At 47.1% G+C, this 72,089-nt stretch overlaps 1 protein-coding gene across 3 annotated transcripts; it reads right to left on the reverse strand.

Moving 5' to 3' along the window:
* Nucleotides 1-24,118: 24,118 nt before the first annotated feature.
* Nucleotides 24,119-35,480, reverse strand: LOC125520097 (zinc transporter 10-like). Of its 3 annotated transcripts, none has more exons than XM_048684918.1 (5): nt 35,181-35,479; nt 34,953-35,010; nt 34,290-34,864; nt 25,105-25,254; nt 24,119-24,909 (listed from the first exon to the last, which is right to left on the reverse strand). In XM_048684918.1, the coding sequence occupies exons 2-5, from the start codon at nt 35,005-35,007 to the stop codon at nt 24,601-24,603; spliced, it is 1,089 nt and encodes a 362-aa protein (XP_048540875.1). In that variant the 5' UTR covers nt 35,008-35,010; nt 35,181-35,479; the 3' UTR covers nt 24,119-24,600. The 3 variants fall into 3 exon arrangements, with proteins under 3 accessions (XP_048540875.1, XP_048540876.1, XP_048540877.1); XM_048684919.1 differs by having other exon boundaries at nt 24,502-24,909; nt 25,122-25,254; nt 35,181-35,480; XM_048684920.1 differs by having other exon boundaries at nt 24,607-24,854; nt 35,181-35,480.
* Nucleotides 35,481-72,089: the final 36,609 nt, after the last annotated feature.

Consider the following 72,089-nt stretch of genomic DNA (forward strand, 5'->3'; position numbering starts at 1 on the left):
ATCCGTTGCCATAAGTGCTGGATCTCTAGACACATCGCCCGTGACTGCCCCCCTCCTCTCGCTCCTCGCCTCCCCCCCGCCGCCCAGATCCGGCCGGGCTACCCAGCGCGGCGCCGCCCGTTCGCTGGTCCGGTCGCCCCCCTCCTTCGAGTCGTCACCGCCGCCCGCCACCGCTGCAGTCCATGGCGCACTACCCTCCGCTGGCCCAGGTGCGCTTCCCAGGGGGGGTCCTCACGCATGGGGACCCAGATCTACGGCCGGAGCGCGGCGGCGGAATCATCTCCCGCACCCCGGGTATGGATGCGCTGGAGGCGGACTTTCGTAGCCGGGCGCTGCTGGCCACGGTGGGGGGCCAGCGGCCGGCCATCTCTCCGGAGGCCCTGGTCCAATCCCTCGCCCGGATCTGCGGCGTGGAGCGGCGGCATGTCAGGGTGGAGGTCTCTCATCCGGTGGATTTCTTCATCACTTTTGCCTCCACTGCGGACTATGATAGGGTCTTCCTCGACTCCGGCAAGCTGCGCTGCAAGGGGGCGCCTATCGCGTTCCAGCGTTGGCACCGGAGCGCGCTTGCCTCCAGTGGCTCTATGGAGTTCTTTTGCCGGCTAGGGATTGAGGGGCTGCCGGGGAATGCGTGGGAGTGCGGCGCCATGAGCCAGCTGCTCAACAATCTCAATGGCCAGCTGGTTGAAATCCTTCCGCCGGATGACCGGTGGCAACTCCAGGTCACTGCCTGGTTGAAGAATCCATCGGCGGTCCCGAAGATCTATGATTTGGAGATTCCGGAGCCGGTGGGCTTTCCGGCCTCCTTCGAAGAAGACAACCCGGCATCTCCTCCTCTCCCTGCCCCGCCGACTGAGAGGATCACGCTCATCCACCCGCTCACCATCCATGTCATCGATGTGGTGGATCGTACTGTCCCATACTTGGAGCTGCGCCCCAATTTCCAACCAGATGATGACAAGGATCTCACAAGGCGGCACGACTATTCGAGAAGCTGCTACTGGGGCAGGATTGATGGTACCGGAAGGGGCAATGTGCCCAACTCCGGTGGGCATCCATTTGGCGGGCCTGGTGGCTATGGCATGGCAGGCGACTGGGGAGGTGGCCGCAGGGTCATGGGTGTCCTGGCGCCGGCAGGGGGAATGGCGGTACCCGCACGCCTCCTTGCTCCGGGGTCTGCTCATCCTTGGGAAGCTCCGGTCCAGGCGACGCGCTCGACGCTGATGGCGGCCTCTGGGAGGCCTGGCTCGTCGTCCTCTTCGATGGCCGCAGCAGGTGCGCACGCTGGCTTGCCGGCTGGGAATGTGGCTGGGAGTCCAGTCGCCGGGTCGCTCCTGGCCGCCGTGCGCTCTTGTGGTTCTCTGGCATCAACTGCTGTTGGCTCGAGGGCCCTGGCGGACACGCCCTTGCTGCTCGGCTCCGAGGCTTCCACTGCAGTTGGATCTAAGGCACCTGGAATTCCGCGCTCTGGGCACGCCACCGCATCGAAGACTGTCCTTCAGCCCGGCATCTCAAATGCAGGCGGGGAAAGGCACTCAGGAGATGGCGGGGATGATACACGCTAACCAGGCTGGGGAAGAGGAGGTGGAGGTTCAGGGATGCCTGGGGCACCCACAAGCTCATCAAGAGGACAACACCGACTTGCTCCAGGAGGTGGGCTTATCCGTGCGGGTAGCGCCGACTCGCAGTGCCAGCTCCAGCCCAATCCAGACCCCCTTCGCCGTTCCTCTGCCTCAGCACATGCTGCTGCCGCCGGCATCGGCTGGGGTTGGAACGGGCACTATGCAGGGGCCTATGACGGCATCGGAGACACTGAGGCTCGGCCTGGTGGCGTCCCCGGCGCCGTCCATTCTTGGCCCCAGGCCGGCGGCGTCGGCCCCTGTCAGGCGCAGGAAGGCCCTCCCGCCCAATTTTACACCCAGGAGGAGCACTAGGCTGTGCAAAAATGCACCAGCCCACAACACGGGGCCTGTGCAGCGGGCGCAATCGGTGCTCCTGAAGCGGATGGGGGTGATTCAGGCTGAAGAACAGGTCTCTTCAGAAGCTCTAGACGATTACCTCAAGCTGTTCGACAAGCCGCTTGCTCCGCACCACGTCAAGGCAATCACCGCGATCTTCGCTCCCGGGGAGGTCGACTTCGACGAGCCTCCACAGGCAGGCTTTGATGCCTTCTCCCTGCCGGAGATGGTAGAGCCGTGTGGCGCATAATGCTGCTCTGTTTTATCAGTGGTTCTGCTTTTATCCTCATGAGTATGTCTTTAGATGTCATGGTATGGAATGTAAGGGGGCTCAATAACCCTGCTCGGAGGAACGCAGTTAGGCTTTTCGTGCAATCTCTCAATGTATCCCTAGTTTGCTTTCAAGATTCCAAGTTGGCACTGGTGAATGACACTGTGGTTCGGGAAACTCTGGGGCCTGCCTTCGATGGTTTTGATTTCCTGCCGGCTGAAGGAACACGTGGTGGCATGTTGTTGGCTTGGAAGTCTGATATACTGCGGGTGACTAACATCCAGAAAGAGGAGTTCATGATATCGGCACAAGTTCTTTCTCTAGCAGAGGGCAAAGAGTGGTTGGTTTCTTCGGTGTATGGGCTGCAAGAAGACACAGACAAAGCAAGATTCCTTGAGGCAATTGTGCAGTTTGGAGACCGCGTGAGCTTGCCGTGGATCCTGAATGGAGATTTCAACATTGTGTGCAACCCAGAGGAGCGCAGCACTGGGAGAGTGAACAGGAGGCTGATGAATAAGCTTCGGCACACGATCAACAGGTTGGGGCTCCACGACATGCCTCTGATTGGGCATCGCTTCTCTTGGTGCAATCAACAGGAGAATGCCATCTTGGCAAGGCTGGACCGTGTGCTCTTCAACAATGCATGGGAGGACTTGTACCCCATCAGTGATTTGCTTCCGCTTAGCTCCAGTATCTCAGATCACACCCCTCTGCTGCTCACCTGTTCGTCCATACGACCAAGGGCTTTTCGGTTTCGCTTTGAGAATTATTGGTGCAAGCTGCCTGGCTTTTTGGATGTGGTGAAAGACGTCTGGGCTCCAGAGGTTCCTGGGAGTGACCCCATGAAAATCCTCAACACTAAACTTCACAGAACTGCAAAAGCCCTACGCAGCTGGGGTCAAAGGAGCATGAGCCAACTGACACTTCAGTTCTAGGTGGCCAGCGAGTTGATCTTATGCCTTGACAGCGCGCAAGAAAGATGTCCTCTTTCCAGTGAGAAAAAGAAGCCGCGTGCTTTTCTCAGGGGGAAGTGCCTGGCGTTCGCATCCCTCGAGCGGGTGCGGCTGCGGCAGAGAGCCAGGGTTCGGGATCTTCGGGATGGGGATGCCAACTCCAGATACTTTCATATGAAGGCCAATGGGCGACGTCGGAAACACCTCATACCGTATCTCAAACATGGGGATAGAACAGCTACTGCCATGGAAGACAAATTGAGTATGGCCAGCGAGTTCTTTTGCAGGCTGATGGGCGTACCGGATCAGAACCTTAGGAGAGCCTGCCTGCGCCTGGAAGAATTGGGCTTGAGGATGCTGTCACCAGAGATGGCCGACAGGCTTGAATCGGAGTTCACGATCGATGAGGTGAAGTGTGTGGTCATGGACATGCCCCCTGACAGGGCACCAGGGCCGGACGGTTTTTCAGGGCTCTTCTTCAAATCATGCTGGGACGTCATAGCCACAGATCTGATGGCGGTAATGAAGGCTCTGCATGACGGCCGCTTCTACTCCTTTGGAGGTCTTAACACCTCGATACTCACCCTCCTGCCCAAGAAAGCCAACTCACTGGAGATCGGTGACTTTAGACCCATCAACCTGATACACGGGGTAGCCAAGATATTTGCTAAGGTCCTCGCTACCCATCTGGCTCCCCTTCTGCCAAGTCCGATTTCGAAATCTCAGAGTGCTTTTGTGACTAGCCGCAATATCCACGAGAACTTCAAGTTTGTGAGGAACAAAGCTAGGTTGCTGCACAGACGGCGCTGCTCCTCGGTGCTAATGAAAATTGACATATCCAAGGCCTTTGATACTCTATCTTGGGAATTTCTTCTGGAGGTGCTGTCTGCTCGGGGATTCGGTCGGAGGTGGCGTTCCTGGATTTACGGGCTGCTATCCACTGCCTCCACCTCCGTCCTTATCAACGGAGAGCTTGGCCCCCCTTCGCCATCGGCCAAGGCGTTCGCCAGGGCGACCCCGTTTCCCCGGCCTTATTCATTCTGGCTGTGGACGCCCTTCACGGCATGTTGGAATGTGCAAGGTAGCACCATCTTCTCTCCGATCTTGGCTGCGACAGAGGGGTGCCGCGTGCATCTGTTTTTGCCGATGACGCGGTTCTGTTCTTCAAGCCAGAGCGTAACGATCTCCTACTTATATCAACCCTTCTGCAGCTCTTTGGGAAGGCGTCGGGGCTTCGGATCAATATGCACAAGAGCACCATCACTTGCATCCGATGTGATGAGGTGCAGGCTGCAGAGGTAGCTGGACACTTCCAGTGCAGGCAACAGGCCTTTCCTATCTTATATCTCGGTATACCTCTATCGATATACAGGCTCAAGCGGCATGAGTTGCTGCCCTTGGTTGATAAGCTCTCGAACAAGATGAAGGGCTGGAAACCAAAGATGTTGGCAGTTGCAGGCCCGCTCACGCTCACCTCTTCGGTCCTCATGGCACTGCCCATGCACATCATGGCAGCGCTCCCGCTGCCGGCCTGGGCTATCAAGAATATCAATCGCCGCTGCCGTGGATTTATTTGGAAGGGGGAGGAGGAGACTAGTGGTGGCCATTGCCTTATGCCTTGGAGCAGGGTGTGCATGCCGCGGGAGCTCGGAGGTTTGGGTGTTTTGAATATCAAATGGTTTGGGTTCGCGCTGTGCTGCAGATGGCCTTGGTTACGTTGGAGTGCAGAGGAGCGGCCATGGCATGGCCTGCCTGATACTACGGAGAAGGAGGTCCACGCAATCTTCAATGCAGCCTGCCGCATCATGCTCGGGTCAGGAGAGGTAGCCAAGTTCTGGACTGATAAGTGGTTGGATACCGGCTGCTCAATTGCTCAAACAGCACCGCAACTCTACTCCTTCGTCAAGGACAGGGGGAGATCTGTCAAGGAGGCGCTGACTGGGCAGGCTTGGGTACATGACATTGCGGGTGGGCTCTCCCTCCCTGCCATCGCTCAGTACCTCTCGGTCTGGGATATTGCACACGCCACTGTGTTAAATCCTGAGGCGAGAGACACACCGCGATGGCTCCTGACGGAAAATCAGCAGTTCTCTGTCCAAAGTGCATACCGCCTGTTCTTTCTGGGCAACGTTCGCTTCGACAGTTACAAGCATATTTGGAAATCCAAGGCGCCCCCCGCGGCAAATTCTTCATGTGGCTCGTGGTGCACCGTCGTTGCCTTACGGCGGACAATCTGCAGAAAAGAAATTGGCCTTCCAACGGAGTCTGCCCCTTGTGTCTTCAAGCGCCGGAAGACTGCACCCACTTGTTTCTCCACTGCCGTTTTACACAACAAGTTTGGGCGCGCTTCAGATCTTGGACAGGCGCCGATTTCCTTATCCCCGATAACACCTTTGCCTCCACTCGGGAGTGGTGGTTGCAGACTAGGGCTGTCATTCCCAAGCACATCCGAAGGAATTTTGACACGGTGGTGATCTTGATGCATTGGAGGATATGGAAAGAGAGAAACTCCAGGATCTTTGACCAGGTGGCAGCTTCGCCATCCGGCGTTCTGGAACGGGTAGTAGAAGATGTGGCCATGTGGAGGGCCGCCGGATGCATCGTTGATCTGCCAACTTAGTTGTTGTGGGGGTGTTCATGTTTTGCAAGACCGGCCCTCACCTGGGTGGTCCGAGATCGTTGCTGTAGCGGGGGCGCCTCTGTTTTTTGGAGGCCGACCCCTGGCAGGGCTGTTTGTAAACTCTGGGTTCAGTCTAAGTTTCCTAGACTGTCCTTGCTGTACTTTCTTTTCTATCTAATAAAGTTCGACCAATGGCCTTTCGATCAAACATGACCTTTGCCGAGTTCCACGAAGATTACACTGGACAAAATGATGACATCAACAAATTGTGTGCTTGTCGAGTTTGTGCTACATGGCACTCGGCAAACACATGCTTTGTCGAGTTTCTGCCATGTGGAACTAGGCAATACATATTTTTACTTTTTTCTACTCCTTTCTTTTGTATATATTTTTTTGTATTTATGCTGTTTTTCTACACCTTTCTTTTCTTTCCCCTTTTTATTTTATTTTATAGTCATTTAGTGCATATAATAAAAAATTAAACAACAAGTGCATGAAAAAGATTGATAAAATTGGGTAAAAACAGTCCTATTTGTTTTCTTTAATCTATGTTTAGGCCTTATCTGATAAAAGGAAAGAAATAAAACAACAGGGTGCCAAGACTCAACCCCGAACATGGAGCTTATTAGTTTTTAAATACCAGAAAATACGAACAAAATCTGAAAACAGGAAACCTGGCATGATGCCCTCATATGGCATCCACATGTTGTAGTCAAAATTTGAGAAGGTTTTAAAAAATTATGACATCCACTGCTTGGAAATCGGTCCTTTTGAAGGAAGAATCATAGTTTCAAAAGGGAACATGTCATGTTTGAATTCCAAGTGACGGTTGCTTCACGGTTCACCTTTGAACTTTTTCGTACAACCAAGCATTACTAGGGAAAAGCATATACACAGAATTTTACCAGTAGCGCTGTACAAAATTAAGCGCTGCTGCTATTTAGTAGCAGCGCGCGTAAATAAACCGCGCTACTGCTATGACTTTAGCAGTAGCGCGTACTAGCGAAAAGCGTTGCTGCTATGTTTGAACTGGGCGCATATGGCTAGCCCAACCTAGCAGTAGCGAGTATAATGGCCGAACGCTACTGCTAATCTCCTTAGCTGCAGCGCGCTTACGTGTAAAGCGCTGCTGCTAACGGAAATAAAATAAAGTGAAAAACAAGGAGAAAAGTAAATGAAAATGAAAGAAAATAGAAAAAGGAGAAAGGGAAAAAAATAAAATGTAAAGAAAAATAAAAGAAAAAAGGGAAAAAAGGAGAAAGGAATAGCAGTAGCGGGTTTCAGTAAACGCGCTATAGCTAACTTAGCTATAGCGCGTTTCCGGAAACGCGCTACCGTTATGTTTCAATTAAACAGCGGTTTCCCCCCACCCCTCCCCCCGGCCACCAATTCTTCCCCAAATCGTCCCTCGCCCTCGCCGCCGTCTCCTCACCGCCGCCGCCCGAGGCCGCCCTCAGCCTCACCACCGCCGCTCGAGGCCGCCCTCAGCCTCACCGCCGCCGCCCGAGGCCGTCCCCAGCCTCACAGCCGCCGCCCAAGGCCGCCCTCCACATCACCGTCGGCGCCCTCCACCTCACCGCCGCCCGAGCCCCGCCCAGGACCGCCCTTGCCCGTGCCCGAGCCCGCCCTCTCCGCCCCTGCCTCCGTCGCCGAGCACCTCCCCGCCACCGTCTCTCCCCTCTCTGTAAGTCCCCCACCCCTCCCCCTCACTCATCTCTCTCTGTATTTTAGAGAAAAAAATTAGATGTTAATTAGATGTTTTTCAGTTAGGGCACTAGAGTTTTGCTAGGTTAATTAGGTTAGTAGTGCTGCTAGTAGTATTGGTACAGTAGGTTAATTAGGTGATGTTAAATGAATAACCTAAATGAATGAAATTAGTAGTTAACTGAAATTTTTTTCCTTTCATCATTATAGAGCACTAAAGTTAACTGAATTTTGTTGTATGAGTAGTTAAATGAATTTTCTTCTACACTGTTTGCACATGTGGTTGCTCGTGTATATTTGGACACTGTTTGCAGGGAATTTTGCTTAGTGGCCTATGTTTTGCCGGAATGTTGATTCATTTCTTTTTCGACAAATTTCAGGTTCTCAATTTGTCCACTTTTTAGCAAAGCTCATGCCGAAATTTTCCGTGAATTTCGGCATGACTTGTGCTACAAACTAGGACATATCGAGTGCCCGTGATTTGCCGCACCAGGAAGGAGTCAACATTCCTGCAAAACAATAGGCCTTTTTTATGTCATTATTCATTTTATTAGGTCTAGAATTAATTGACTAGATTTAATCATAGGAAACATGGCTAGCAACGATGAAGGACAGGGTTCTGGTGATTGCGACGACGCCTACCGGGCGGCAGACGAAATTTTAGCCTTACCGATGATCAACCGATGTTATTGCTGGGCCCACCGGTGGCATCGGGGACTGAAACCGACACGCAGACCGGTGCTGAGACTGAGACCGGCGCTCAGACTCAGACCGGCATCGAGACCGGCACTGAGACTGAGACCGGCGCTGCCTCGGGGAGCGAAGCCGGTGTAGAACCAAAAGCAAAGAGGCAACGGGTTCCTAACAAACTCAGGACTACTAGAGTGGTGGTCACGGAGGTGGACGACGGCAATTTTGAGCCAACGGCGCCCGAGGAAGCGCGTCGATGCTACGGCAATCTAATAGGCTGCATCGTACGGACAACCGCCACCATCAACGATGAGAAACTATAGAAGATAGAAAATATGAGGAGCTCCCTCCTAAAGAAGTTTCACCAGATATTCTTGTTCCCGGGCCGAAATGAGAAGGATTATAAAGATCCAGATGAGGACCCGGCAATGAAGAAGATAAACAAACACGCCATGACCAAGTTTAGCGACGCGTTGGCCGCCTAGAAAAATCGAGTGAAAGCAAGGATCATCGACAAGAAGGAACCCTACTCCGAGATTGTAAAGGATAATCCGACAATCACGGAAGAGCAGTTTCAAATATTCAAGGAGGCTTGCGAGGCCGAAAATGCCAAAAAAAAGTCTAAGTACATGAAGGGGCTTCAAGAGAGGAACATTGGGAGCCACCACCTCGGAAGCCGTGGTTACGGCGGAAAGAGGTCCAAATGGGCCAAGGAGGACGCGGAAGCCGCGAGTCTGGGCATCCCAGACCCCTTGGCGGAGTTCACCGTCCCGCAGGAGCGTGACGTCCTCATGGCCCGGCACCGTTGGGACCCAGTGAAAAAGGTTTACGTAGTTCATGAGTCTGCTGGTAATTTTAGTTTCTGATCAATTCGACTGCACACGTTAGTCATATTTGTAAACGATCGTTGTGCCTTTTGCAGAGAGAGCAGCACAGGATTGCGGCCGAAAGCGACTCGCCGTCTGAGGCATTCGCGAGGCCCAAGTGGGACACTCCATTCAACCGGGCGTTGAACATATTGAAACAACAACCGGTGGATACTCGACCGTCGTATGGACGCGTGCACGGTGTCGGAGACGGCGCCACGTGGAAGAAGTACTACCGTGAGACCACGGAGGAGAGAAAGGAAAGACGGAGGTTAAATGAAGAAAACATCGACAAGAGGGTTGAGATTGCGGTTGAGAAGAAATCAATTGAGACAGTCGCAACAGCGGTAGCTGCCGCAAAACAGGTGGCTTTAGATATTTCTACTACCTTGGTTCCGGCCGTTTTCAATTGGACCAGGCAAAATCCAAAAAAAGATGCAGCGGACCTTCCCCTTGCTGACTTCTTGGCGGGGAGCAGCTCGACTAGCGTTGCACCAGCACCTGCTCCCGCACCGGCTCCCGCAATGGACGTGCTAGGTGGTGCTTCGTCTTTGGCTGAGCTCGACGCCCTCACGGTATCTGTCACACCGGCCCCCTTCAATATACATGTATAATCTTCCGTTTTCGTTACCTTTCGGATGTCTCACGTCGCAGACTTTTCTTTGCAGGCCGACGAAACCCCGTGCACCATATTGTACATCATCGGCGACCAGAAGGTCGACGTGGGGAAGGCGACGATAATGGAGCCGAAGGAACCATTGTTCCACAGCCGGCCGATCCCCCGAACGTCTTCAAGGTTTCCATGGCCAGTGTCAAACCGGGCCATGAGAATTTGCCTCCTCCAGTACTACTGGGGGATGACGACGAGACACCGCGGCGGCTTGGTGATTGTTGCAATGCTGGGTGGGTCCTGTTGTGGCCAAAGAGTCTGCTTCGTCTGGAGGCGGCCGGGAGCACACCCACGAGCACGCAGCCTCAGCAAGGTATGAACATCAACACCCCACCTACCCAATTATCGTTGGGTGTCGGGTTGGGTGATAGCGGACGGGGTAAGGAGGAGGTTCCATTAGTCGCTGATGACGTCGCCATGGATGAGGATGAGGACGACGATGGCGCTGCTGAACAATATGTCTATACTGGCGCCTCCTCAGGGTTTGAGCGTCATGAGTCGGTGCCTGAATTGCCGTCTCAACATATTATGGACGACCTTCCGGTAGTAAAGAAGTTTAGGAAGAGAGCGAGGAAAGGCAAAAAAGCTGTTTCTATGATCTAGCCGCCTCAGCAGCCTCGGCTTCAGGACCGTATAGATATCCCCGGTGCGGATAAATGGCATATCCCCGGTCAACCAATCCTACCTGCAACAGCGCTACGGGCCAGATTCGGCGATCTAAAGAGACTTCATGACGATGTGCTGCGGGTAGAGAAAGACCTCATCGCCTCGAAAGATCCAGGATACCCACTCTACGTGGTTAACGTTCCGCGGCAAATGTCGTACGTCGACAACTTCCCCGCGGATAAGTTCTTCCTCCAATTCGATTACATATTCGACATGTTTCACGTGAAGAAGCTGGATTTTATGTTTGTCCACCTTTATGCCTTGCACATGAACTACATCATCGGGGTTGAGCAGATATCTCATATGTGTGTCGCTGACCCGTACTACATGCACGAGGGCTTCTTGGGAGTCTGCGCAAATCACCGTGAATACGCGAGGGATTACATCGTCATTTTCATGCTCACCAATAAGGACAAGGGGGCGATTCTCGTGCCTTATCATCCTGTGTAAGTCATCCGCGCTGCTATCCTTCCTTCGATTTCAATCATTCATTTGCACGGTGGAGGCTAATTAATTTAAGGACTTATTTTGCGCAGCGGCGGGCGCGCCGTCCTCATCATCCTCTACCCCCGATTCTCCCACGCTCTTTACTTGGACACGTCGAAGAACATTCACAAAAAGGATTACACCCACATCAATGATGTTCTCGACAGTGCTATGTATCACTACCAATCACTGGGTGGAGAGGTCAGGGACAAGAAGATGAGGGGCGGTAGGGTCGCCTTCGGCCATAAGACCAACTTCTGCTGCATCCAGCAACCGGACGATTCTCTTAATGATGGATTCTATGTCCTACACCACATGCTGGAGTACAGATGGGATCACCAGAACCTTCGCATGGCACCTTCTTCCGGCGATGCCCATATTCTGCAATGGGCAAAGGACATAGGAGATATCGAGGATCATCGACTTCGAGCTGAGTTCTATAATATCCAGCGCGAACTTGCCCAAATCATCATGAAGGAGGTCGTGGGAAAAACAGGGATGTTCTACGGAGAAGGACAAATGTCGCGGGAAGACGTCCGAACATGTATAGCCTCTCAGCGTCTCGACCTGAAGCCTTTCACTAGGCTCGGGGACTATCTTCCTGACTTGGATGGATGGAACGACATGTTGGAGTGATTGACGATATATGACAATGTGTCCGTTTAGTCCATACTTTCTGTATGACAAAACTTTGAGTTATGCACGGTGAAACTTTATTTGTGATGTAATTAAACCTTCCTCCTCCTCGACTAGCGAAAATCACTCTAGTTAGGGCATTTTGGGGTACGATGAACTTTGTTATTTATGCTTATGATATGTTGTTTTTATTTTTGCCAAGTCTGTCTCTTTCTGTTGCTCAACTATATATGTTGCATATCATCGACTCATGTGATGATGCAGGTGCATAGATTATAAATGGCGAAGAAGTGCTATGCCAGGAGTATATATACGACAAGTGGCCGGAGTGTCAGGCCCTTCCGGTTTCCGAGCGACAGGCAGTAGTTAGTTTAGAGGTTCACGCTAATGCGAAAGAGGGATACGAACTCATGTTCTCAAAGTGATAGCTCTTCTCGCGTATATCATTGTTTAGATGGATGACGATGTATTTGCATATCATTCGAGACTTGTATCGCTATTTTCGAGATGATGACGAGAGACCACTTTGTGTTGGATGATGATTATGATGATGACATGATTTGATGAGACTAATTGTATGTATATGCTATGATTACATTTGTATGTGTATGATATGCTAAAGATTATTGTATAAAGCCTATTCAAATACAAAACAAATATGCAGGAAAAAAACTAATAAATAAACTAGTAGTAGCGAGGGGGGAAATTTAGCAGTAGCGCCGCATTGTCAGTAGCGCGTCCCAGCAAACAGCGCTGCAGATAATATCAGTAGCGCCCTTTCTCAAAAAGCGCTACAGCTATTCATGTATAGCAGTAGCGTGGGACAACCGGCGCTACTGCTATATGTTAGCTGTAGCGCCGGTGCCCGCGCTACTGAGAGGCCCAAAACCCTCGCTGCTGGTAGGCTTTTCCCTAGTAGTGAAGATAAATCGTTATATGCTCGATGTAGAATTCGACACTTTTGGGGGTTTGTTCTATATTTAAGCTATTTAGTGCATTTCTAGTCATTTAAGGAATATAATTCAAATTTTAATTGTAAATGCATGAAAATTTTGGTAAAATTGGAGGGCGACTTTTATTTCATTCTTTTGCAGGGAAGGGCTATATGGCCTTGATCCTTTTCCAAAAATTGAAAAAAGCTTTAGCATGGTTTAACTAAATATTTTATGAATATATTTACATAATTTTCTAGATGCATGTTGGGACCACGACATTGCTAGCAAGCTAAAGGGTTGTCCAGTTGGGGCACGTAATACTCTCTTGTAGGAGGACAACCTGCTGAAACCTAGTCCTTTATGCACGCCCTATGAAACAGGGGTCCATGCAACTGCCGAGTTTCACATAATGGCGACATCTTGCATCACCGGTTGCATGGGTGAATCTATGGAATAACATCCGTCTCACGAGACACAAAGTTCACATACACATGCGTCTCTTACGGTTTCCGTACTTGGCGCAAGTACATAACTTCCAATGTTAAGATGCTAGTCATTCTTTTAGAGTGCCGAATTTTAGCCATAGTTATTAAACAATATGCGCGTGCATAAGGGCATCTCCGAACCCTCAAACCGTCCGCAACTGTCCGGACCGAGCTGTCCAGACGCTGCAAGCTATCTAACCCTGTCCCACATTTGTTCATGGACCAGTCCGGGTGTCCGATTTCCCACAAATCAGGGGACTTTGCGGGAGTCCGGACACCTGCCACGTACTCTGACACATCCGGTCCGCCCAAAACCGAGGCAGCGCCGACACATTTGGAGCGGTTCGTATTGTTTTCGTGCCAACCCCCTTTCTTGACCCTCTCCACTATCATCCCGCCGCTCTCCACCCCAATTCATGTGCTTTTCGCCATCGTTACCGCACGAACCCATAGGAAAAGCTGCCAGAGATGGCGGAGGTGGAGGATCCGAAGAAGGCGGCCACTCGAAAGATCAACTCAGGGACATAGCAAGCCTACCGCCTCAAAAAGAAGGCAAAGGATGACTCGGCCGGCAAAAAGAAGGGCAGCAAGGGCAGTGAAAGAGGTCACAGACGGGGTGCAGGGGCTAGGTGGGGCCTAGGACACGGGGCGCCGCCATCATCGCTGTCCATGCACACGCCGCCCAAGTCAGAACAATACCACCCTACCCACTTCTACGCCTCCAAGTAGCTCGGCCGACAGTCGCTGACATCTGCTACTGGGCGCATGCCATATTGTATCAATGTCAACATGGCATCGCTCCATTTCGCCGAGTCTACATCATCGCAACCTGTGTGATCATGAATGCCGGGCGTGGAGTAGCTCGGTGCCCGCTCTCTGCTTGTCAGTATGCCTCAACCGGGCGAGCCAGCGCACAACGATGCGGACAGGGAGATGATGGACAAGATCCACGGTAGAGGCTCCTTCGAGGCTAGACATGTAGATGACTCGCAACCGGGCACATACACCAGTCCGACACATAAACACAGTCGGGCGACAGTCGAGCTCGTACACCCAGTCGGGCACACACACCCAGCAGCCAGACACGTACACCCAATAGCCGGATTCATACATCGGCCAGCCGGAGTAGGACAGCCGGTGCTGGTGTAGGTCATTTGGCCGGATATGCTATATGTGTTGGTTATTTAGCCGGATGTTCAACTTATTTCTTTGTAGCCCTCCCGTGCGTGCAACTTGTTCTTCAAGGTGGAGAAGAGGAGCTTCATCCTCATGCATTGTTGGTTGAACTTCCAATAAGGCACCCAAGTGGTAACTGTCCGTTGCTAACTCCATCAAGACCGTCAGCATCGGCACCGAGAAAGAAGCAAGTAATCCAACCGACTCAAGAAAAGAGCCGCCGAAGAAGGTTAGAAGAGGATTCCGAGAAAAGAAATGGGAGGAGGAGAAGGACAAGCGAGAAGGGGTGGCGGCCAAGATGACAGAGAGATTCGAGAACATCTTGGCGAAGAAGGAGAATGCATTTGTCAAACGCTCTGACGTGAAGGAGGAAAAGAAGGTTTAACATCTTGATGGAAGCAACCGAGAAGAAGCTCAATCTCAAAGAGAGGAGGGTTGAGCTCGTGGCCTCTATTAAGGATACGAAGATGTCGACCATGAAGATGGACGAGTTGGATGAGGATGGCCCGTCCGTGTCAAGATGTTGAACCGCTTGTCGGCCGAGCTGGAGGTGGCCGAGAAGGAGCCGGATGATGAGGAGGTGTCGGCACAGTAAGCGCGGAGGCTCGAATAGCCAGTCCGGCATGGCAACGTTTTTTTTCATGGACCGTGGCTAATACTTTTATGATTAGGCTCACGTAAAAACTATGAACATCTGTCTCTTTCTAGTTGTGATGAGAAATGTGAAAGCCACACTTTAATTTGCCCTCATATTACTTGGAGGCATGGAAGTCCGGTTCTATCCGAGTTCATGGACTGATCAAGACCAATCCGCAAACCAATACATCATTGGTTTTAGAGCACAACGCCGAAGAGGCCCTAATGCATTTTTCTTGCGCGCGCGCACACAAGAGAGAGATATGACAACACTGTGTGCACCAGCTAGACGATCGATCTGCATGTCGATCTTTTGTAGTACACAGCTTAGCTTTTGGCACATCTAGCTATATTGTCCGCTATCCGCAGGGAGAACTAATTCCTAGCGACAGCTAGCTAGTGCGTGTTTACTCAGCACCTAGTTTCTCCTGTTGCCACCTTTTTCTTAGCTAAAATCAGCTGGTGTGCTGTTAATGCACTGATCTGATCAGCCTAAAAAGAGAGATCAAAGAGAACATTTAAATAATTTAGTGTGTGACCTCGATTCCCTCCCTTGTTTTATTTGGGACAGATTCTAGACGCACGCAACCTGTTTGAGCCAGTGGCAGTAATCAACAACCGCTAGTTCGAATCCTAACTATATTTTATTATCTACGAGCATGTGGCGAACTCGCGCGCGTAAGCTAGAGGTATGTAGGGTTAGGTGTCGCCAGATCGTTGGCATGTTTTTGCAGAGGTCCAGTCACAGGCCGATGCGTGTGCAACTGGCGTTAAATTACATATATTCTACTTGTAAAAACATCTTTATATTGTACTGTGGGATGGAGGAAGTAGTTTATAAATACGGGAGTTGCGGGCTTATATGGCGACCTAATCAATCTCTTCCGTTCTTCCCGCTCCTTCCTAGCTGCACCTTCTTTCCATCTTTCAATTTTCCTTTATGAGAACCAAAATCCTCGGGGCATAAAAAGGAGTGGTAAGGAGTCCCCCCCCCCCCCCCCCCCCCCCCCCCCCCCCCCCCCCCCCCCCCCCCCCCCCCCCCATGTCGCTGCCCCAGGTGACACCACCCGCCTCCTCCCGAAGCTCACTCCTCCGCCTCTCCGCTCGCCGCCGCTGCCGCCGGCCCGTGCGCCGCAGTGGCGGCGCCCCCCCTGCTGCCAAAGGTGCCAGGGGAGGCCCGGTCTGCTGGTGCCGCTGGGAGTTGTCGGGTGCTTCTGGGGTGGTGGCCGATGGCTCACCGGCGCGGGATGCCGGGGCGGCGGCCCCGGGAGGTGGTGGTCGCGATCTGTTGCGCGCAGGTGGTGGCTGGTGGGAGCGGGCCTTGGGCGGCGCAGCGGTGGATGCATCGTTCGCGCGGCGTGTTGGATCTTGATCCGGTTTTTGCGGGCGGGCGCCTCTGGTGCATGGCTGCGCGGGTCCTCGTGCGGGGTGGCGGCGCCAGGTCGTCGCCGCTTCGCTCGCTTGGAGCTTGGGGTGCATGAAGGAAACCGGGGCGGCGGCCCCGGGCTGAGAGGAACGGCGGTTTGGCCGTGGTGCGGCCGGATTTGGCTCTGCCATCGGATCCCCGTCCGGTGGTAGCCCCGGCGTGTGTGCTGGCACGTCACTCGCGACATGAGGTGCTGCTGTGGCTTCCGGCGCGGTTGAGAGATGCGGCGGCAGATGCACCATGAGGTGGAGCCGGTGGACGTCGATAATGGGGATTGTGTGCTGTGCAGTGCTTCAGATCTGCTCGGATTCGGAGGTGTGGAGGAGCTTCGGGCGAAAGTCCAGCACTGACTTTGGGTCGGTGCCGGCAACGGCGTCGTTCCCCTTCTTGAAGGCGTTGCCGTGGAGCTCCATTACACGACTCTCCGGGAGAAATCCCTAGCTTCGGATGGTCGAAGCGGGCGATGACGGCGGCTATGTCGTTTCTTTCTTTGAGGCATCGCCTTGGAGAGTCAACATACTGCAATTTGCACGGATCTCTTCGTCGTCGGGGACAGTGGACGTCGGAGCGGCAGCTCCGGGTGGTTTCTGATTGTGCGCCGAGATGGCGATCTCGGGAAAAATGTGAGTGGCAGCTCTATGTGGTGGGGCTCTATCTCGACATTGGTTGGGTGGCATCCTTGTCCCGCTTGGGCGGTAAGGGTGTCGGCTCGGTCGATGCGCCCAGAGGGGGCGATCTGACTTTACGTCGGGGCGGCGGCCCCGGATGTGGTGCGACGTTCGTGGTCTGCGAGCGGTTGTCCTGAGCAGCGTGGGCTGCGAGCAGCTGGGTTGTGCGGCGTTGCTGCTCGGGGGGAGCGGTGGTATGTCGGGGCGGCGGCCCCGGAAGGCGGTGCCGGTTGATTGCGCTAGGCGCGACAGAGCGTGGATGTCGGGGCGGCGGCCCCGAGAGAATCACTGTGGCGACCAAACTTCTGTGGCAACGATGATGGTGGGAGCGATGTCGGCAGCGCGACAATGGTTGCGGTAGTCGGCTCTTCTTCGGCGTGTTCACGGTATTGCCTCGGTTTGTTTGTTGCTGTGGAGTCGAAACTGCGGTGGCGGGGCCCTGTGGTGTACGATGACTGGCAGCAGGTGGTCCGTTCGGCGATCTTCCGTGGCGCCAGCCGTGCCTGGTTTTGTTCTTCTGATTTCTCCATCAGAGTCGGAACTGCGTTGTCTGGCTGTAGGTCGACATGTCGTCGAATATGGTGGGTTTTGCCCTGTGTGTTTCAGTCTTTGGGTGTGGGCTTGGCCCTTGTTGTTCCGGTTTTTACCCGGTTTTCCGTAATTAACTGGGTAATTCTCTTCTGCTTAATTAATAGATGAGGCAATCTTTGCCTCCGTTTCGATTTTTTTTTTCCTTTATCGCACTCAGCTGCACTGCATGGTGAATGATTGTTGAAGCTTTAGCTAGAAGCCAAGCGTTCGAGTTCTCCTAGTAGTCCCAGTTGACCTTAGAGTTTAATCTCTCCATCGTTATCTAGACGTTGTGCGTATTCTGAAAAATCAATTTTTAAAAATTTCAGTTTCAAAATATTCTGAAAGAAATACACATGTATGCAAGGATGTAATGTCTATGTGTGAAATTTTGACGATGAAACACCTTGAATTACGAGCTGCAGAAAAAAAATCATGGACAATACATATGCTAAAAAACCTCATATTTTTCTTTTTTGTGTAGCTTTCATTTTAACGTATTTCGACCTAAAAAATTGCCTAATGGAGCTTGAGCACCATGGATCCCTTTAGAAACTTCAAAATTCTGAAAAAAATTAAATCTATGTAGCTAAGAAATGCCTAACGGAGCTTGAGCACCATGGATCCCTTTAAAAACTTCAAAATTTTAAATTTTAAGTTCTAAAAAATTCTGAAAAAAATACACACACATATATGGATGTATACCACTTGTCTGCAAAGTTTCATGATATGAAATACTTTTTATGTGAGCTACAAAAAAAATCACGTATTTCTAGAACATGTATTGTTCACTATAAAATCACATGATTTTGTTTTTTTGTACAGATCTCCCTCCGTTCCTTTATATAAGGTGTATTTGTTTTTTTTGATAAAATTCCACAATGTAAGGTGCATTTGCTCTAATTCCTCGTAATTCCGATCTTGGCCTTTCACAATGTAAGGAGTAATAAAGTATTTCGTTATGAAATTTCACAGACATATAGTATAAATCTATAAGCACTTGTGTACTTTTTCAGATTTTTATTAAAACTTAAAAAGTTGATTTCTGAATGTTTGACAATAAAGGGCTCCATGGATCCCGAGAGCAAAAAAAAAGCACTCTCACGTCATAAAAGGAAATGTAGTTCTTTTTCCCAAAAAGGTGGATTCTACCCCGGTGTGTGCATCAATGTTAAAACGAATTGGCATGCCGAAACATAAAATGGGAACTCGAGTCCATCCAGAAAAGGATTCGCCTCACGATATCATAGCCATAAAGCTAGCACAAACCCTACGACAAGTGACTGAATAACGAAGAAATACACTAGTCCTAGACAAAACTTTCAGGAAGTGACCGATATAAGCACTCAGATGTTTAAGGGTCCTAGCAAGGGTTGCACTAGAGACTATCATCTCTGAAGACGAGTTTCGATCCAACACCTTTAACAAGGGCATGACACACACGCTGACATTGTTTGATCTATCCAAAGATGTGAGATCACGGGTTTCTACCCGTAGCGTTCTAATTGCTGGCGTTGATCACAAGGTGGATCCCGACGCTTTGAAATGCATGAAGTAGGTAGATGGCCTCGTTGCCCCGCTTCCAGACATCGCTGCTCTGCCTTTGATCCTAGCCGATGAGGGAGAGAAGGACAATGGATGTACGGTTACAACAGATCCAACCACCAGTGCGATGACATGGCGGATCCTCCGGTCACATCCCCGAGGCCGCTCCCCAGGCGTGCACCATCACACGCTGCAACCCCTCCATCGTCGGTGAAACCACCAGATCTGGGCACCATTGCGTCTGATCCATTGTCATTTTTTCCATAACACCACCATGCCGCCGCCACAAACGCTCGAGGCCGCATTGCTTAGCCTGCTGCCGTCAGGCCGCGCCACTTACTGCCAATGTGGGAAGAACGAGGTCGGTTTGATCTCCACTGAGGCCGCAACCCCTATTTCTAGAGTCCTCATAGTGAGAGGAGCAACGAGGGCCTACTACGGCTGGTTGTAATGGGGAGTATCATAGACTAGTATATGATACTACATCCCTAATGCATAGTATCAAAGTTGGTATCATAGATGACTACATTTATTGCCATGCATGACACAAAGTAGCACATCAATTAATATGATACGGTATCATATGATATGATACTCAAGCCTCTCTTTCTTCATTTAATTTTATGCCACCTCATCAAAATTACTTAGTTGGCATGCATGATACTACTTATGATACTCCCATTACGGGCAGCCTACCACCTACATCGGTGGCGCGCCGACGCCTTTGGTAGCATCGAGGAGGTGCGGCCGGAAGAGAGGAGGGCGGGTGTCGCAGCAGGCTAGGATTTCTGGAATTTCGGGGGCATTTCTTGGTATAGAGAAGATGTGATATAGAATAAATTAGACTACCAGAAAACTTGTGGTTGTGATGCAAGTATTTTGTCTTTTTAAGCCATGAACCATAGAACAATCGTTCTGCAGTAACTCTAATTTATAATAATAGTGCGTTACAATGACAAGGAGAAAAGAAGCAAAGGAAAAAGACTATCTATAGGAAAGAAAAATAATAATTTATCCAAAACAACTCAAGGAAACATAAGTAGAAAATTAGAATTTCGAAGTTATCCAATCCTGGAAAGAAACAACACGATTGGAATGTGCCTCAGAATGTGCCTCCAAGCCTGAGTGCTTGAGTAGAGGGAGATCCTCCTTCAGAATGTGCCTCCAAGCCTGAGTGGAATGATTGTCATTTCTAAAACAAACCCCATTTCTTTCTAACCAGATATTCCAGCATCCTAGAGTGATAAATTCCATTTTTTTTGCAGGGGATGATAATTTCCATGTTAATGGCTTGGGGGAGCATACTGAGAGCCATCAAGGTGTCCTCATAAACAGAAGTTCTTAGAAGTTCCTCTCTTGTGTTTCAAATTAGGGTGTTTCAACAACTTAATGCAAACAAGTATTTTGTCTACCAAAACATATAGTTATGTTTTGGGTTGTACAAAATATGCATACGCCTGTAACATCTGCTCTAGACTATGTGTAACCAAATGATGATAGGTTCACATTAACCTGAGTAATTGGATAATTATACAGAGAAGGGAATAACTTGATTAATTTATTGACCACCACATCTAAAGTATCAACCGGAAGATCAAAAGTTTGATAGTGACTCCACTCAGAACTACTTTTAATTAATATATTTGAAGTTGTTGATTAAATCTTGCTATACATCTGCCCTAAAATGGTCCGTGCCAACCACCACAAACTAATCAGGGGCAACCTCTGCCTTTCATTTCCCTCTTTAGAAAGGACGCAAGGTATTGGTCGAAGTTGCTTTCCTATGCTCAATTCGCATTGCTTTACGAGAGCAAGGGAATTAAAACTCTAGTATTAAACTTCGGAGCCGGGAAAGGGCATGTATGGTGGCCATATATCTTGCTACTTATTAAAGGATCTAATCTAACAGAGAACGGGGATAACAAGAAAAGGACAGGGGTAGGACGATTCATGCTTGCATACAGGAAACAGCACTAGCGCATTTCACTTCCAAAATATGCTCGGAGTCGATACTGGCCACGACAACACAAGTGATCTGATTAAATTAATGCTGCAAGGTCCGACGAATTGTGCTCAAGTTCTGCCAGATGTTGTAAATTGATGTGGCTCCTTAATCATGGGGAAATTCTTACCAAGGATAATATGGCAAAATTCAGCTGACAGGGATGCAAGAAATAAGTATTGTTTTGGCGAGTAAGAGGAAACAAATAAAAATCTATGTCTTTCTTGCTCATTTCCCAGGCTTCTTTACCGAACGACCCATGTAGTGTTTAATCAGCTAACTAGCTAGTATAACGAATTTGTTTGGAAACTTGCTTGCTAAGGTTCATAAAATTTTTAATGCACATATCGGTGTGGAATTGTATGCTTCATTTTGGAAATTTTGGAGTTGTAATGATACGTTTTTAACAGAACGACACTTTGCAGGTTGTCGCTCGCGCTATAGGATGGATCCGTGCATTGTGCTCTTTGTAGCGCGAAGAGGAGCAGTCACGTATGGCCTTTGAGTGTAGCCATTGGGAGACCGGATCACGAGATACATTTCAACTGGTTGGGTGACGAGTCAGCAATAGGTATGTGTTTAGTGATATAGTCCTGTAATCAGGTGATTATAGTTGGGCCTCCTTTTTTTTCTTTGATCTTCATACAGGATGTTTACTAGTGTTTTCTTTTTTTTTGCAGGGATTTACTACTGTTTTCTAATAAAGATTGTTTTGTTGTGGGGGGGGGGGGGGGGGGGGGGGGGGGGGGGGATATCAAGGGTCACAGAGGTTTTATGGGACGGAGGGAGTAGTTTTTATGGAAGATCCTTTTGGCTCCCTTTATAGATAAAGCATCACATGGTCCAAAAGGGCAGACAAAGGTTCAACGACCAACCAAAAGAAAGGAAAAACTGCTAAAGTGGGCTAAAGCATAAAATACAAAAAACCATAATGAGCACTCCGCTTAAGCGTTGGAGGTAGCAAAGTGGGACATAGCCGTCATGAAAGAGATAATAGCTCCAAGATCAAGGTGGTGATCGCCCCACAATTGCACATCCTACCCAACGGCCACCACTGCTACAAAAAAGATGGCTTGATATAAATAGCGTCAACAACCAGGCAGACAGACGAAGGTCTTCTTGATAACCATCTTACTGTGCATTGTCTACAAAGTTTAGGCAAGAACACCAAAGGCTGCCCATTGTAGCCGATGGTCTTACCCAACTGCACATACAAGTAACTTATGTAGATCACGAAAACTAGGTAGACACTAGTCCCGCGAGAAAACCTCACGAAGGCATCTCCACACGAACTGGGCCGAATAGTAGGTGAATAAATGTGTTCAACATCCTCTGCTACCCCATGTAGAGGGCACATACCACTCCCTAGTCTATGATGTTTCATCACCTCCATGCCCTTAGGGAGCTGGCAACAGAGAAGCTGCCACATGAACATCCTAATTTGAGCAGGGTCTTAATAGGCTAAACTAGAGACACCCAGGGAATGCCATGTCTTAAGACACCAACAGCTCATGAACTTGGTCGAATAATGCATTGAGGTTTTTAAGCGCATCTGGTTGGGCCGGGCCCATAAAGAGCAAAACCCTTCAAACCTGGCCATGAACTCGTTCTAGGATGCCGTCTTGTTTGGACGGAACGAGAGGTTCCTGTCATCGCCAGACAGCATTGAGGCAACTATGACATCCAGGTCCGAGTGAATCGCAAAGAGGTCGAGGAACTCCTCGAGTAGCAAAGATTGGCCTAACTAGCAAGCAGTTCATTGTTGAGATCGACCTGTCATGACCTGTTTTGTACTATTGAACTGCCATAAGGTTCTTTTTTGAACCACTAGAAACAAACCGTTCTGTACTATTGAATGATGATTTCCAAAATCTCGTAAGTTTGGTCATCATGTCAGAAATCTTTACTATGAAATGGGGGTTGTTGGTCGTCGCAGATGTCACACTCCCATAAATTCTTGTTCACAAATTCCAACATGAGCCTTGTTCATAAATTCTTATTTTCAACAACCAGAAGGTCTTGGCTCACAGATTGTGCTCTACGCGTGGACCATCTGGAAGCACCGAAACGGCTGCATCTTCGAGGGACCGCATCCATGGCACACACACCTGGTTCACACCATCCAGGAGGAAACTCGTACCTAGGCGAAAGCTAGTACTAGAGGGCTAAATATGATTTACCTGTAATCTGATGTTGTATTCCAAAGGGCCGAGAAACCCCTAGCTTTCTACTCAACAACCTTCTCGGCTGCGGCTTGTAGTGTACACAGTGCAAGGACCGCATCTCTGTTCTTTCTACCGATCTATAAATGGAATGACACACACCCTGCGTATTCCCGAAAAGAGTTAGTCACCACTCATAGTACCTTGTCACATTCCCCGCTCCCATCCTTTTGGTTGCATCCTTGTTAATAAGAAGTAATAAATTTTAGGTTCCCAAATCATCTCTATTTCCAGGATGCATCACATGGGATCATCGTTGCCATGCAGATGCTTAAGACAACCAGTGTTATCCAAGACTGGTTCGTAGGTTCAAGCTCAAGGCACTCATCAAGATGCGCTGGACATCGTGTGCAGTCTGTTGCCAAGTACTCTGGTGGAAACTCCACACATGTGGCGATGCGAGAGGCCAAGGTGAACACACCCTTGAGCCATCAAGTGGAAGCTTTTGGATTTACCTTTGTCGAAGATCTGATGCAACATTTCATGGGTGCGCAAGCACAAGAACTAGAAGTACATCTTTTGGAAGAAGACGGCACACATCGATCCTCATGTACATGGTACCCTAGGATCCACGACGCATCTTCAAGTTTATTGGCTCATTACTTTTTTATTTAACATTGTATGTATATTGACACATTTTCGCAAAAAAGATATTGACACATGTAAGTGGGACACATGGTACTTTTTATTAGGGTATGCCACCAGGAGGAAGCTGAACATTATAGCAAGTGCACGTGTGCCAAGACGTACTAACTTACAAAAGAGTACGACACTATAAGTAATGTCTTGTTTCGTAACAACACTCGGGCCACTTGGCTAGTATGGGGGAAAATACGGATTTACTTTTAGTTTTTGGAGGAAAATTTTAATAAAATGAAGAAAAAAAATGCAAGAGGAGGCAATGAATTGCATGCGGGCCGAAGAATGTAGAGACAGGACTGTATCTACATTAACTAAGTCCTTCAAAAATGGAAATCAAATGATTTCAAATATGAGAGACAGGACTGTATCGGCTGGACCAAGTCAGTTCCTCGAGCTCCTTATCCTCCGAACTAATTCATCTCCTGTATCTTCATCCATTACAGTGTATAACTAAGAGGGATTTTGCTGTTCATTACCAACAAAGGCACCTTTACATCCCACTGCCACCATGTCAATAACAGGAAACAAAAGAACCAACGAAAAAACAAGCAGCTTCCCCTCTTCTTCAGGGACTATACAGCAGCAAGGGGTAACAGCAACTCTAAGTGCATCAAATTCCATGAGTACGTCCAGCTTCTCCCAACTCCAAACCTTCATCTTATTTTTTTTTCATATTGTTTTGAAATGTGCTTCCATTTTTATTCATTTCAAGTATATATACATATATATATATATATATATATATATATATTCACACCAATCACCAACATTAACTAAGTCCAGATGGCAAGGGATGCCATGGCTATGGCCCCGAAAAACAATGCAATGTATGCACCAGCCTGCAGCCTGGCCGGGCTGCTGCTCATCCTTTGGCCAAGGAAATCAGCCGCGATGAGATCCACAAGTGCCATATAGATCAGTATACCAGCTGACATGGAATCAAGAATGCCCTCCACCACCAACGCCCTGGGGCTGTATGGGTCGTAGAATGACGCCATGGCCACCCCCACGGCGATCCCTGTGGGTGCTGTGATGGCAAAGAAGAAAGCCATCAAGAGCGTAGAGAGACCCTTCAGCCGGGCCTGCATTATTGATTTGTTCATGACACAACTTACTTGAAGTAGGAACTGTTACGTAACACACTAGCATATGCACTATTCTTGGCTGAGGAGGTGCATGTTAATTACGATACCAAGGTTGTGAGAAACCTCTCTTTCAATTGTCCAAAATGCCACATACTAATCATGATTAGGGAAAAGTGGAGACCGTTAATTAACCTGGGAAATGCAGTCACCTAGAGCGAAACCCTCGAAGAACTGGTGGAAGGAGAGGGCAGCAACCAAAGGCTTGATGGTACACGGGCTCTGCGAAACACCCAACGATAGCCCGATGATCACCGAGTGTGATACAATCCCCAACTCCAGAATCTTGAAGGTCGGAAATACATGCAGCAGATCACTGTAAATTAAGCATATATATACCCGTGAAATTTACAACTCAAAACATCTATGCAACTGTAATTCCATTAACATTTCACATATCTAACTAATTTGCTTATATTTTCATTTACATTACTAATATTTGCTATATTAGTAAAACCATAGGAAAATAAGCCACTAAAATCACGCAAATAAACAAATACTTATTTCATATGGCTGTTGTAGAATATAATGGCCACAATTTGTCATCCATAAATAGAGATCTACATACCGTAAATGCAACTACTATAGATAGATAAGATATTCCAAGAGATACCACCTTGTCTCATATGAAGTAAAACCAATTTTAGATCACAATTATACTATAAATATGTTCGAAAGGTTATAACTGGAATTTTGTACACGGTTTTCCACCCAAAAACATGAGCAGTACATGCATAAATTAACGAGGTTTTAGATGTAAAACTAACAATAAAAACAAATAATTGGCAAATTCAAAATATCAAGACCCTTACTTAATCACAGTATTGTTTAATTCTCTTAATTTCTTAATCCATCCTCACAATGCTTCGTTTGTTTTTTCTAGGTTGACAAATTGCACTTCAAATTTTATAAAACAACTGTTAAGTAAAAGCGCACTCACAATAGCATGCGTCACATGTATGACTATATGTAAAATTATTTAATGTGATCGACTACAACGTAAGTTGCATCTGTTAGAGTTATATTGTTGATGCCTTTTGGCCTTATGTATTCCTGACTTTTGGCATCCTCTTGTACATCTATATGCAGTGCCTTTGGCCTCCTAATAATACTAAGTTCAATATTACTCCCTCCTTTTCGGTTTATAGGGCTTATCTCAAAATTTTAGTTTTTTCATTTTATAAGGCTCAATTTGGTTGTTTTCCATCACATCTTCAGATCCCAAGGTGCATTAAATCATTGCATGCAAGTATTAAGAGAAAATTGACCAATGCATGTACTTTATGCATGCATGCATTGCAATTTATGCATTGATAAACATAATTTTTTGAGGAAAACAAGTGCATTAATTAGGTGCTTTTGCAAACTACAAAAAGTATTCCACCATTCATCATCTACCTTGGTTGGTGAGATTTTTGAATTAAGCCCTATAAACCGAAAAGGATGGGAGTATATGCATGAAAAATTGACTTGGTGGATCTACATTCTAATGCTATACAACCAGCAAACATATGTAATTATAAATGTACGTCCGGTCAGCCTAACTAGGTCACAACTCTATCTTTACATAGTTATGCCTGTAATTCAAATCCCTGGCTCCAGAATCTTCAAGATCAGCAATACATGCAGCAAAATCAGTATACACACTGCATAAATATACATGGGAGATTTACATGTCAAAACATCGATGCAACTGTAATTCCATGCACACTTCATATAGCTAACTAATTTGCTCTTATGTTCAGTATATTCATAGGACGATAAGCCAATATATTCGTTCGCATAATAAAATGTATATACGGTAAGGATTTAGAGTATTGTTTTGACTTTAGCCAAGATGGACCTTACAGATGTTTGGTCATCTCCAAAAAAAAAGTTATTGTTTGGATGGTGGCCAATTTTTAGGCATGCCAATTCCTTTTTTCTACCCCGATTCAATCTTCACAATATTGGCCAACTCATGGGCAGGCAAAAGCTCCACCAAAATTGTGGCCAGCCAACTTTTGGTTGGGCAAACCTGGGTGCAAAGCCTCAAACCAAACACACCTATATCACTTATAAATAGATTTCTACGGTAAATATGATGCCATGAACTAGAACAAGTGCAATTGAGTATTTGGGTCTTATCTCTCATCCTCGGCCTGACCTTCGCGTCACAGACTCACAGCCTTGGAGGCGAGTCGAGGGAGAACCTTACCCTAGCTTGCAGCCACCCCCTCCCCCCTTCTTTCCCTCTTGTTGTTGCAAAGGTTTTCATTAGGCAATCCCGTCATGCCAATGAAGATGGTGGATAGGCCCCCCTCAGTGTGCCTCATGAAGTGGGCGCTAGACATTGGGAGTGGCAGCCCCAGGCGAAGAAACAACATCGACTTTTGGGGGGTGGCAGCCGAGGGTGGTACCCCGTGACCTTGGCCACACATGGAAATGATTGTCAAGCATGTGGCATGCTAGGCTCCCCATCGACCATTGCATCAGATATGAATAAGACTACCCCTTTTGTACCACGTTGTAATTCTCGCTCCACCGAATAAGCAAGTTGGTGCCCTAGGGGCCGGTGAACCGAGTATACTGGTTGAGGTGGATGATGACGGGGAGCTGGGGATGGAGAGAGACCTTTAGCTGGTGGTGGAGGCCATGAAAACGACAACACAATGCTGGCTCCCTCCTCATAGGCTTTGTCGAGGTCACCTTCCCCATACAATCCCTTTGCTTTTGGGTGAAAACCCTAGTCCGCAGTCGGGCTAACGGTTTGCATGGATTATCAGCGATGTAGTTGAGCCGTGCACGATACTGGTGCTCGTAGTGAGCTTAGCTGGTGCAGTGTGCGTACTTTATGTTTTCTTACGTGGCAGTTTGACTGGAATTGCTCATGTTAGTTATTTTTAAGCAGTTCGACATTTCAAGCAGCATTTCTCTTATTTATTTTGCTTTCCTGCTAGCTGTAAGCTAGTTTTAGGAACTATAAATTTCCCGTTTGTGGATTTGTTATTTCAATTTGGGCATAATGCATTCGATCCAAAAAGGTTACTATGTATCTTCTGAGATGCATCTCATAGGAAGTACAATCAATTAAAAGCAAAATTTCTATCCATAAAAAATGTTTAAAAGCGGGAGTACTATAGCAATAGTTGTCTGCTACCAAAAATTATGCACAGTACATGCACAGACTAACAAGGTTCCAGATGGCAGTATATTATGCCTCACGAGTCGCACCATATTCTTTATTAAATTTCACTAATTGCTTAAACGAACGTCACAAGTGTTATTAAATATTTCATTTCAATATAATTAAGGAGAAGTATATTTGAATGTTCAGCTCCGGATCCAAGATTTCCAGGTTACTGATTATAACCTTATTATACTTTTGGAATTTGGCAAGAACAATGGCAAGTAAAACTACGTGCACATGCATAGTGACAGTAGTATCACATGTATGACTGAAAATCACAGCAGAAAAACAACCAATGAATTAATATATGTAACAAAAAGATACAAAGCTAACTTCACATGTCGTGACTTTTATTCCCTCGTATACCGTCGTGCAAGCTTCACTGACAAGTATTAATGTTATGAACTCTTTATTTATTGTTTTGTTTGTGAAAAGTCCATTCACTTCCTGCTAGAAGGCAAGGGCAATTAATATGGACCATATTTAGATTTGAAGATGACACATTAATCTAGCAATTAGCAATAATATATTAGAGACTATTTTCAAGACCACTTTAATCCTGCTAAAAACATGGAAAATTTACCTATTGTCCCTTTGCAGCTGCTGGATGAAAATAGCATACGGCATCCTCACCGGCCCTCTCGTAAGCGCACAACTCTGCAGTCTTCCGTAAAGAAAAAGTACCCCATCGATGCCCATGCCGTCCAGAACTAATTTAGCTGGTGTTTGATAGCTGTTACTTCACTGGTATGATCCTCTTTTGCCACATTTTATGTAGTCATTTAATTTTGTATCTGTTCTGGTAGAGAAAATGGACTGAGATATACCGATCTTTCCTACAGATACTTCATTGTTTGAGTACAAGCTTTAGTTTCCAATCCACTAGATTTGTTATGTTATGAGTTAACTAGGAACCTTTTTCGGGTTTCTGTAAATATTCAGTTACTCTTATAGACGCACATGAATTTACAGGAAAAAGCATATTAGTGTGTATTGTGTTCATTTCACAGGTGTGTGGTGTTAGAAGACACACTGTCAAAAGTGCTCCCTCCTGATTATAATTAGTTTCACTGTAGTTGAAGGTTGTTGTTCGTTTCGTACCTCTTCTACAACAGATGCTCTTCTTGAGGCTTAACGTGGACACCTAAACATATACTCTTAGAGAAGTAGATCTGCACTCTCCATTATATCACTCTGTGAGATGGGTTACCTGAAGCTTCATAAAGAGCACATTTTTTTAGCCTGCAATTATAACTTAGAAAGAGTTACCTCCCCTGAGCTTATATACTAAATTGTTGGGTCCTCCCAAGATTTCTTTGATGTGTACGAGTGTAATTAATTTTACCATCAATCCATCCTCCTTCAAGCATTCATATATATGTGCACAAATATATATCGTGAAGAATATATCCAATGTTAAGAGGGATTTATCAACTTAGCTGATACATTAATCCTTTGGTTCCAGATGTTGTTTTTGGTGGGAAAATGAGTTCTTCAGCTTTAGAACAACAACAAATATATGATAATTGGGCCAATACAGCAATGTACTACTTATGTATATTGTGCTGCTTATATGTGCTCCCAAGAAAACATGGTACGCCAAGGAAACATGGGTTACCGTGTCTATAACTACCTCACCTTTTCCAACAATAGACATATAAAGATCTCATTTGTTGTTTCCTTCAACCCCTGCGTGGATGCCTAATAACCTTATCATATAGGAAAAGATTGCAAGAGATACAAAACACTCTTCCTGACCTATAGCAATATGGGCATCCATGCAACCCGTGTACTCCCTCCGTCCCAAAATAAATGTCTCAACTTTGTACTAACTCTAGTACAAAGTTATACTAAGGTTAAGACACTTATTTTGAGACGGAGGGAGTACCAATTAGTCCGCCCATGTCCCTGGCGGACAAGCATGGTGGCGAAGGTGGAAACCAATGACTTAAATAAAGCTTCATAGCATACCTGAGATAGTTCACATCACATTTTTTAATTGCATTTCCATGTGTGACTTTCAATGAAGCTCGTATATCTTGAATTTTCAAATACAGAGCCTCTTTGGATCTTGGGAATTAGATAACTTATGAAAAAAAAAGACATGATTGAACTAGTATTAAATTTTGATTGTGTACAGGAACTGATGGAGAGGGAAGGATTGAGAAAGGGGAGTGGGGAAATGCATTACAGTTAAAATGCTGCATTAAGGATAATTATTTGTGAGGTGCTTGCTTTTCCTAAGTTAACTAGTTTGATTATTCTTCAAACATTTACCACATAAGTTACTGTGATCGTATGAATGCAATGAAGAAAGTAAACAGAAATGGAACTGAGTTATTGAGCAAGCTCCATCCAAAGTACTATATTGCTAGAAACTGCCATCACTGGGTTCACAATATTTATGCATTTTCTAAAAGAGCTAGCGCATGTATGCACATGGGTTCATGACTAGTGTTTTTAAATTGGATCACCCAAATTAGCTACACGTCCTTCAAATATATATAACGCTTTTGATATACAAAAGAATATTTGACTAAATGACAATAAAGTCAATATACGCCACGTGCATGAGACACAAGCATAGAATGTGTGGTCCATAAATAATTGGCACACTGAACCAGAAGTAGCATTTTTCTTGACAAGATCACTGCCACAAACCAAACACCTCCAACAGCGTGTGGCTGTCCAAGAAATGAAAATTATGGAACGACTTTATTTGGCCCCACAGAATTACAGATTTGACTACATTCTATTATTTGATCAACTAGAAAGTAAGCTGCACCAAGACATAGATATTTCAATATTATCCGGAGGTGACAAGTCGACTTGGTGGGCTAATATATAATGGGGCCAAATAAAACATATATAATCCACAACTTGTGTGGGGGTCGGATTATAGCAGTACATGCAGTAAGCAAAAAATCAAAGGTTTAAATAGCAAGATATGCCATTTAGCGTCAGCGGCCGCTCGGCCAAAAGCTATAGTAGAGCTATATGGAAGCTTAGAACTATTTTGGCATTTTCCCAAAATCACGAAATTGAAAAATAAGCATACAATCAGGCATCATATATTACACGTGTATCACATATACTTGATACACACACATTCATACATAAAAAAATGAGCATTGATCAATCATCTGAATTGAAAAACTAAGTTTTGCATCAATGCATCATATATACAGCAAAAACAAGGACGAATAAGGCAGATTGATGGCTTTATGGAACTCATGTGCGCCCCTCCTCTGGCAGCAGCGGCTTAACGTCATTAAATGATTCTAAATCTAGCGTTATAGTTTAGCGTCATTTTAGTTTAGCATCAAAGTACATAGCTTTAGCCGGAGGGATCACCAAAATCTGAAGCGACACTATGACCCTGTTTGGTTCAGCTTTTATCGACAGATTCCGCTGCTGCGCAGTAGAATCTAAACCAAAGGATGAACCCAGCAGAATCCGATTTCAGAAATCCGCTATCAAAATCTGAACCAAAAGCGGAAGCAGCCCAGGACGTGCTTTCCAAAATCTGATTTCGCTGCGGGCCAAAATCTGAAAAAGCTGTATCGGCTGTTTTGCCAAATGACCTACATCTTTTTCACAGCAGATTTTTCACAGCTACTTTTAAAAATCCACAGCCGAACCAAACAGGGAAGACTATTTAAAATTTGGCCAAAATAGGTTTCAACTCTATCTTTAGATAGTTCCGCCAGTAATTCAATTATACACAAATTAAACAAGGGCATGCCAACCATAGTATTTTCTAACAGTTCATCACATGAAGCAACAAATAAGGTTAGAAACTATATCTCGTGAATAAGGAATGATGAATATGTTGTGCAGTTTTCTTTACAATTCAAAGAGAGGAGCTGTTAAGTGCTAAGGATAACTAATGGTATAGTTAAGAAATAAACTTGCAAACAAGGGACATAATTTCTAGATATTCAACTTATTTCAAGCTATTATATTATTTAGGTGGCTAAGAATATTTATATCAAGGACTAATTCGTACTTTATTTATATTGGTACAACAACTTTTACATTACAAATTTAATATCAAACACAATCATCGGCAAATCTAGGCATCTAGGTGCGTTAGTTTAGAACTTCAGATATATCTTTACATAAGTGTTGCACCTAGAGTATATGTTGCTTCTTTAATGGTACCGGTATTTTTCTAAGTTCATTCTTCTACACAAAGCATTTTTCTAAGTGTGTTCTTCTATAGAAATCGTAGTTAAGCAACCAAGGAAGCGATAGTATATGAGTTCATTACCACTGTTTGTATGGTACGCTAAGGACATGCATGGTCGGTGACTACATTAAGATTGGTGACAGGATTGCAACTGAGTTCTTCGAAAAGTTTGTGCAAGGCATGCTTGAAATCTTTGGTGGAGATTATCTTTGAAGCCTTAACAATGAAGATTTAAAGTCCTATTTCACATCAACGAGGCCATGGGTTTCTTGACATGTTAGGAAGTCCTGAATGTACGCATTGGCATTGGGGAAAATGTCTCATTGCATGGTCAGGTCTATCTCGTAGGGATAGCTGGTGCTTACACTTATGCCAGAGGTGGTTGCATCACAGGATCTTCGGATATGTCATTTACTATTTCTCTATTGTCTAGTCAAAATTGTTCATGAAGCTCTTATGTGAGTTTACATGCGTGTATTGGTTCTTAAATATTGCAAACACTAGCCATATACTGTGCAACAAATGTTTGGTCCAATATATAAAATTTATCTCTCAGAAATGGAATGCTACTATATTTGGAACTCTCAGCCTTTTGGTTTAGTTTGCACAGTTTTAATAAAAAAATGCATGATAGTCATAAAAATATATTTATAACCAAACATCACAGAAAATAAGGTCATAGATTATAGCCCGTTACTAAGAACAATGATTTGGTTCTGCAGGCTTTCCTCGTGATATGAGATGAGTTGTAAAGGATAGTTAATATGGTCAGATATTCGACTTATTTTTACAGCATTAGATTAGACACGATGACTAGGTTTAATCAAGCCCTATCTCACACTATTTATATTTGTATATATATATCGATAGATAATCAAATAGTAAAATAAAACTAATTGTTGAAAGTAGATAGTACTCACTATCAACGCAATGACCGACAAATATAGCCGTGTTGGTTCAGATGTAGCTTAACAAAGAAGGTTACACTGGGAGTAGGTATGTAATACTCATTTTGACCAATAATTATACTCAATAACTTTTGTGATATGAAACTTTGGAATACGAATTTACTGACATAATTTTTGCACATAAAGTACATACTAATAGAGTGATTGTTGGTCAGTTCGTTCAAATGCTTGTCCTAAGGAGACATGATATGCAGTAAAAAACAGAGAGAGGTATATATCTTTGTATATGTGCGCTTGTTTAGTGGTATTGGCATTTATCTAAGTTCATTATATAAACTACATCTCTTACTAATAGTATACCATTAGATTCGGACACTCGGCCTTTTGTTAGATATCTAACTTCGCACAACTATAATAAGAAAAGGCATTTTATAACAATTCATCGTTTGGAGCAACAAATAAGGTTAGCAACAATAGCATATTGACTAAGTAATGATGAAATAGAGTGGAGTACCCAATTTTCCTAATAATTTGATGTAGTCATAAAGGATAACTAAAAGTGCAATCAAAACACAATTTCTGGTACTCAACTTAGTTTCAAGCCATTAGAATGATTTGGATGGCTAAGATTACGCTGAAATGAATGCTTCTACACACTGAAATGCGTCTTAGATACACTCATTTCAGCTACACACTGAAACATGTCTAGACAAACTCATTTTAGCGACAGTAAAATCCGGACGGAGGCTCTACCATTTTATTTTGCTATATTTACAACCCCATAGAGCAGATACAACGAACTGTGTGAAAGTATAAATAATTTTAATATCAAAACATAATCGTCGGCAAATCTAGCCCCATCTGTTCAGAGCTTCAAATATAGAGCTTATTAAAAAAGTTGCACCAAGAGTATATGCACGCTGCTTCTTTAATGGTAGCATTTGTCAAAGTTCGTTCGTCTTAGAAAAACATGTTTAGTACGTAACTAGGAGTAATTAGCAAGTGATACTAGTACGTATATGAGTTCGTTACGATTATGCTGGGTTCGTACCTGGGAAACAACCACCTGACGACCTTGGGACGGACCCGCCTCGTTCTCGTGACCATGGCCGTGGTGCACCGCTCCTTCACGCTTCGCGCCCCCTGCATTCCTCCCGTTCTCCAGCAGCGCCGCCGCTGTCTCATCTTGGGCGTTCGTCGCGGCGGTGGCGGCCGCCTCGCGCTGCTTGCGCTCGTAAAACTGGGTGCCGAGGAAGTCCACGACGAGTGTCACGAGGCTGGCGAGCATGGCGATGGAGCCCGCGAAGGGGAACCGCCGCCACGGCGAGTCCTGAAGGCAAGGGTCCTGGAATTTCTCCTCGGCGTCGTGCATCATGTGCACGAACCCCGTGGCCAGGATCACCCCCGCCGCGAAGGCCTTGGCGAGCACGAACGTCGACCCGCCCCCACCGGCTGCAGCAGCCCCGCCGCGCCACCTGCGGCCGACGAGCGGGATGGCGACGCCCGCGGCGCCCGCCACAAGGATGGCCGCGACGGCGACCATCTTGAGCCGCAGCGCCGCCTCCTCGTCGCGGCAGACATCGCCGCCCACCTCCCCCGCGTCGCAGCTCGCCGCGGACACCGAAGCTGCCACCAATCAGAACTTCAGATACATCAAATCGATGCCACCCCCAAATCTATCAGTCAGTTGGCATGGCATGTAACATTCTACTACCTGCGAATCGGTGTAGGTAGGCGCGAAGATAGGGGGCGACGACGTACCGCTCCATTTCCTGAAATCGGTCGATCACAGCAACGAATTACTGAGCGGATTAATTGAAACAATACGGATTTTTGCCGCTCGCGCAAGACAGAGAAAAAACACGAGAAAAGAAAGCAGGAGGAGGACAAACACGAGCTACTGATCGTGCCGGCGAACTGCAACAGGAAGATGATTTCTCACCTCGAGGAACGCCGGCCGCCGCTGCTCTCAATCCAGTTCCAGTCGTCTTCCTCTTTCCCCCCGAAACAGTCGGACGAGAGTATCGACCAGAGGCGGGCGGAGTTTACACGCACGCGAGGAGAGGGATGGAAGGACGCAAGGCGCCTCGGCTAAGCTAGATCAGTAGGCGCACGCATGATTGTTGCCTCTCTCTTCCACATCGGGGCGCCGCATGTTGTCATCCCGCCCCGTCGGGCGCCCGGCGGGCCGTCGTGGGGTGGGCCAGGGCCGACGCGCCGGGTGACGCCGTGAGACGAGGACGTGCGCGCGGGCTTGGATTCTCCGTTTTTCTCACCGTTTGCGTGTGGATGTCCGGACGCGGAGGTGCGATGTCGACACAATGACGACGCCGTTGCACATCAACAGTTGGTGTGCGTGTGCGTGTGCGTGTGCGTGCCTGCCTTTTGACTTTCCGTGCATAAACCACAAGCCGATGCATAGCTGTGAGTGACCGTGACCTGTGGCAGCTTTGGAGCCAAGCTGTTGATTTTAAACAACTACTAATATTTTTCGAAAGGTTAGAAATTAAAGAAAATAAAAAAAAGTAAGTATAACTAATGACTAGGAGCCAATAATTTTCACCAACTTGTTTCCCAACCATCATGTATTACATTCCCTTATTAGTTTACATGTAGACCATCTATCACTACTGGAATCGCACCATACGCCGAGTGCCAGAAACACTCGACAAAAGGCCCAAAACACTCGGCAAAGCCTTTGCAGAGAATTGTTCTCGGTAAAGGCCACCCAGTGTAACTCTCTCAGGCAAACAAAAATTTGCCGAGAGCCAACCATCGGACACTCGGCAAAGAGTTTGCTGAGAGCCAAACAATGCGTCGTCTCGACACAATAAAGTGACTACATGGCCGTTGGTTCCGTCAGGTCTTTGCTGAGTGTCCCACTCGGCATAACTGCAAGAGACAAGTTCCGATAACTCCCAGCACTTGCCACTTTTATGAGGGTCGCTCTCGGTAAAGGTATGTCTTCCAAGTGCGGCTCTCGATAATGATTCGTTGCCCGTATTGTTTCTTCCTCTTTTCCATCGACCGCTCCATCAAAAACAGATATACAATACACAAACTTCATATGATCCACCCAAGCTTAACAAGAAACTCATAACGGGTTTATATATGTCCACCCAAACTGAACAACAAACTCACATACACATTATATAAATAGTTCACACAAGCTTCATTTGAAGTCACAAAGTAGATCTTTAGCAGAAGTGCCTACTTACTAAACAATAAAGTGGCCAATGCATATCTACATGCGATGAAATGATAAAAGCAACACCATAATTTAGACGAACTGAAAGAGAACTACCAAGTTCTTCCATCCACTCAACCTGATAAGCCGTTTTTGGTTTGCACCATTGCCTAATTCAATGTTTTCTTCTGTTGAAGCACATACTATTTGTAATGATTCTTTGTGACCTCTCTAGTATTGGACGGGTCGTGGGTGCTACCTGGGAAATGAAGCACTTTTTCATTGCACGCAGACCCTGAATAATAGACTACTGGACACCTACCTCTGTACACCACATACCACTTCATCTACAAAGAAAGAGAAAAGGAGGAAGAGAAGGAATGCAGGGTTAAAATAACACTTCATACATAATGCACGTAAGTATTCCTCACTCATACACCCGAAAGCATCACAATTGGCAATCCAAGTCCAAATCAGCAGCTACCTAACTATATCACTAAATCAACATCAAACTATCTAGGTGGACTACTCCAAGGTGTAGTTGGTGAAACCAATGATTGTGGAGTGAGAGCACATACGGATACCCCCCACAATGGAGGACCCAGCGTCGTCGGGAATTATGGTCGGTGGACTCAATGGTACCAGTTTGTCACTCTCCTTATGTGGTGGGGCCTTGCTCTTCTTAGTTGGCAGATTCTTCTTGGCCAGATCCTCAAAATACTTTATTAGGATCAGCTGTGGGTTCTCTCAATGAGCGCCTCCAAGCGGTCCTCGACGCGCTTCTCCTTTAACATGGAGTCGATCATAATGGAAACTGCGTCGTCGGAGGAAGCCATAGCCGCGAACTCGATCGATGCTAACATCTTTCATCACAAAAGGAAAAATAACATAAGAACCAAACATCAAAGAATACTTCTAAGCAAATTTATCATGGTGGACACTCTCACGGATATTTTGACTTTCGGTGATGGTCGAGCTAGGCCAGCCCATCATGTGTTATCAAGGTATAATAGGAAGAGCTCATCCAGATTGGCCGTCATCGTCAAAAGTCGATTTTCTTCCTCCAAGATCAACTCGGATCGACTGTCGATGATGGTCGCTCTTTCTCTGCCCCTCCCACTTTACCAAGATTTCAGAGGAAGAGCAGGGGAAGAACAACCCCCTACGACAACAGTCGGTAACATCTCTCATCTGTCAAATATGTTGGACACTCTCTCTGGTAATGGTATATATGGTGGACACTCTCACACGGGTAGTTCGACTTTCGGTGATGATCGAGCTAGGTGAGCCCATCGTGTGTTATCAAGGTATAGTAGGAAGAGCTGACCCAGATTGACCGTCGTCGTCAAAAGATGATTTTCTTCATCCAAAAACAACTCTCATCGACTGTCGGTGATGGTTGCTCTTTCTTTGCTCTTCCTGCTTTACCACGGTCTTAGAGGAGGGGCAAAGGAAGAGCGACCCCCTACTGCAACATCCGGTAACATCTCTCATCTGTCAAATATGGCAGACACTCTCGCTGGTGGTGGTATATATGGTGGATACTCTCTGACAGTTATTTTGACTTTCGGTGATGGTCAAGCTGGGCGAGTCCATCGTGTGTGACAAATGTATATCACGGGACAAACTCGCCCAGATTGACTGCCATTGTCAAAAGTCAATTTATTTTCCTCCAAGAACAACTCTTAATGACTATTGGTGATGACAATAATCGGTAGCATTCCTCAGAAAACATCTCTCATCTGTCATATGGTTGACTAATACATAAAAACTACTACATAAAACTGCTACAAAAACTACTACTAAAAATGCTAGATAAAAACTACTACATAAATCCATACATACATCCACCCATAGCGTCCATCCATAGAACATCATCAAAATTTATCTAATCTATTCATCCATCCATCTATGCATCTATTCATCCATACATACATCCACCCATAGCACCCATCCATAGAACATCATTTAAACTTATCTAATCGATTCATTCATACATACATCCACCCATAGCATCCATCCATCTATGCATATATTAATCCATCCATGTAGTAGTGGGGAGGGGGAAGCTCACCAAGTTGGGAGTAGCGGCGGACGCCCGTGGGGTGAGTGGGCGGTGGCGGGGTGGAGGGGGCGGGGGGAGTAGAGGAGGGGAGGCGCGAACAAGAAATGAAAACGAGCGCAGGGATTTCATGTAAGTGCCCCGCGAGACTTTCCCGAGAGCCTGTTGGTGCGGGCTAGATCTAGGGTTTAACCTTTACCGAGAGCAGCACTCGGGAGAAACAAGTCTGTCAAACGCCGCCCTCTGAAAAAGCATGAGTCCGGATCGTTTCTACCTCCTTCATCTAACCGTGCATCACATGGGAGTTTCCATGCTGCTTCTGGCATGATTTCATGTGCCGCTGAAACCCTAGCAGATCAATAGATGTCTCAAATATTGCACGCGGGTCCAAAAAATGCGGGGGCTTGACCCGTGTCATGCGATGGCCTCCTTTGAGAGCGCGAGAAGTTTGAAGGCTAATAGAGCAACAAGACCCGCACTTCCTGCAAAAACCATACACGTTCCTTCTTGATACCTAGAGACTAGCTCAGATATGGTGCGGTTTACAAGCGACCTCAGGGGAAGATTATTCGGAACGCGCCCAAACTTTTGCCACACCCTACATTGGCCATGTGATGACACTGTGCCAACTCTCGAGGAATTCTGGCATAGTATGATTTTTCGAGGACTTAAACGTTTGCATCAGGTATGCCACGGAGGTGCTTTCGTTGTAACACCCCGAGACCGATGTGCCACGTGTCTTCCAGTTATTCGCTGTTGTTGCCTTGTCATTGCTTGCGTGTCATGCATCTCATATCATGTCATCATGTGCATTCCATTTGCATACATGTTCGTCTCATGCATCCGAGCATTTTTCCCGTTGCCTGTTTTGCATTCCGGCGCTCCTATGTCCTCCGGTGTCCCTTTCTACCTCTTTTCGTGTGCGGGTATTAAACGTTCTCGGATTGGACCGAGACTTGCCAAGCGGCCTTGGTTTACTACCGGTAGACCGCTTGTCAAGTTTCGTGCCATTTGGACTTCGTTTGATACTCCAACGGTTAACCGAGGAACTGAAAAGGCCTCGTGTGTGTTGCAGCCCAACACCCCTCCAAAGTGGCCCAAAACCCACCTAAACCACCTCCATCATCTAGGCCATTCGATCACGATCGCGTGGCCGCAAACCGTGCTCAATTTGGACACTCCTAGCTCCCTCTACCTATATATAGGTGATCCCCTCCGAAATTCGCGGTACAAACCCTAGCCCCCTCACTCTCCTCGCCCGCCGGACAAAAGGTCCGCCGACGGACGTGTCCGCCCGCGACGTCCGCCACCACGTGTCGCCGTCCGAGTGGCTCGGCCGCCTCCTCCACCGCACGACCCGGGGAGCCCATCTATCGGTGTCAAAACCAGCGGATCTCGGGTAGGGGGTCCCGAACTGTGCGTCTAGGCCGGATGGTAACAGGAGGCAAGGAACACGATGTTTTACCCAGGTTCGGGCCCTCTTGATGGAGGTAAAACCCTACGTCCTGCTTGATCAATATTGATGATATGGGTAGTACAAGAGTAGATCTACCACGAGATCGAGGAGGCTAAACACTAGAAGCTAGCCTATGGTATGATTGTTGTATGATGAAGTTGTCCTACGGACTAAAACCCTCCGGTTTATATAGACACCGGAGAGGGTTAGGGTTACACAAAGTCGGTTACAATGGTAGGAGATCTTGAATATCCGCATCGCCAAGCTTGCCTTCCACGCCAAGGAAAGTCCCATCCGGACACGGGACGAAGTCTTCAATCTTGTATCTTCATAGTCCTGGAGTCCGGCTGAAGGTATAGTCCGGCTACCCGAACACCCCCTAATCCAGGACTCCCTCAGTAGCCCCTGAACCAGGGTTCAATGACGACGAGTCCGGCACGTAGATTGTCTTCGGCATTGCAAGGCGGGTTCCTCCTCCAAATTCTTCATAAAAGTTTGTAAACACCAAGAGTAGTGTCCGGCTCTGCAAAATAAGTTTCCACGTATTGCCACAGAGAGAATAATATTAACACAAATCTAATCTGCTGACGTATTCCGCAGCGCGACATCACACTATGGCCAAGCCTTTATTCGAATCGTTTTCACTTTTCCACCTCAGCGTGTTTTGCGAGGCGGTTTCCTTGGCACGTCTTGTCAAAGCAGAGATCGTGTCCCCCATTTATGGGATTCTCATCAATACGGACGTGGGTAACCCAACCGTGCCATTTATCACGGCGCTTGGGAGGCAAGCGAGTTTTACTAGGCTGGTGGGGACGCATAGTCGCATCCGCTCATATAAGGGGATAAGGATCCACCTTTTTACCTACGCCTTCTTCCTCCTTTGCCTATCCATCTTCTGCGCACCCGAGCTCCAGCGCCCAAGCCCGCACTTCCTACCTCAACCTTCTCCAACAATGTCCGGAGCCGGAGGCAAGTGGATGGTCTCCTCCATCACGGAGGGCCATGTCAAAAGGCTAAGGAAGGCCGGATACCTGTCCAAAGACATCGTGCACCAGCTTCCTGAGGAGGGGCAGCTTCTCCCCACCCCAAGGCCCCATGAGAGGGTAGTATTTCTTCCCAACTTCCTTCGCGGACTGGGTTTTCCTCTCATGTTCTACTATGGCCTAGATTTGCACGATCTGGCCCCGAACTTCATCCTCAATATCTCGGCGTTTATCGTCGTGTGCGAGGCTTTCCTCTGCATCTGCCCCCATTTCGGCCTCTAGCTCAAGACCTTCAACGTCAAGCCAAAGGTGGTGCGCGGCAACCAGGCGGAGTGCGGAGGTGCCATGGCGGGCAAAATAGCCAATGTCCTATGGCTCGAGGGCTCCTTTGTGGAGACCTTGAAGGGGTGGCAGTCAGGGTGGTTTTACATCACCGAGCCACGCGATCCAAAGTGGATCGCAGCCCCTGAATTCTGATCCGGACCCCCTACGCGGCTCTCGTCCTCGCAGGAGACGGGCTTGTCGTGGGGCGACGAAGAAGAGGTGACCGGACTGCAAAAATGCATCCAGTCCCTGGTGAACAAGCAGCTCAAGCTTGTCAACGTAGTCCAGGTCATGCTCGTCCGCCAGATCCTTCCATGTCAAGAACGAGACTTCAATTTGTGGGAGTTCAACCCGGCGCAGCACCGAACTCTGAGCAGGCTCTTCGACACGACGTACGAAGATGTCTGGAAGGGGCTAACCAAAGGCGCCGAGGCTCCCACATCCGCCTCCGAAGACCGCGGATTCAGCTCGCAGTGTCCTGCTGGCGAGGTAAAATATTTTCACCTTTTACAGGATGTTAAGTTTTCTTCGTAGTTTGATTCTATGCGGGATCTAAACTCCCTCACCTTTGACAGGGTTGGCAGGCGAAGTCCGGACTGATTAACTGTCCGGCTCCCTTGCCCGAAGACCCAGCCCCTGCTCTCTTAGTGAAGCTGCTGGTTCCGGCACCTTATGTGGTGCCGGAGAAGAAGGCCAAGAAGAAGAAGGCCACGGGGACTCGAAAGAGTTCCCGGCATATGGTGGTGTCGGACTCGTCGTCCGATGAGTCCGAGATGCACTCCTCCCGTGAAGACGAGGAGGAGGACGAAGAGACCTCTGCCCCTCCAACGGGGGGAGGAAAGAAGAGGAAGGCCGCCCTAGTAGGGGGGGGGCTGAAGGGTCCAAGAAGAGGAAAACCCCTCCGCCAGACTACGCCCCCGACGCCGACGAGGACGAAGAGGAGTGGCCCGACAGGGCCAAGCGTCCGGCGAAATCGTAAGTGTTTGGATACCAGAGTAACTCATGATATTCCTTTTGTTGCGCAGCTTTCCCTAATGTCGAATATAATCATGCAGCCCGCCCAAGGACGGGCTCGACGAGTCGTCGAGTGGCTCCCTGGATTCATCGGACGTGAATTCAGTTCCGCCCGCTGCCTCCCCCTGTGCTGCGGATGACGCCGAAATGGCGTCGCGACAAGCTCCGGGGCAAGAGGAGGTGGTCCAGGAGGAGCCGCGAGGCGACCTCCCGGACTCCAGGAGTAAAGGGGAAAAGACCCCCCAGGGCTCCAAGTCCAGCTTTAAGCCAGACACCGCGCCGGAATCATCAACGGTTCCGGACCGCGGCAGGCGAACTCCTGCCAAGAGGAACAAGCCTATTGAGCCGGCGTCCTCCGTCCAACCGGAGGCGCCGGACAATCTGTTGGAGGTGCTTAAGGGCGCCTCCATCGACGAGGAGCACCGTGCCATCATGAGTACGGTGGTCCAGAAGGTTTGGTCCGCCCAAAGCGGACTTACTGAAGCTTGTACTAGCCTTCTAACAGGCTTCGAGGTAAGTAGAAATATGTAAAAATATTACCGCATAGACAGTAGCCCCTGATGCTCTATTTGGCGTTCGGAAAGAAAAGCCGAATAGAGGATCTATTAAATATCGCAGGAGTCTAACTAAAAAGGAGTCAATATACGTATGCAGGCTTCGCTGCTGGCCACCGCCGCACTGACTGCGGAGGTGGGTGCCCTGAAGCATGGCCTCGAGCAGACCGAGCAAGAGCTCGGCCTTGCCAAACGACAGCTGGAGGAGAAAGAAGGTAAGAGATACCTTATAGAAAAAAATGCCTATGAGAAGACGCAATTGCAAAAAATGACAGGAGTATACTGCTTATTGTAGGGGCCACAACTGAGGTGGCGACCCTCAAGTAGGCGCTGTCCGAGGCCAAGAAGAGAGCGGCCACGGAGCGCACCGAGCGGGAGAAATTTGAGGCGCGGGTCGGCGAGGTGCAGCAAGAGCTTCAGGCTCTCATGAAAAAACATGAGAGTTTGGAGCTCGACTCGAAGACGCGAGCGTCCGAGCTTGCTGCGGCCCTTAAAACGGCCAAATCTGCCAAGGCCGAAGCCCAGAAGGCCCTCCAGGAATTGGATGCGGTGAAAAAGATAGTGGCGGGTAAGGCATTCTCTATGCAAAGCAGACATATAAAAGTAAACTACTTGTTACTTATCCGAATCCGGAGTTCTCCAGGGGCATTCGCAGATCTTCCCCGTAGCGTATCCGATGCTGCCGCATTCTATCGAGCCGAGGAAGGCAGCTCGACGGAGAAGGTGTTCTGGTCTCAGTACGCTGAGGCCGGACACCCCGTGCCCTTGAGCGACCAGCTGAAGCAGCTGGTCGAGCTCCACAAGGCGGCCGAACAGGCCCTGAAGGGCTTCATAGTTCGGCTGTGGCCTAGAGAGGCCCTGCCTGGGAGCTACTTCGGACTGGTGCGGCGGCCGGTGGAGGCTTGTCCAAGGCTCGAGGTCATCAAGCGCTCCGTCTGCATCGAAGGTGCCCGTAGGGCCCTTGCCCGTGCAAAGGTGCACCGGGGTAAGCTGGACGGTGAGAAGCTTGTGAGGGACGGGCCGCCGCCGGGGAAGGAGCATCGCAAGCCCGAGAACTATTACAAGGATGTTCTGGCCGATGCCCGCCTTATGGCGGATGAATGCACCAAGGATGTAATTTTTGAATGAACTCGCTCGTGTTATCCTGTGCGCTGAAAACTTGTTCATATGCGCTAAGCAATGCTTGAATTTAAAATATTACTTTCTGTGCGGCCGTTTATCAAAAAATTGAGAGATGGCCAGTCGTCGACTTCTGCCCCCATGCCACTAGTGCTGAGGTGTTCGGGATAAACCTGAGCGCTCTTTTTCCCATGATTGGGTCCGTCGAGGGAGGCGCTCAGCACAACGAACAAGGCAATCGGACTATAATGCTTGAACACTCTCACTTAGCCATAGAACTCTATAATTTTAAATTTCGGCGAAGCCCCTAGTATTCGGAAGACCGAGTTCGGGGTGCTATCCACGCCTTGGCCGGACAAAGCCGGTTCCTCGCTCGAAGCGGCATAAGTCTTTAAGGACTCGAAAAACCTCTCGAACAGCGACCGGTCTCTCGCCTCATCATGACAGTCAGTTTTAGCTTTCTCTACTGAGGTGCTCAGCCCAGCTCAACTGGGGCACAATCGCAGTAGTTCTCCTAGTGCTACCTTAGCCGATATAGCGGAACGTAAGGCACCAAAACATAGGAGCCGGGCAAACCCAACTATTGACCCAAATCATGATTCGGAGCCGATGCATATAGTGCTATAAGTTCGGGGTGCCGCACTTGTGAAAGTTTACGGACTTCTCACGCCATATTGATGGGTACTGAAGCCCCTGGCGTATTTTTGCCGTACCACAATGTATGGATGCAACATGTTATTGATAAACATATATATAAAAAGAGGATAATGCAAAAAAATGACAAAAAGTTATGCATTGTTTATAGAAAGGCTGCTATGAAAGCGGAACAGTACAAATAATGCGATAAGCAAAAGACATTGGACTATTTGACATGTCCTGTACAGGCGCAGGCCGTGGAATTGTATTAAAAAACAGGTATACTGCTCGTAATAGAGACCACCTGGGAGTTCCATAATGCGTCTTGGCTTGTCTGCTTTCCTGGATCTTGCATCGTTTGTGCGGCAGTTGAATTGCCGAACGGGTCATCCGAAGTATGGAGTCCTGAGAGTAAGAGAAAAAAGGAAAAAGAAAAAAGGAATCCGGCAGCCCCTGGTGCGGTTTAAGCCGTATTTCGGGCATGCCATGATAGTGCCCCTTCCCCTGTGCCCATGGTATTTCAAGAGCGTAGTTATGTACGCAAAGCACTGGTTTCGCTATATCGCGAGGGCTAGGGTAGGGGCCGCATTGCTACGCTAGCTCAGAACGTGCCAAGCGGTCTTGTTGTAGGGTACTCCGGGCGCGCTTGACAGTGTCCGGCTTTTTGAAGGCCGAACTAGAGAACTGCCTAGAGAGGCTGCTTTGTACTTCTGCTACGAGCGCTGCCGTGTGCTCCTCCGTTCGGAGGGAGCGTTTGGTGTTCCCATTGACCGTGATTACTCCTCTAGGGCCTGGCATCTTGAGCTTGAGGTATGCATAGTGCGGTACCACGTTGAATTTTGCGAATGCGGTTCGCCCGAGCAGTGCATGATAGCCACTACGGAACGGGACTATGTCGAAGATCAACTCCTCGCTTCGGAAGTTATCCGGAGATCCGAAGACCATTTCCAGTGTGACTGAGCCTGTACAGTTGGCTTCTACACCTGGTATGACGCCTTTAAAGGTCATTTTGGTGGGCTTGATCCTCGAGGGATCTATGCCCATTTTTCACACTGTATCCTGGTAAAGCAGGTTCAGGCTGCTGCCGCCGTCCATGACGACTCTTGTGAGATGGAATCCGTCAATGATTGGGTCTAGAACCAATGCGGTGAAGCCGCCGTGACGGATGCTAGTGGGGTGGTCCCTTCGATCAAAGGTGATCGGGCAGGAGGACCATGGGTTGAACTTTGGGGCGACTGGCTCCATCGCATATACGTCCCGTAACGCACACTTCCGCTCCCTCTTGGGGATGTGGGTTGCGTATATCATGTTCACTGTCCGCACTTGCGGGGGAAATCCCTTCTGTCCATCGTTGTTCGGCGGCCTGGGCTCCTCGTTGTCTCTATACAGCCCCTTGTCTTTGTTTTCGGCTCTTAACTTGCCTGCCTGCTTGAACATCCAACAATCCCTGTTGGTGTGATTGGCTGGCTTTTCGGGGGTGCCATGTATCTGGCACAAGCGGTCGAGTATTCGGTCCAAACTGTACGGGCCCTGAGTATTTCTTTTGAATGGCTTTTTCCGTTGACCGGATTTGTAGCCTCGGAATCCGGCATTAACGACCATATCCTCATTGCTGTCGCTGTTAACACGGCGCTTTTGTTTGTTCCGACGCGACCTGTCGCTTTTGTCCTTGGTATTCAAATTACCAGGGTTCTTGGTTAAATTTTTGCTGCGAGCTAGCCAGCTATCTTCTCCCGTGCAAAAGCGGGTCATGAGTGTCGTGAGGGCTGCCATAGATTTCGTCTTTTCCTGTCCCAGGTGCCGGGCAAGCCACTCGTCACGGATATTATGCTTGAAGGCCGCTAAGGCCTCTGTGTCCGGACAGTCGACTATCTGGTTTTTCTTTGTTAGGAACCGTGTCCAGAACTGCCTGGCCGATTCCTCTGGCTGCTGAATTATGTGGCTTAGGTCATCGGCGTCCGGTGGTCGCACATAAGTGCCCTGGAAGTTGTCAAGGAATGCAGCTTCCAGGTCCTCCGAAGAACCGATTGAGTCTGCTGGCAAGCTGTTAAGCCAATGCCGGGCCGGTCCCTTAAGTTTGAGTGGGAGGTATTTGATGGCGTGTAGATCATCACCGTGGGCCATGTGGATATGAAGGAGATAATCCTCGATCCATACCGCAGGATCTGTTGTGCCATCGTACGATTCGATGTTTACGGGTTTGAAGCCCTCAGGGATTTTATGATCCATTACTTCATCTGTGAAGCATAGTGGGTGTGCGGCGCCTCTGTATTGGGCTATATCACGACGCAACTCGAAGGAGCTTTGTCTGTTGAGTTCGGCCCGGCCGGATTTATTGCATCCGGAGTGACGATCACCGTCACGTGCCGCGGGGCGCTTGCGCGATCTGTAGATCGATCTTGTTTTCCTTGCCTTGTCCTCCAGTATGTCGCGCAGGTCGGGCGCATTTTCCCGTGCCTTAGTATGCTTGACGCAGCGTCGAGACATGGCTTGAGTGGAGGGCCAAGAGGCCTCTCTGTCGCGGCCACGAGGTGGCCGGTCGGCCATGTCATGCGCTGGTGATGTAGGTGCTTCCTCGTCTAGTCGGGGTAGCAGCCTGCGCTTTGGGTAACTCTTGGAGGGGCATTCGAGTTCATACTCTTCGTCCGCAAGGACTTCAGTCCATCTGTCAGCTAGCAAATCATGATCAGCTCTAAGCTGTTGCTGCTTTTTCTTGAGGCTGCTTTCCATGGCCATAAGCCTGCGTTTAAAACGCTCTTGTTCGGCGAGATCCTCTGGCACGACGAACTCGTCGTCGTCGAGGCTTGCCTCGTCTTCAGAGGGAGGTGTATAATTATCGTCCTCAACCTCTTGGTCCGCCGCCCTCTCGTGAGGGCTGCTTCTCTGTCCTCCTGTGCTGAATCTTGCTGGAGGGGGTGTTCTTCGGCGCTATCCGGAGTAGTATTATCTCCCATGCCGGAATCACCGTTTTTGCTTTGGCGGGATTTAGAGCGGCGCCGCTGACGCCGGCGCTTGGGCTGTTTCTTAGAGGTATCGTCCCCCGCTGTTCCGTCGCCATCTCCATCCTTTGGAGGGTCCACCATATATATGTCATATGACGAGGTGGCCTTCCAGCGCCCTACATGTGCTGGTTCTTGTTCGTCTCCTGCATCGTCGTCCATGCCATCGATGTCTTCGGAGTCGAAGTCAAGCATGTCGGTTAAGTCGTCGACAGTGGCTACGAAGTGGGTGGTGGGTGGGTTTTGAATTTCTTCATCGTCCGTATCCCAACCTTGCTGACCGTAGTCCGGCCAGGGCTCTCCTGATAAAGAGAGAGACTTTAGAGAACTCAGGATGTCGCCGAAGGGCGAGTGCTGAAAGATGTCCGCGGCGGTGAACTCCATTATCGGCGCCCAATCAGATTCGATCGGCAGGGGCGCGGGGGGCTCGGAGTTCGGAGAGGAATCCGGCTCCTCGGAGTCACGGGCCATGCGGAGTGCGGGGCTGGAGTTCGGCTCTATCGCCTCTGAGATCGCAGCCCCTGAGGCAGCGTCCAACCGCTGATCCTCGATCGGCGCAGTAGGCTCCGAATCGATGGTCGGAACCGATGCGTGTGCGGCCTCCAAGGCGCTGTTCGGCGGCAGAGCTATATCATGCCCATCGAGACAGTGCAGCGCGCTTGGCCGTGGCTCGAATCCGTCAAAGATCAAGTCCCCACGGATGTCAGCAGTGTAGTTTAGGCTTCCAAACCTGACCTGATAGCCAGGGGCGTAGCTTTCGATCTGCTCAAGGTGGCCAAGCGAATTGGCCCGCAGTGCGAAGCCGCCGAAGACGAAGATCTGTCCGGGGAGAAAAGTCTCACCCTGGACTGCATCGTTGTTGATGATCGAAGGAGCCATCGGGCTTAAAAGCGACGACACAGAGGAACTCTCAATGAAAGCACCAATGTTGGTGTCAAAACCGGCGGATCTCAGGTAGGGGGTCCCGAACTGTGCGTCTAGGCCGGATGGTAACAGGAGGCAAGGAACACGATGTTTTACCCAGGTTCGGGCCCTCTTGATGGAGGTAAAACCCTACGTCCTGCTTGATTAATATTGATGATATGGGTAGTACAAGAGTAGATCTACCACGAGATCGAGGAGGCTAAACCCTAGAAGCTAGCCTATGGTATGATTGTTGTATGATGAAGTTGTCCTACGGACTAAAACCCTCCGGTTTATATAGACACCGGAGAGGGTTAGGGTTACACAAAGTCGGTTACAATGGTAGGTGATCTTGAATATCCGCATCGCCAAGGTTGCCTTCCACGCCAAGGAAAGTCCCATCCGAACACGGGACGAAGTCTTCAATCTATTATCTTCATAGTCCTGGAGTCCGGCTGAAGGTATAGTCCGGCTACCCGAACACCCCCTAATCCAGGACTCCCTCACCATCGCCGGCTCCCGAGGCCCGGTTCCGCCACCACCTGCCCGAGGGGTGCCGCCCTCACCGCGCCGCCCCGCTACCCATCTCCGGCGCCGACCACCGCCGCCAACCGCGCCGGCGACCGCCCGCCACTAGTAGAAAAAGGGTCAAATGTGAAGCACATTAGTGCCGGCTTGAATTTGAGCCGGCACTAATGTGTGCATTAGTGCCGGTTCCAACGGCTAGCCGGCCACTCTCATTAGTACCGGTTCGTGCCACGAACCGGTACTAAAGTGAGTGGTGGCAGGATGTTGTCAGTCCGGGGCCCCTCCAGCACCTTTAGTACCGGGTCGTATCACGAACCGGTACTAAAGGTCGTCCTACATAGACCCTTCGTCCACCCGAGCTCGCTCTATTATTCCCCTTTCCCCTCTCCTCTTTGTTCTCTTCCCTCTTCCTCTCAAGCTCATCACACATTTTGCCCAAAATTTGTCAAGATTTGAAGGCCCCCATCCATTCAAATGATCACAAAGGTTAGCAACTTTGTCCTTTCATCTCTCATCGCTAGATTAGCTCGTGCAATGCTTTATATAGTGATTGCTTTTTGAGTTTAGTAGTTTGGGAGGAATTATATATATGTGCTAGTATTTGATTTATATGCAATTTGAGGTAAAAAATAACACTTAGTTTGCATATGTAGGTGTGGTTTACTTAGTACCTTCTAAATCTCCGTCGTAACCACCGTCGATCGCTCGCAACGTCCCATCGCCGGCACCACCTTGTGGTGAGCCTCTTTTTCATGAAGTTTTATATAAAAAATTAATGTTTGTGTGATTTGGATATATAGTTACTCGATAATTATCTTACCCATACGTTGTTTGTTATACATAGTGCCATGGTTTTGATATCCGTCCCCGTCGGCCCTCGTCCGGGTTATGATTCAGATGTGGTATATTCTCTTTTAAAACTATTCATTGCATTTCATATTTATGACAAATTATGCCCATCAAGTTGACATAGATATTTGTATGTAGGAGGTAGTTGAACCAGAAATTCCAACCGACCCTATTGTCGAGAGGTTAAATTTAGTTGAAAGAGAAAACGAGGATTTGAAGGAAAAATTGAAAAGAATTGAGGGGGAGAAGATGGAATTGGAGTTGCATGTTGCCGATGTCGTCGATGATCACAATATTAAGATGGAGAAAATGCGCTTGAAGATTAGAAAGATTAGAAAATATGCCATTCATAGTGAGGCTTGGTATCATTATGCTGTTGGGTCAATTGTTACCTTAGTTGCGATCTTGATCGCATTTGTTGTTGCATTTAAATTCTTTAGCTAGAGAGTTATTTGTTTGTGGCATTTAAGTGTTCATGATCTTTATGTATGAACTTTATGTATTGTATTAATTTGGTGTTTTCGGTGTTGTGTATTGAAGATGAGCCGGCAATGGATGTACGATGACCGATGCTCTCCCGAGTTCATTAATGGCGGCGTACTTTTCTGCTTGCGGCTGAGGCAAACAAGCGGGCGGATGGTTTTATGCCTTGTCCATGTGCTGGCTGTAAGAATGGTCACAATTACTCTACGTCAAGAACCATTCACGTCCACCTGTTTGAGTCCGGTTTGATGCCCCACTATAATGTTTGGACCAAGCATGGAGAAAGAGGGGTTATGATGGAAGACAATGAAGAAGAAGAGGACGGCGACATCTATCCTGGCCATGGGTTCCCTGAATACGATGATACAACAATGAGGGAAGAAGCTGAGCTGGTAATGCGGGAAGAAGCTGAGCCGGCAATGCGGGAAGAAGCTGAAGAAGAGGCATCGGATGAGCCCGTTGATGATCTAGGTCGGGCCATTGCCAATGCAAAGAGAAACTGCACAAGTTATTTGGAGAAGAAGAAGTTGCAGCGCATGTTAGAGGATCACAAAAAATTGTTGTACCCGAATTGCGTAGGTGACAAGAAAAAGCTGGGCACCACACTGGAATTGCTACAATGGAAGGCAGAGAATGGTGTATCTGACAAGGGATTTGGATAGTTGCTGGTAATGATAAAGAATATACTTCCAAAGGACAACGAATTGCCCGAGAGTACATACGAAGCAAAGAAGGCTGTCTGCCCTCTAGGGTTAGAGGTGCAGAAGATACATGCATGCCCTAATGATTGCATCCTCTACCACGGTGAGTACGAGGATTTGAACGCTTTCCCAGTATGCGGTGCATTGCGCTATAAGATCAGCCGCGATGACCCTGGTGATGTCGAGGGCGAGTGCCCTAGGAAGAAGATTCCTGCCAAGGTGATGTGGTATGCTCCTATAATACCACGGTTGAAACATTTGTTCCAAAACAAAGAGCATGCCAAGGCGATGCGATGGCACAGAGAAGACACTAAGAAAGACGGAACGTTGAGAGTACCCGCTGACGGGTCGCAGTGGAGAAAAATCGAAGGAAGTACGAGAAGGAGTTTGCAGATGACGCAAGGAACGTATGGTTTGGTCTAAGCGCAGATGGCATTAATCCTTTTGGGGAGCAGAGCAGCAACCATAGCACCTGGCCTGTGACTCTATGTTTGTATAACCTTCCTCCTTGGTTGTGCATGAAGCGGAAGTTCATTATGATGCCAGTGCTCATCCAAGGCCCTAAGCAACCCGGAAACGACATTGATGTGTACCTAAGGCCATTAGTTGAAGAACTCTTACAACTGTGGAATGGAACAGGTGTACGTGCATGGGATGAGCACATGGGGGAAGAATTTGACCTAAAGGCGTTGCTGTTCGTGACCATCAATGATTAGCCTGCTCTCAGTAACCTTTCAGGACATACAAACAAGGGATACCGCGCATGCACACACTGTTTGGACGATACTGACAGTATATATTTGGCTAAGTGTAATAAGAATGTGTACCTGGGACATCATCGATTTCTTCCGAGCAGGCATCCCGTAAGAAAGAAAGGCAAGAATTTCAAAGGTGAGGCGGATCACCAGACGAAGCCTCGCCACTGTACTGGTGCTGATGTACATGATATGGTCAAGGATTTGAAGGTGGTCTTTGGAAAGGGTCCCGGTGGACAACCTATTGCGAATGACGCTGACGGACGCGCACCCATGTGGAAGAAGAAATTTATATTTTGGGACCTGCCCTATTGGAAAGACCTAGAGGTCCGCTCCGCAATCGACGTGATGCACGTGACGAAGAATCTTTGTGTGACCCTGCTTGGCTTTTTGGGCGTGTATGGGAAGACAAAAGATACACCTGAGGCATGGGAGGACCAGCAACGTATGCACGGAAAAGACGACATACATCAGGGTCATGCAAGCTACGCTCTTACCAAAGAAGAGAAGGAAATCTTCTTTGTATGCACGGAATGACAACAGTGGATCTCAACAATCTTGCGTATGCAGACGAACCATTCATCCTAGCCAATGATGTGGCACAGGTTTTCTATGTGAAGGACATGTCTACCAAGCCGAGAAAAAGAAAAGATAAGGAAGCGAATGCATCGTACGATGAGCCAAAGCGGCACATAGTTCTTTCTGGGAAGAGAAACATCGTGGGAGTGGATGACAAGACAGACATGTCAGGAGATTATGAAAAGTTTGATGAAATTGCTCCATTCACAGTGAATATTGACCCGAGCATCCAGTTAAATGATGAAGATTTTCCATGGCTACAGCGTAAAGGGACACACGCGAAGAAAAAGTTTCACACCCAAAGATCTGGGATGTGATCGGCTTCACTATCATCACTTTCTTCTATGTTTCACACCCAGGAGGGAATCTCTGTAATAGTTAGGGTAGCTAGTTATGTGTTTTGGCATTTGAAACGCGAAGAAATTTTATGTGCAAGCAAATTCTTTCATGCATTTACTGATTTTTTCAGCTAAATGACCCTGAAATTGAAAAGCATTTCAAATGAACTCAGAAAAGGTTGAAAGTTGGCATGGTATCATAATTTCACCCACATAGCATGTGCAAAAAAGTAGAGAGGGTTACCGCAAAAACTGGATGCACTTCGTATACAAAATGGACAATCTCTTTCGAAGTATCAGGGTTTCAGACGAAACTCATTCGTTACAAAGGCATTTCATTTTTTAAATAACCTAAGCATTACCAAATTGAATATAATGATAGAAGACACTAATATTAAACATAAGAAAAAAGAATCACTGAAAAATCTATTTTCAAAGTTAAGTTATTCACAAACTAATGATTCACACAAATTTCAAATATTTCAAAATTTAAACTATTCAAATTTGTAATCTACCGGCACTAACAGAAAGTTTGTAATTTTTTGTACCTAAAGCAAAAATATTCACAAAGAAACTCTAAATACAACAAAGAACAACTCAAAAATAAATAAAACAAAAATAAATAAAGAAAAAAAAGCCCACCTACTGCGCCACAGCGGCCTGCATACGACTAGAAACCCAACCTGTTATTGGGCCAGGATGCAGGCCCGCAAAGGCCCAGTAGGCCCATAGGGCAGCACAGAACATTTAGGCCCAGTAGGCCTGCTTTAGAGAGGAGCTCGAGGGAGCTACCACACTGGGGCTTATGAACCAGTGCGGACGCCCCTCGGCTAGCGAGGTGGGACTAAACATTTCACACCACACCTGCGCTAGCGCACCCCCTTTAGTACCGAGTGGTGGCTCAAACCGGTACTAAAGGGGGGGGGGTCTTTAGTACCGGTTGGAGCCATCACCCGGTACTAAAGGGGTGCCGTTCCCGCCGCTTGGCCTGGCCAAAACAGACCTTTAGTACCGGTTGGTGGCTCCAACTGGTACTAAAGGTTTTTCTATATAAGAAAACACTTCAAAAAATTTGTTAGTTTCTCATCTCTCCCTCTGCTTCTTTCTCCTCTGCCCCGTCGCCGACGCCCCTCGTCGCCGACCCCGTCGCCGTCGCCGTCCCCGTCCCCGTCGTCCCCGTCGCCGCGCCGTGCCCCGTCCTCCCGTCGTCCCCGCCCGGCCCGTCGCTGCCCCGTCCCCGTCGCCGTCTCCGTCTCCGTCCCCGTCCCCGTCACCGCCCCCCGTCGTCGCGCCTCGCCGGTGAGCTCCTGCCCCGGCCGCCATGTACCACACACACACACACAATTTTTCTGTTTTTTAGTTATAGAATTATTAGAAATGTTAGTTATATAGAAATGTTTTTTAGTTATAGAAATATTAGAAATTTTAGTTATATAGAAATGTTAGTTATATAGAAATATTAGAAATGTTAGTTATATAGAAATGTTAGTTATATTAGAAATGTTAGTTATATAGAAATGTTTTTTAGTTATAGAAATATTAGAAATGTTAGTTTTAGTTATAGAAATATTAGTTTTAGTTATAAAATTTAGAATTTGCATATATGAAATCACAATCCATCATTTAAAAAATGTTACTTTACTTTTGCGGCATATAGTATTTGTTGTCGACGATGCCCGACCCTCATCCTCGCCGTCGACCCGTTCGCGACGATGTGCTGCTTCAGAGGACTCATGTCCGGGATTGGGCTCCGCCGGGCTGGCATTGAGAGGTTCTACCTTCAGGGGCGCGACGCTTGGTGAGGAACCCGGCCCCGGGTCCCGTCGTCGACCCTCATCTCCTTTGGTGGCGTTCGCGTGGGCTACTTTCGGTGCGGAGGGAGCCGGCCCCGCCAGAGGTGGTACGTCGCCGTGTCATGGAGGAGGACGAGCACGTCCATCGCTACATGGCTGCTATGGACGTCAGGTTCTCCAATACCTGGCAGGTTCTTTGGGGAGATCACCTGAGCTATGATCCAGTGATGGTTCCTTCACTTTGGTTGTCCACCGCCTTGATTACTCTCTAGTATTTGATCTTTATTAGCTAGCTAGCTAGTGATGTATTCGATATATAATATTCGAGATGATTTATTTGAGATTATATATATTATTCGAGACGATGTATTCGAGATTATGTCTATTATTCGAGACGACGTATTCGAGATTATATTCGATGATGCTTATTATGTACTATGATTGATTCAGTTTTTCCTTATTAATTGATTGCATCCATGCATTGTAATTTGAATATATTTCTTTTGGATTAGTTAAACAAAACCTATGGCGGACAATACCAGCAGAGAGGGAGAAGAGGCCCTGTTCAATATCATACGCAATCCTCGCGGGCCAGATGATGACCAGAATGAAGAAGATTATGACGGCTCCGAATATCTAAACAACACCGGGGAGGGTGATATGATATTCGATCGCGACGACCGAATTGATGAAGTCATGAACTATGAACATGACGAAGAAAATGTTGATCTTGAAACAACAAAGACCGGCGAGGTATATATATTTATATAAGCAGGCATCTAGTGATCATCACATGTTTTAAATTACTTGAAGATATATTAACGAATCAATCTTTCTTCTTTCAGCCATCCGGATCGAGCAAATCTTCAGGCAACAGGAAACGAGGCCCGAACAAAAATTTGAAGGAGGGCGTAAAGTACAATATCGAGGCCATCAAACCTAATGGCGAACCATTAGCGCCTAAGAAGATTGCGGACAAGTTCATTCGTCAGTGCGGAGTTCTTGTGAAGGACCAACTCCCGATCTCCCTTCAAGAATGGAGAGAGCCAGCAAAGCCACGTCCAGGAGTTACTTTTGTCGACGACAGACAAAAACTTCTGCTTTGGGAAACGCTCATGGAACATTTCACCCTACCAGATCATTTCACAGATGCAGATGTGGAGAAAGTCAAGGATGCTGCTCTTAGGAAGATGGCGGTTGCATTCAACAACCACAAGAATCGTGAATGGGCCAAGTACATCAAGGGAGGAAGGAAGACTCCAGTATTCGAGGGAACACTAGAGAAGCAAAGTGCTCATTGGGACAATTTCATGAAATTCAAGGATTCGGAATTATCTAAGGAACGGTCGAGAATAAACAAGGCCAATGCCGCAAAAAAGGATAAGTTCCATAAGCTGTGGCCAGGTGGCTATGCGGTGGGAATGCCTAAGTGGGATAAGTCTGAGAAAGAGATGGAGGATGCAGGTGTCACTCCAGAAACATTGAGCTGGCCCCCCAGGTGCAGGACTTGGTTCTATGCGCATGGGGGGGAGTTGGACCCGAAGACAGGCAAAGTTTCGAAGAAGGCATGTCTGGACAGAGCCGAAGATAAGCTACTTGTTGCAATAGAAGAGGCTCGATCGGGGGTGTTCCAGCCCAACAGAGAGAACGACGAGCTTACGCGTGCCCTGGGAAATCCTGAACACCCGGGAAGAACACGAGGCATGGGCGCTATTCCGTGGTATGATGGTTTTTCGGACTGGAATGCCGACTACAGAACCCGTGCGAGGAAGAAGATTGCGGAGGAGAAGAAGAGGAAGATGGAGGAGGAGCAGAGGAAGCTTGACTATGAACGCCTTCAAGGCCTAGAATCAGCGCACGCGGACTTGGCAGTCAAATTCCAGCGGCAGCAGGAGCAGATCGACTCACTTAGCCAGCAAAGTGGGTCTCAGTAGCTGCAGCAGCTACCGGATGATCCAGCATTGGATAGCACCGTCCCATCCATGACGAGAAGCAGCGTGGGTTCCGCCCCGGGTGACACATTGCTGGATAGCTACCCAGTGGATGACATCATGGAGAACACTAACTGCGAGCTACATTTCAAAATGAAGAACATATCCATGAAGGTGGCGGATGCCCTTGCTTTTACAAATCCCCCCGAGGCAACCTTCCATTGCAACCCGATTCTAGCGGGCTATGCTCGTGTCTTGGTTGATGAGGTGGTGGACCAATATTCGGGGCTAGAGCTTGACATTTCTGGAGGTGACGATGAGCACACACTGGGAGAGGCCAACCATCGTATCATCCTATGGAGAAATGATTGCATCATCTTTCGAAGGCCACCGACACCGCGTCATCCGACTCCTCGTTGAAGTCCGCCACCGAGTCAGCAGACTCCCACTTCTCCAAGTCCACCAATGCGTCAGGCCACTCCTCCTCGAAGTCCGGCATAGCTTCAGGCCACTCCTCCTCCTCCAAGTCCGGCAAAGCTTCAGGCCACTCCTCCTCCAAGTTCGGCACAGCTTCAGGCTACTCCTCCTCCAAGTCCGGCACAACTTCAGGCCACTCCTCCTCCTCCAACTCAGCCACGTCAGCCGTCTTCGCCGCCTCAGCAATCACGGAAGAGAGCCACCTCAGCTATGGTGCGTAGCGGTACAAGTCGAGGTAGTACTGGAGGTACAGGCGGAGGCAAGCGATTTCAATATGGTCCAAGCCTCGCGCCTCTTCCACAGAGGCCTTACGACAAGTCCGAGGAGGAAAACATAGCCATATCAAAGGCCGAGGTGGAAGCCCATTTTGCACCGAAACCGCCACCGCCACCAAGGGAGAAAGTGCGTGAGGAAAAGATTGACCACTTCATTCGTATGGCTAGAGCACCAGCTCCCAAGCCTGTTGACACAGACTATGAGCTCCACATCAAGAAGTTAAATCGAGCACGTCTACAGAAAGAGGCGAGCTTGAGCTCGAGCAAATCAGCTGGCAAAAGGAGCGGTAAAACCATTCCCCAGCTGGGAGAACAGGCGGCGCAATCAATCCCCCAGCTTGTTGTGCCAACAACACATGAGAGTAGGCGCGCCCAATATTATTGTGGGCAAACTGTTAACGTTCCGGGCTGGGCGATGTGGTAATAACCGAGGAGCATATTGAGCAGGCTGAAACGCTCATGATCACTGTTGGACAACTCCTTGATATCGAGCCCATGTCTCCGATTAGAGAGGAGGAAATAAAACGGAAATATGTCCGGGGCCAACCTTTGGTCGAGCCAGATGAGGTCAAGAAGCTCCCAACGAGAATGTATGAATTGCATCAATGGTACATCGACATTACCAAGATTTCCAATCGAGATCCCCTCACGGTGAATGTCAAGAAGGATCATTACTACCATGAGAAAGCTATGTCCGTTGAGTATTCAGAACTATTTCAGCTATACAATCAAGACGCACTCGACAAATCTATCGTCAGTTGCTATTATCTGTAAGTGATTTCTTTCTGTAATTTAAGTCTCAAGCTAGCTGTAGTGATCATTTTGATCAATCATTACCTGTAATTATCCTCACTATATTCTTTTCTGTGGTATTATGCAGGATGAAGATTTATGAAATGAAAAAAGGTGGACGCTATGGCATTGGGTTCGTTGACCCAAATACCATTAATGAATACACATGGAAATTAGATCCATATTACGAAAAAGTGTAGAGGAAAGCATGCTAGAGTTCTTCAAGCGCCTCAAATACAATGAAGATATACTACTTCCTTACAACTTCGAGTGAGTCACACTGTCTTGTACTACAAATTCTGTTTTTGCCTACTAGCTAGCTACATGTTTTTGCTTACATATGCCCGCTTAATTAAGACACGCAGACGTGTGTGCATGCAGATTTCACTGGATCTTGTTAATCATTAAAGTTGATGAAGGAACAGTTGAAGTACTAGACTCACTACTTAAGAAACCAACTGACTACACCATCGTGAAGGGGATAGTCAACAGGTAATTTCAATCATTATTAACTATATCTCGGCCTATTTAATTAGTTCGTCATTTCCTGATAACAACTATTTAATAACCCATTTATTCATTTTCTTTGTCGGCGGGCAGGGCTTGGGCAGAGTTCATCAGGGCCACTCCAGGCCCATGGAAACAAAATCTGAAATGGTATCGACCCCAGGTAAGTAATTAAGTAGTACTAGCTAGCTGCCATCTCTTTAATTATCATGCTTGATTAATTATTATCTGATCAAATTCCATTCTCGTAAAGGCCCTGAAGCAGGCGCCGGGGAATAATCTGTGTGCATACTACATTTGCGAGAACATTCGCATGATGGCGTCCGAAAGGAGCAGATCTCAAAGACAGGAGTGGGTACGTTTGTCAGAACACTATTAACAATTTTTACATCATTATCAATATCTAGTCACACAACTAATACACATGCATATTGATCTCCTTCTTAACAGTTGAAAGAGGTGCGGGAGAAGCTCCTACCAGAGGACCGCACAGAAGCAATTCAAGAGGAAATAGCGGGATTTTTGCTCGAACAGGTCATAGATCCCAAAGGAGAATACTATTACCCGCTACTGCCCCCATGAACCACTTCCAATTGTTATCGTGCTCCGAAGGCACCAATTAGGCTAATGCCACTGGCTCCGAAGGCACCAATTAGGAGAAATTGTAGATAGCTAGCTAATTGTGTGTGTGTGTGTGTATATATATACACACACGTGTGTATATATGTGTGAATTAATTAATGGTGGTTGTGAGATATTCGATGATATATATATATTATGATCGGTTCTACTAGAAATTCTATTTATATACATGCATAACATGTACAACATGTAGTATCGTAAAATACCAGCAAACGAAAAAGAATTAAATGGAAAACACAAAATTAAATGAAAAAGAAATCATAAACCCAACCCCCAATCTTTTAATACCGGTTGGTGTCACCAACCGGTACTAAAGGGCTCCCTGCCCCCGAAGCTGGCTCGTGCCACGTGGTTGCCCTTTAGCACCGGTTCGTGCTGAACCGGTACTAAAGGGATGGGGCCTTTAGTGCCCACACTTTAGTGCCGGTTACCGAACCGGCACTAAAGGGCCTTACGAACCAGTGCTATTGCCCGGTTCTGCACTAGTGTGTGCCGCCGCCTCGGCTCGCCGCCTGCCATCGCCGTGCCGATGCCGCCTCCTCGCCGTCACTCCGGTCACCGCGCCCTGAGCTCCGGCCGGCGAGCCTCCCCTCGCGTCGGCAAGCTTCATCGACCCCGGCCACAGCGGCCATTATCTCTGGCGTCCGCGAACTCCGGCAGCTACAGTGTCCGGGCCGATCCGATCTGGATCCGGATGAACCCTAAGATTCGGTTGACTTTTTCCTCTCCTCCTTATATATTTTTGCATACTTCGTCAGCTCATAACTCTGCAACCGTTGCTCCGATTCATGCGTGTAGCATATCGAAATGTTCGTCTCGACGTACATCATTTCATCTCATTGCATCATTTTCATTTGAGCTCATCTTGATGCCTGAAATGCTGTTGGAAGAGGGCTATGTGATGATAGTTTCAGATCTGTTTTAGCAAATGCAGTTTTGTCATTTTTGCCATGATTAATGTCTGCATGCTATGATCCTGAGCTCTACATGTGTTTTGAAGAATGCCATGTTATCTTTACAGGGGTGTATGCCATGTATTTTTGTGATATTTGTGGTGACTAGCACAAGCATGCAAAGTAGCTTACTCAATGATGCTGATTTAAGGGACTTAGAATTTCACTAAGTCCTTGTCCTACTGTAATTTTTATGCCATATGTTCATGTTGTTTCTTAGTGATCCGTGCCTCTTTTGAGCATGATCAGTAAGGATGTTTTGTAGATATTGTGGTGCTTTATCCATCCATGTCTTTGTTTGAAATTATGGAGCACCCTAGCTTGAGTCAATCGAGCTCTACTTTTGCTATAAAATGTTCCTGGCAGATTGTTAACATGTTTAGCAATTTTGCTGAGCTTGTTGTTGTTGATCCATGCATACTATGTTGTTGTTCTTGCCATTTCTAGATTCTATGCCATGTCTACTTGCTGGGTGTATGCTTAGATTATCATGCCATGCTTTGTAGTGAGTGCATCGAGCTCGTAAACATGCCTACTCGTTATCTGTTTTGCCATGCTCCAGTTTTTCACTAAGTCTGAATCTGTTTATGTTTTTGCTATGTTCACATGCTTGCAATTGTATTTTTCGATCCCTTTTGGCTCATGGTCACTAAGGGACTTTTGTTTTATGCTTTGAGTAGCTTCATACCATGCCTTGCTTTGCCATGATATGTTCCTGTAGCATGTAGTTTTGATGCTCTAAAGATTGCTTCCTGATGATAAATTCCTGACTTGTTGTTTTCACTAAGTCTGAAACCTGTTATCTTTTGCACTTTTGACATGCTTGTTTGAGCCTGCTATTGATTGAATTAGCTGTAGCTCAGTGTTCATCTTTTGTCAAGAATCTTGAGTGGATCCCTGCCATGTATTTTGTTGCTATGTTTCAGTGCAGTAGCTTATTTATCTTGATGCATTTAGATGGCCTCATGTTGTTAATCGCAGACCGGTGCCATATTTGTTTTGCTTGCCATTTCCAAACCGTGCATCCGATTCCGGTGATCTTTATATCGATTTCGACCGAAATCAACTCACCTTTCCATTGGCACTCTTGGATTTCCAAGTTGAGGCCAGCTTCAATCATTACTTTCCAAATCATGCATATGCACCACATATCGCATCCCGCATATCATACCATGTTTGCATCATGTTGTTTGAGCTTTGCACATGGTTGATTGTGCTCCCTTTTGCTTGTTGTCTTGCTTTGGGTAGAGCCGGGAGACGAGTTCATGTTCGAGGACCCGTTGAGTACGTTTTCGAGGATCAAGCTTTTGTCTTCTCGGAGAACTTTGCAGGCAAGATGACCATACCCTCGAAATCACTTCCATCTTTGTTTGCTAGTTGCTCGCTCTTTTGCTATGCCTTTGCTACGATACCTACCACATGCTTTATCATGCCTCCCATATTGTTAAGCCAAGTCTCTAACCCACATTGTCCTAGCAAACCATTGTTTGGCTATGTTACCGCTTTACTCAGCCCTCTTATAGCGTTGTTAGTTGCAGGTGAAGATTGGAGTTTGTTCCTTGTTGGAACATGGATATTTTGTTGGGATATCACAATATCTCTTATTTAATTAATGCATCTATATACTTGGTAAAGGGTGGAAGGCTCGGCCTTATGCCTGGTGTTTTGTTCCACTCTTGCCGCCCTAGTTTCCGTCATATCGGTGTTATGTTCCCGGATTTTGCGTTCCTTACACGGTTGGGTTATAATGGGTACCCCTTGACAGTTCGCTTTGAATAAAACTCCTCCAGCAAGGCCCAACCTTGGTTTTACCATTCGCCTCACCACCACCTACTTTTCCCTTGGGAGTCGCGCTCCCGAGGGTCATCTTATTTTAACCCCCCGGGCCAGTGCTCCTCTGAGTGTTGGTCCGAATTGAGCTGCCTGCGGGGCCACCTCGGGGAAACTTGAGGGTTGGTTTTACTCGTAGCTAGTCTCATCTGAGTATGCCCTGAGAACGAGATATGTGCAGCTCCTATCGGGATTTGTCGGCACATTCGGGCGGCTTTGCTGGACTTGTTTTACCATTGTCGAGGATGTCTTGTAACCAGGATGCCGAGTCTGATCAGATTGTCTTGGGAGAAGGAATATCCTTCGTTGACCGTGAGAGCTTGTGATGGGCTAAGTTGGGACACCCCTGCAGGGATTAAACTTTCGAAAGTCGTGCTGGTGGTTATGGGCAGATGGGAATTTGTTAATGTCCAGTTGTTGAGAACCTGAAACTTAACTTAATTAAAATGCATCAACCGCGTATGTAACCCTGATGGTCTCTTCTCGGCGGGGTCTGGGAAGTGAACACGGTGTTGGAGTTATGTTTGGCGTAGTTTGTTCTAGGATCACTTCTTGATCATAGTTTCTCGAACGTGCTTTGCCTTCTCTTATCGCTCTCATTTGCGTATATTAGCCACCATATATGCTAGTGCTTGCTGCAGCTCCACCTCATACCTTTTACCCTACCTATAAGCTTAAATAGTCTTGATCGTGAGGGTGTGAAATTGCTCAGCCCCGTGACTCACAGATACTTCCAAAACCAGTTTGCAGGTGCTCGATGATACCGTGCAGGTGACGCACCAAGCTCAAGGAGGATCTCGATGGAGTTCATGTTCGTTATGTTGTTCCATTGCCGGTTGATCAGTAGTGGAGCCCAGTTGGGTCAATCGGGGATCTGTGTAGCATTTGCGGTAGTCTTCTTTTATTTTGGGTTCCGTAGTCGGACCTTGTGTGTATCTGGATGATGTAATGTTATATTCATGTATTGTGTGAAGTGGCGAGTGTAAGCCAACTATGTATCTCTTTCCATTATGTATTACATGGGTTGTTGTGAAGATTACCTCACTTGCGACATTGCTTTCAATGCGGTTATGCCTCTAAGTCGTGCTTCGACACGTGGGAGATATAGCCGCATCGAGGGCGTTACATTCGTCCCCGGTGGCAGGGGTCATGTGATGAAACAAACGAAAAACTAAATAATAACAATAATTGTATTAATAAAAAGCGTTGGCATCCATCATTAGGAAGATGGCGTGTCACTGTGAATCTTCTCTACCTGGAATAGGTGAAGATTCAAAGTAATGGTCCATCTTCATAACAAGATTGTAATGAAGACCGAAGACTATCCGACTATTTAAACCGGTCATGTTGCTTGTTGACAACCCACAAGTATAGGGGATCGCAACCGTTTTCGAGGGTAGAGTATTTAACCCAAATTTATAGATTCGACACAAGGGGAGCCAAAGAATATTTGCAAGTATTAGCAGTTGAGTTGTCAACTCAAACACACCTGGAGTTTAAATATCTGCAGCAAGGTGATCAGCAGCACAGTAATATGATAGTTTTGATAGTAGTAGTAACAACAATAGTAACAGTAACAACGATAGCTATGATTTTGTAGTAGCTGTAACAGTAATAGTAGCAGTAGTAACATAGCAAGAACAACATGTAGGAAATTCGTTGGCATTGGATCGGTGGATTCGCTGGATGATATTCTAGGGTGATACAAAACTAGCTCCAGTTCGTAAATATAACATAGGCATGTATTCCATAAAGAGCCATACGTGCTTATGGAAAGAACTTGTATGGCATCTTTTGCCCTACCCACCCGTGGCAGCGGGGTCCATAAGGAAACTAAGGGATATTAAGGCCTCCTTTTAATAGAGAACCGGAACAAAGCATTAACACATAGTGAATACATGAACTTCTCAAACTACGGTCATGACCGGAAACTATCCCAATTACTGTCACACTAGGGTTTACGCATCATAACACGTAATAGGTGAAGATGACTTGCAAGATTGAATCTGGAACAAAGATATAATGGTGAAAACATAAACGGTTCAGATATGAAATCATGGCACCCGGGCCCAAAGTGTCAAGCATTAAGGATGGAAAAGTCATAACAACATCAATCTCAGAACATAATGGATACTAGGGATCAAACACTAACAAAACTAACTCGATTACATGATGAATCTCACCCAACTCCTTGATACGTCCATTTTGCATCATGCTTTTATATCAATATTTATTGCATTAAGGGCTGTTATTACACATTATGTCACAATAATTATGCCTTTTCTCTCTTATTTTACAAGGTTTACATGAAGAGGGGGAATGCCAGCAGCTGGAATTCTGGGCTGGAAAAGGAGCAAATATTAGAGACCTATTCTGCACATCTCCAAAAGTCCTGAAACTCCACAGGAATTATTTTCAGAATATATAAAAAATATTGGGCGAAAGAAGTACCAGAGGGGGGGCACCCACCGTCCACGAGGGTGGGGGGCGCGCCCTACCCCCTGGGCGCGCCCCCTGCCTCGTGGGCCCCCATGGTGGCCCTCTGATGCCCACATTTGGCTATATGGAGTCTTTCGTCGAGGAAAAAATCACAAGCAAGCTCACGGGACGAAACTCCGCCGCCATGAGGCGGAACCTTGGCGGAACCAATCTAGGGCTCAGGCGAAGCTGTTCTGCCGGGGAAACTTCCTTCCGGGAGGGGGAAATCATCACCATCGTCATCACCAACGATCCTCTCATCAAGAGGGGTCAATCTCCATCAACATCTTCACCAGCACCATCTCATCTCAAACCCTAGTTCATCTCTTGTATCCAATCTTTGTATCCAAATCTCAGATTGGTACCTGTGGGTTGGTAGTAGTGTTGATTACTCCTTGTAGTTGATGCTAGTTGGTTTACTTGGTGGAAGATCATATGTTCAGATCCATTATGCATATTAATACCCCTCTGATTATGAAAATGAATATGATTTGTGAGTAGTTACATTTGTTCCTGAGGACATGGGAGAAGTCTTGCTATAAGTAGTCATATGAATTTGGTATTCATTCGATATTTTGATGAGATGTATGTTGTCCTTCCTCTAGTGGTGTCATGTGAACGTCGACTACATGCCACTTCACCATTGTTTGGGCCTAGAGGAAGGCATTGGGAAGTAATAAGTAGATGATGGGTTGCTAGAGTGACAGAAGCTTAAACCCTAGTTTATGCGTTGCTTTGTAAGGGGCTGTTTTGGATCCATATGTTTCATGCTATGTGTTGGGGATATTACTACCAGTTGAGACCCGCCCAGGAGGGGTCGGGTCAGCTTCAATGGCGGTTACGCAAGAAGCTCAGTAAAAATCCAAGTCTATAGTTTATTAAGTCTTATAGAAGGCCCAAAGGCCTGGGACCGGCTTGAGGCCCGATATTGCAAGTAAACCGCCACATGTAAGGAAATACTCGTACAGAAAGACATGTAAAGAAAGTCACCGAGCCGGACAAGATTATGAGCCGGCCGGGACTCTGTAGGCCAACTGGCGTCAACCCGTGTATATAAGGGGACGACCCGGTGGCAGTTTAGGGCAAGAAACAACCAAGTCAATAACCAAGCCGGCGAGTTGAGCCTCTTGGAAGTCGAAACCTCAGCAATACCAATCCAAACTAGACGTAGGCTTTTACCTTCATCGTAAGGGGCCAAACTAGTATAAAACTCTCTCGTGTCCTTTGTCCCGATTAACCCCTTCAAGCTTCCTAGTGCGATGGCCCTACGACTAAGTCCTTGCTCTAGGACATCTGCCGTGTCAATTCCACGACAGTTGGCACCCACCGTGGGGCCAGCGCACGGTGGATTTGAGTTCTTGAAGGGCAACTTCGAAGGGCTCAAGGGATACGCTGTGGGCCGGATGACCAAGAGTCGTCGCGGCAAGATCTACATCGACGACGAAGGCTGGGGCCCCGAGGCCAGCTCAATCGAGTACGGGTACCGGGTCCCCTTCGGCGGAATTCACATCTTCATCGGCCGGATTGGCGAGTCAGGACCTGAGCCGGATGTCTACACCGACCTCATCGAAACGGCTCAGCGCGCTGGGTCCACCCTGTTGGGGATTGTAGCAGAAATTTAAAATTTTCTACGCATCACCAAGATCAAACTATGGAGTAATCTAGCAACGAGGGGAAGGGGAGGGCATCTACATACCCTTATAGATCGCTAAGTGGAAGCGTTGCAAGAACGCGGTTGGTGGAGTCGTACACACAGCGATTCAGATCACGGTCGATTCCGATCTAAGCGCCGAACAACGACGCCTCCGCGTTCAACACACGTACAACCCGGTGACGTCTCCCGCGCCTTGATCCAGCAAGGAGAGAGGGAGAGGTTGGGGAAGACTCCGTCCAGTAGCAGCATGAAGGTGTGGTGGTGGTGGAGGAGCGCGGGACTCCAGCAGGGCTTCGCCAAGCACTACGAGAGACGAGGAGGGAGAGAGGTAGGGCTGCGCCAAGAGGGAGATCAAATCATGTGTTGGGCAGCCCCCAATACCTCAAGTATATATAGGGGGAGGGGAGGGGCTGCGCCCCCTTCTAGGGTTCCCTCCCTAGGGGGGCGGCAGCCCTAGATGCCATCTAGGGTGGTGGCCAAAGGGAAGAGGAGAGGGGGGCGCCCTAGGGTGGGCCTTAAGGCCCATCTGGACCTAGGGTTTGCCCCCTTCCCACTCTCCATGCGCCTTGGGCCTTGGTGGGGGGCGGCACCAGCCCACCTGGGGCTGGCCCCCTCCCACACTTGGCCCATGCAGCCTTCTGGGGATGGTGGCCCCACCTGGTGGACCCCCGGGACCCTCCTGGTGGTCCCGGTACGTTACCGATAGCACCCAAAACTTTTCTGGTGACCAAAACGGGACTTCCCATATATAAATATTTACCTCGGGACCATTCTGGAACTCCTCATGACGTCCGGGATCTCATCCGGGACTCCGAACAACATTCAATAACCGCATACATACTTTCCCTATAACCCTAGCGTCATCGAACCTTAAGTGTGTAGACCCTACGGGCTCAGGAATAATGCAGACATGACCGAGACATCTCTCTGGTCAATAACCAACAGCGGGATCTGGATACCCATGTTGGCTCCCACATGTTCCATGATGATCTCATCGGATGAACCACGATGTCAAGGATTCAGTCAATCCCGTATACAATTCCCTTTGTCTACTGGTATAGTACTTGCCCGAGATTCGATCGTCGGTATCCCTATACCTTGTTCAATCTTGTTACCGGCAAGTCTCTTTACTCGTTCCGTAACACATCATCCCGTGATCAACTCCTTGGTCACATTGTGCACATTTTGATGATGTCCTACCGAGTGGGCCCAGAGATACCTCTCCGTTTACACGGAGTGACAAATCCCAGTCTCGATTCGTGCCAACCCAACAGACACTTTCGGAGATACCCGCAGTGCACCTTTATAGCCACCCAGTCACATTGTGACATTTGGTACACGATCTCATGGTCTAAGGAAATGATACTTGACATTAGAAAAGCTTTAGCATACGAACTACACGATCTTGTGCTAGGCTTAGGATTGAGTCTTGTCCATCACATCATTCTTCTAATGATGTGATCCCGTTATCAATGACATCCAATGTCCATGATCAGGAAACCATGACCATCTATTGATCAATGAGCTAGTCAACTAGAGGCTTACTAGGGACATGCTGTGGTCTATGTATTCACACATGTATTACGGTTTCTGGATAATACAATTATAGCATGAACAATAGACAATTATCATGAACAAGGAAATACAATAATAACCATTTTATTATTGCCTCTAGGGCATATTTCCAGCAGTCTCCCAGTTGCACTAGAGTCAATAATCTAGTTCACATCACTATGTGATTGTAATGAATCCAACACCCATGGGGTTTGTTCATATCTTGCTTGTGAGAGAGGTTTATTAGTCAATGAGTCTGAACCTTTCAGATCCATGTGTGCTTTACAAATCTCTATGTCATCTTGTAGATGCAGCTACCACATGCTACTTGGAGCTATTCCAAATAACTGTTCTACTATACGAATCTGGTTTACTACTTAAAGTCATCCAGATTAGTGTCAAAGTTGGCATCGACGTAACCCTTTACAACGAACTCTTTTACCACCTCCATAATCGAGAAAATTCCTTAGTCCACTAGTTACTAAGGATAAGTTCGACCGCTGTCGTGTGATCCATTCCTGGATCACTCTTGTACCCCTTGACTGACTCATGGCAAGGCACACTTCAGGTGCGGTACACAGCATAGCATACTGTAGAGCCTACGTCTAAAGCATAGGGGACGCCCTTCGTCCTTTCTCTCTCTTCTGCCGTGGTCAGGTCTTGAGTCTTACTCTATATTCACACCTTGTAACACAGCTAAGAACTCCTTCTTTGCTGATCTATTTTGAACTCCTTCAAAATCTTGTCACGGTATTTATTCATTCGAAAGTACTATTAAGCGCTTTGATATATCCTTATAGATCTTGATGCTCAATGTTCAAGTAGCTTAATCCAGGTTTTCCATTGAAAAACACTTTTCAAATAACCCTGTATGCTTTCCAGAAATTCTACATCATTTTTGATCAACAATATGTTAACAACATATACTCATCAAAAATTCTATAGTGCTCCCACTCACTTCTTTGGAAATACAAGTTTCTCATAAACTTTGTATAAACCCAAAATCTTTGATCATCTCATCAAAGCGTACATCCCAATTCTGAGATGCTTACTCCAGTCCTTAGAAGGATTGCTGGAGCTTTGCATACTTGTTAGCATCTTTCAGGATTGACAAAACCTTCTGGTTGTATCACATACAACCTTTCCTCAAGAAAAACGTCGAGGAAACAATGTTTTGACATCCTATCTGCAAGATTTCATAAATAATGCAGTAACTGCTAACATAATTCCAACAGACTCTTAGCATCGCTAGGAGTGAGAAAGTCTCATCGTAGTCAACTCCTTTAAACTTGTTGGAAAACATCTTAACGACAAGTCGAGCTTTCTTAATGGTGACACTTACCATCATTGTCCGTCTTCCTTTTAAAATCCATCTGCACCCAACAGCCTTATGACCATCAAGTAGTTCTTCCAAAGTCTATACTTTGTTTTTATACATGGATCCTCTCTCGGATTTTATGGCCTCGAGCCATTCGTCGAAATCCGGGCCCACCATCGCTTCTCCATAGCTCGTAGGTTCATTGTTGTCTAGCAACATGACTTCCAAGACAGGATTACGTACCACTCTGAAGTAGTATGCATCCTTGTCGACCTATGAGGTTTGGTAGTGACTTGATCCGAAGTTTCATGATCACTATCATAAGCTTCCACTTCAATTGGTGTAGGTGCCACAGGAACAACTTCCTGTGCCCTGCTACATACTAGTTGAAGTGACGGTTCAATAACCTCATCAAGTCTCCATCATCCTCCCACTCAGTTCTTTCGAGAGAAACTTTTCCTCGAGAAAGGACCCGTTTCTAGAAACAATCATGTTTGCTTCTGGATCTGAAATAGGAGGTATACCCAACTGTTTTGGGTATTCTATGAAGATGCATTTATCCGCTTTGTTTTCGAGCTTATCAGCCTGAAACTTTTTCACATAAGCGTCGCAGCCCCAAAATTTTAAGAAACGACAGCTCAGGTTTCTCTAAACCATAGTTCATACAGTGTCGTCTCAACGGAATTGTGTGGTGTCCTATTTAAAGTGAATGCGGTTGTCTCTAATGCCTAACCCATAAACGATAGTGGTAATTCGATAAGAGACATCATGGTATGCACCATATCCAATAGAGTGCAGTTATGATGTTTGGACACACCATCACACTATGGTGTTCTAGGCGGTATTAGTTGTGAAACAATTTCCACAATGTCTTAATTGTGTGCCAAACTCGTAACTCAGATATTCATCTCTATGATCATATCATAGACATTTTATCATCTTGTCACGACAATCTTCAACTTCACTCTGAAATTACTTGAACCTTTCGATAATTCATACTTGTGTTTCATCAAGTAAATATACTCAGCATCTACTCAAATCATCTGTGAAGTAAGAACATAACGATATCCACTTCGTGCCTCAGCACTCATTGGACTGCACACATCAAAATGTATTACTTCCAACAAGTTGCTTTCTTGTTCCATCTTACTGAAAACGAGGTCTTTCAGTCATCTTGCCCATGTGGTATGATTTGCATGTCTCAAGTGATTCAAAATCAAGTGAGTCCAAACGATCCATCTGTATGGAGTTTCTTCATGCATATCTACCAATAGACATGGTTCGCATGTCTCAATCTTTTCAAAAACGAGTGAGTCCAAAGATCCATCAACATGGAGCTTCTTCATGCGTTTTATACCAACATGACTCAAATGGCAGTGCCACAAGTACGTGGTACTATCATTACTATCTTATATCTTTTGGCATGAACATGTGTATCACTACGATCGAGATTCAATAAACCATTCATTTTAGGTGCAAGACCATTGAAGGTATTATTCAAATAAACAGAGTAATCATTATTCTCCTTAAATGAATAACCATGTGGCGATAAACATAATCCAATCATGTCTATGCTCAATGCAAACACCAAATAACAATTATTTCGGTTTAACACCAATCCCGATGGTAGAGGAAGCGTGCGATGTTTGATCACATCAACCTTGGAAACACTTCCAACACATATCGTCATCTCACCTTTAGCTAGTCTCCACAGCCTTTTATTTTGAGTTACTAACACTTAGCAACCGAACCGGTATTTATTACCCTGGTGCTACTAGGAGTACTAGTAAAGTACACAATAATATGATGTATATCCAAAATACTTCTGTCGACCTTGCCAGCCTTCTCATCTACCAAGTATCTAGGGTAGTTCTGCTTTAGTGACCATTCCCCTCATTATAGAAGCACTTAGTCTCAGGTTTGGTTCAACCTTGGGTTTCTTCACTAGAGTAGCAACTGATTTGCCGTCTCATGAAGTATCCCTTCTTTCCCTTGCCCTTCTTGAAACTAGTGGTTTAACCATCAACAATTGATGCTCCTACTTGATTTCTACTTTCGCGGTGTCAAACATTGCGAGTTGCTCAAGGATCATCATGTCTATCCCTGATATGTTATAGTTCATCACGAAGCTCCAATAGCTTGGTGGCAGTGACTATGGAGAACCATCACTATCTCATCTAGAAGATTAACTCCCACTCGATTCAAGCGATTGCAGTACTCAGACAATCTGAGCACATGCTCAACGATTGAGTTTTTCTCCCTTAGTTTGCAGGCTTAAGAAAACTTGTCAGAGGTCTCATACCTCTTGATGTGGGCACTAGTCTGAAATTCCAATTTCAGTCTTTGGAACATCTCATATGTTCTGCGACGTTTCAAAAACGTCTTTGGTGCCACAATTCTAAGCCGTTAGTATTACATACTGAACTATCACGTAGTCATCAAAACATGTATGTCAGATGTTTCCCAACATCTACAGACGATGCTCGAGGTTCAACACACTGAGCGGTGCATTAAGGACATAACCCTTCTGTGCAGCAATGAGGACAATCCTCAGTTCACGGACCCAGTCCGCATAATTGCTACTGTCAACTGTCAACTAAATTTTCTCTAGGAACATATCTAAAACAGTAGAACCAAAGCGTGAGCTATGACATAATTTGCAAAGACCTTTTGACTATGTTCATGATAATTAAGTTCATCTAATCAAATTATTCATTGAACTCCCACTTAGATAGACATCCCTCTAGTCATCTAAGTGATACATGATCCGAGTCAACTAGGCCGTGTCCGATCATCACGTGAGATGGACTAGTCATCATCGGTGAACATCTTCATGTTGATCATATCCACTATACGACTCATGTTCGACCTTTCGGTCTTCCGTGTTCCGAGGCCATGTCTGTACATGCTAGGCTCGTCAAGTTAACCTAAGTGTATTGCGTGTGTAAATCTGGCTTACACCCGTTGTATGCGAATGTTAGAACCTATCACACCTGATCATCACGTGGTGCTTCGGAACAATGGACCTTAGCAATGGTGCACAGTTAGGGGGAACACTTTCTTGACATTATTGCGAGGGATCATCTTATTTATGCTACCGTCGTTCTAAGCAAATAAGATGTAAACATGACAAACATCACATGCAAATCATAAAGTGACATGATATGGCCAATATCA

This window comes from Triticum urartu, chromosome 7 (assembly GCF_003073215.2).
Source record: "Triticum urartu cultivar G1812 chromosome 7, Tu2.1, whole genome shotgun sequence".
Taxonomy (NCBI): Eukaryota; Viridiplantae; Streptophyta; class Magnoliopsida; order Poales; family Poaceae; genus Triticum; species Triticum urartu.

Coding starts and splice junctions, on each gene's coding strand:
- LOC125520097 (XM_048684918.1), bottom strand. CDS start 35,007: ATGGAGCGGTACGTCGTCGCCCCCTATCTTCGCGCCTACCTACACCGA. Junction 34,865..34,952: donor CTACCTACACCGATTCGCAG/GTAGTAGAATGT, acceptor GATTGGTGGCAG/CTTCGGTGTCCGCGGCGAGC. Junction 24,910..25,104: donor TAGGTGACTGCATTTCCCAG/GTTAATTAACGG, acceptor TCAATAATGCAG/GCCCGGCTGAAGGGTCTCTC.